Source organism: Vicia villosa, linkage group LG3 (assembly GCF_029867415.1).
Source record: "Vicia villosa cultivar HV-30 ecotype Madison, WI linkage group LG3, Vvil1.0, whole genome shotgun sequence".
Taxonomy (NCBI): domain Eukaryota; kingdom Viridiplantae; phylum Streptophyta; class Magnoliopsida; order Fabales; family Fabaceae; genus Vicia; species Vicia villosa.
The window spans coordinates 12,920,339-12,991,893 of NC_081182.1; the positions used below are offsets into that span (position 1 = coordinate 12,920,339).

The following is a 71,555-nucleotide window of genomic DNA, read 5'->3' on the forward strand; positions in this document are numbered from 1 at the left end:
ATGATTGGGTGTTGCTCTTATGGTCTAAATCTTCTCCATCTATCTTAATTACTTTACCTTTGCAATTTTAATTGTGATTAAATGTTGGTAATCATTAAATATCACAATTTTGAAAGTACTTTTTTTTACCTTATCAAATTTGTAAAGTGGTAAGATTTTACCATAAAAAAAAAAGTGGTAAGATTTTAAATTAGCATGTTATCATTGTTCTTTCTTTTTATTATTATGATATATATGTAAGTTAATTTGTTGTTTTTCAAAATGTTTGTTGAAAATTGGATAAAAATGTGAGATGTTTTATTGATGTGTGAGGGAGAAGATATGGTCATGCATATTGTGAGTTGGAATAAAATAATCTAACTAAAAAGTTATGGGATATTGGGAATCAAATTCATGCGTTTGTAAAATGTGTTTTATTGAGTAAAGTTTGTTTGGAGAATATGTTTCAATTTAAAATAAAATATATGTTTATATCTTCTCAAAAATACTTTTATGATTGATGTTTTTTTTTTCAAAGCTCACAAGAGCTCATAGTATCTATTTAAAACGTTATTGTTAAAATGTTAATAAATGCATGAGAAATAATTTTATATAAAAAGTAATATTTATTTTGAAAGTTTTTATAAAGAGTTATATTCATCAATTCAACAAAAGAGTTAAAGAGGATAAAGTGTCACATGAACAAGTGTGATGGTCCCAAGAATTATGACACCGACTCCGACTTTGGCTCTGAGACTGGGTCTGAGGACGTGGGCATAGAGACGCTAGTGGTGACTTGTAGATGACACTTGAGCATTTGTGCAAACTCAAGTGTAGACTGAATTATTCTAGATATTCCTGCATAGAAACTCTAAGACATTTGAGGGTGCTTGAAATACTATAAAGAAATTGATTCATTCACGATTTCAGCCTGGATCCATTCAATATAGAAGCCTCAAATTGTCGTTACCGAGGCTTTTTGATGAAACAAATTTCACCCGTTGGCAAGACAAGATGATATTTTTTCTGACTGCCTTAAAGATTCACTATGTCTTAGATCCTGATTTGACACCAATTCTAGAACCAAAAGAAGATGACATTGATGAAGTCAATAAGGAACATAAGAAATGAAAGGTAAATGAATTTATATGTCGTGGACATATTCTGAACACATTATCTGGTCATCTATATATTCTATACACTGACACACAATGTGCAACAAAGATATAGAAAGCACTCGAATTCAAATTCAAGGCTGAAGAGGAAGGTACAAAAAGCTTTTAATATTTAAATACTTTGATTTTAAAATGTTTGATTTCAAGCCGATTCTTGCACAAGTACACGAGTTACAGGTTCTCGTGAATAAAATAAAAGTCGTAAAAATAGGCATTCTAGAAGCTTTCCAAGTCGGTGCAATTATTACAAAATTGCCACCTTCATGGAAATGATACACGAAGAAATTGCTGCATAATTTTGAGGATTTCTCGCTGGAGAAAATTCACAAACACTTCTGAATCAAGGAGGAGTCGAAGGATAGAGAAAAATTTTGTGTCTACTGAATTCCCTAAAGTTAATGCTATGACTGCAAAAGGAAAAAGGAAACAAGATGGCATGAAGAACCATTATGAACCTAGGAAGGAACATAACAAGTTCAAGAATTCTAACTGACCAAAAGCACCAGTAGTCGGTTGCTATGTGTGTAGCAAACCAGGTCACTATGCTCGATATTGTAGGCACAACAAGTCCAAAAATGAAGTTAATGTCGTTCATGTTGATGACAACATAATTTCTACGTTGAGCGAGATTATGGCAATCAAAGGCAAAGTGAAAGGATTGTGATATGATGGGTGTGCTACCGTGCATGTTTCTTATGACAAATCAGCATTTAAAACCTATTCCTAAGTAAATGATGGACAAGAAGTACACATAGAAAATAAAGTACGATCTAGAGTCGTTGGAATGGGATCCGTCAAACTCATATTCACTTCCGGAAAGAATGTCACTTTTGTCAATGTACTTCATGTCTCCAACATGAATAGGAACCTTATTGGGGACTTATTGGGAAAATTAGGCATTAAGCCTGTATATGTATGAGACAAACTAATATTGACCTGTAACAAAGTATTTGTGAAAAAGGATATTTCGTTGAGGGAATGATAAAACTTTGTACTACTGACAATATTATTAATGAAATTTCTAATTCTGCTTATATGCTTGAATCTATTTCTTTATGGCATTCTAGATTAGCAAATATTGGTATTAGTACTATGAATAGACTAATTAAATATGGATTGATCTCATGCAATATTCATGATTTCGAAAAATATGAAATATGTGTTAAATAAAAAATGATTAAGAAAGTGTTGAAAGAAAATCAAATTTGCTTGATCTTGTGCATTCTGATTTGTGTGAATTTAATGACATGTTAACCCATGGAGAAACTGGTATTTCATAACCGTTATCGATGATTGCTCTAGGTTCACACATGTATACCTTTTAAAGCGTAAAGATGGTGCATTTAATGCCTTACAATTTGTAAATCGGAAGTAGAAAATCAATTAAGTAGAAATATCAAAGTCTTTAGGAGTGATAGGGCTGGGAATACTTTTCTACAGAATTTGATGTATATTATGAAGAATATGACATTAAACTTGAATGTTCCACACAGCGTACACAAGAACAAAATGGTCTAGCTGAGAGAAAGAATCAAATATATAAAGAAATGATAAATGCTATGTTAGTGCATTCTGAATTGCCATTTAATTTATGAGGTGAAACATTACTATTCACATGCCATATAATGAATATGATTCCTTTGAAGATAACTGGTATTTCTCCATATGAGATATGGAAAGGTAGATCGCCAAATATCATTTATTTTAGAGTGTGGAGCATATTACAAGAACATGTTAATAATTGCAATTAGTCATCCATTCTCCTTAGCATTGCTAATCATCATCCTTGAGTTTAAATCCTGAAAGACTCAATGAGTACGAAAAAATTTAGTTTGACAATGTTTCTCTTTAGATAACTTATTGACTGACACCAAACTATAAGAAAGATTTGAGACATGAAGGATATCTATAAGGGTTATACTTAGAGAGAAGACAACTGAGAATTTACTTGCAATGGCTAAAAAAGAGTCATTTGCATTTTTTTATCTTATTATTACACAGGGGCTATATGAAGAAAAAAAATAGATTCACTGGTCTTATGATCAGTAACACCTGAATCTACTATCCATGTTTGATTGAGACTAACACTAAAAAAAATACCTTTTTTAAGCAATAGAGCACATAGGAGTTGACTTAAGAAGATTTAGTAGTTTGCCTATTTGTTCGGAAGTGAATAGCAGTTGAGTTGAGGATGACTCTTACCTTTGATTAGAATTACTAGCTTAAAGTATACGACCCTTATTATCACTTTTTCTTCTTTCAATTGTTGTTGTGGCCTCTGTCGTTGTCGGTGCCAATTGGTGAAAAGTCATTGTCACCATTGTTCAAGAACCAACTAAGGTTTGTTGCCATAAGTAGGATATGGCGTCAATGAATTGGGTCGGGTTGTATGGTACCAAATTATAATGGTGAGTATTCTTATAAATCGTTGTAGTATAATGGTAATTAATTTTACAAGTTGTTGTAGTATAATACTCTCTCTGGTCTTATTTATAAGAAAAAATAATTTTTTTAGATGCATTAAATAATTAATGTATATAGTCTATTATATAATCCAGATACATTTATTATTTAATGAACATAAAAAGTAAACTTTTCTTATAAACAAAATTAGAGGGAGGACCACAGTTTGATTCTTCGCAACTGCGATCGGGAGGGGACTAAAACTATTTAATGACAAAACTGACCCCCAAATCAGATTAGGCAATCATATGAACCAAATACTAATGCTGAAAAATATTTGAGGGAGTAATAAATATTTCCACTAGTTATTAAAACAACATTGCTATGTGTAGAGCTGTCAAAATGGGCCAAAGCACATGGGCCGACCTATTGGGCCCGAAAAAAATTAGGGCATGGGCCTTAATTTTTTAGTCCATTTACTTCCTGGCCTTTTTTAGCCCGACACAAAAAAATCATAAAAAATATGGGTTAGCTCGTATGGGCTATGGGTAGCCCGCTAGTCCAAAAAAATATTAAATTTATAATATAATTTTAAAATATCTCTTCCTAACTATTAACTTACCATAAAAAAAATAAGACACAATTGGGCCAAGCAAGGAAGCCCAATAGCGGAATGAATCAATAACCCATAACTTAATATAATAATCAATTTTTGTTCTGTTGTTCACACAAAACCATAACCTAATCCTCTCACAATAACCCATGAATGAATCTTCCAGTTGTTTGTGTTATCTTGGAAGGAAGAAATTTATTTTGTGTTCATGAATATTTTGTGTTATTTTGGAAGGAAGAAATTTATTTTGTGTTATCATGAATATTTTCTATTATCATGAATATTTGTAACTTAAAACTTGTTGGAACAAGTTATTTAATTTTTTGTGCTTCATTGGATAATTTATGGTGTACATTGAATAGTTTGAGTTAAGTTAATTTTGAATATGAGAAATACTTATTTAGAAAGCATTATTTAAAGATCTTAATTTTGGATATAAGAAATCTTCATGCAAATTGCAATTGCATGGTAACTTAAAGAAATAAGGAGTTTTTTTTTCTTTTTTTTTTGAGAAAATGGGCCCGTTTAGGGCCGAAGCCCGTTTAAGTCTAGGTAGCCCAAAGCCCAGACAACGCTGGGCCTGGGTAATAAAACTAGAGCCTATTTAAATATGAGTATTTCGGGCCCGACCCTAAAAAGCCCGAAGCCCATATGGGCCGGGTAGCCCATATTGACAGCTCTAGCTATGTGTCACAACTTTTTAAACACCTAATACATACATCGTAAACACTGTTCACCGTATTTATACGGTAACATTGTTTTTAATTAAAATAATTTTAATTTTAATTTTTTTAAAAAAATATTTACTTTTAAAATTTATTTTACAACACAAATATAAAGTTGTGTCATTAAACAACTTTGCAATTGTATTAACCAAAAAAATGAGCGCAATTAACCAATTATTTTTCTTATAATTCATTAACTACTTTCACTACTTTATTAACTAATAAAATATATATTATTAACCATGTTCTGACACTAAATCATAAATGTATTAATCAACTTTTACACTCTTTTAACTAAATTTATTTTATTTTATTATTTAATTTTTTTTATGTTTAAGAATTCATTAACCAAGTTATGAACTGTATTAATCAACTTTTAACTGTATATATAATATTAATCAAAATCTGAACTATATATATATATATATATATATATATATATATATATTAATATTTTAGAATATATATTAACCGAATTTTAAATTGCATTAATCAAATTTTAATATTTTATTAATCAAAATATTTTTAGAAAAAAATATATTAAAACATTAAAATAATATGAAAATACTATTCACGTATTTACACTATATAAATTTAGTGTATGAATAACATTTTTTTATTAAAACTTAGAGAAGAATCCTAATCTTAATTAGGAGTCGCAATACTATATTAAAAAAAAATAGAGAAATTACACCATTGCTCCAAGAAATAGTACAAATGCTTTATTTATATCTCCTAGGATGGATTTGTTTTTAAACTATAGTGGTGGGTGAAGGCAAGCCACCATTTAAACTAATGAAAAAAAAATCCAAATAACCATGTTTAATAATTTATTTACACCAAAAACCATGTTTTCGGAAAAATTACCGGTATGACCAGGTTTCAGAGGTGGTCTCCACATAGGAGCCACCTCAGGTGGCGCCAACCACCAATTCCAAACAACATATGCGCCACCCAGGGTGGCATCAATGTTGATTTTTTGCTTATTAGCCACCTAGGGTGGCGCCTACTCCCATTTTTTTTTTCTTGTTTATATACTATTTTTTTTTAATTTTTTTATTTATTAATAAAATGGATTTTAACATAAATAAATAAGTTATATTTTGTTTTTTTTATTTATTAATAAAATTGTTTTAACAATTAAATAAATAATGAAACACCACATGTCATTCATTCCAAACATTACAAATACAAGAAATGCAGAAACAACATTACAAATACGGTCATACAGTTCAAACATTACAAATACGGTAAAAAAAAGAAAATTTATAAAACATGGATATTATGCTATTCACCACCCCTCCGACCACGACCCCTCCGACCCGGAGCCGGACCATGACCCCTCTCACCGCCAGTTCCGCAATCTGGAACTGTTCGATTCCGGTTGGAAGGTTCTCGACGAGCCACTTCTCCACGACCCCCCCTATTCCTTGGTTGTTCTTGTTGTGTCTGGGTAGGTGGTCCTCGGATTAGCCCCTCCATGCGCTCATTGGACATGTATTCTTGTATGTTGCTGTCAAATAGTCGGGTCCCCATGCCCTCAAAGATTTGTCTTGGCGATGGAGTTGCGTCACATGGTCGGTAAAACCCAGCGCTTGATTGACCTTGAAAAAATGGCATTGTTTGTTGGGGTGTGGTGTACCCATATTGTTGGTGTTGTGGAAATTGGGGTGTGGGGTATCCATGTTGTTGGTACTGTGACGATTGAGTGGTCATTTGCTCGTTTGGGTCGTAATTGTCATCTAGACCCATGTCGGGGCTGGGTTGCCTATTGTAGCTGGAGGGGCCGGTGTCGCCGTATTGTTGGGTGAAGGCCCATGATTGTTGTTGGATGGGTTGCCTAGTGGAGGAGGAGGGGCCGGCGTCGTAGTGTTGTTGGGTGAAGCCCCACGATTGTTGTTGGACGGGTAGCCTAGTGGAGGGGTCAGCGTCACGGAGTTGTTGGGTGAAGCCCCATGATTGTTGTTGGATGGGTTGACTTTGGTAGGGCGTTGTTGGTGTTGTTTGATATTCCTCATGGTCAGGTTGTTCGGATGTTTGGCGTTGTCGGCGTTGTTGGCGTTGTTGGGGTGGTTGTTGGGGTGGTTGTTGTGCGTATTGTTGGGGTGGTTGTTGTGCGTGTTGTTGTTGGCGGGGGTCGTGTAGGTAGTAGGGGTCTGACACATACATATTGGGGGTTGTGACTGTTCTATACCTGTTAAGTGCCAAAATGTAGTTATTTTGTGTTTGTAAATAGTGGCACTTATCGATACTTTTTGTTAATATCGTTCGAATAATACTCTGTTTTGTGTATAAATACGTATACTTTGTGAATAGATGTATTTTCATATACTTATATACTTTTTGATAGTTTTCTACTCTTTTTGTAGGTATTCTTGCGTATTTGGAGCATGAGCAATAACGTGTCAAAGACACGGCTTCAAACGCGCGATTTTGAGCGGCGGAATCAATTCATTCGGGGAATAAAGCTCAAAACCAAAGAATAATAAATCACCAATTTGGTTGATATGTTGTCATTGTTAGATAGAAAATTGAATAAGCTTTCCAACGCTTCGAACCGGGCGCAAATCGGAGTTACGGTTCTCAAGTTACGCTTTTTTTACTAAAAGTTGTTTTTTCAAATCAGCAGTTTGGGCGCGATGCGCGCTCCTGCGCGCGACGCGCGCTGGACAGAACTCAAAATTGCATAAATAGGCGGAAATCAGATTTTTTAGGTTATGTTTTGGGTATTTTTGAACCCCAACTCATCCTAGGTCATTTTTTGGTAGATTTGGCTTGGAAACACCATTGGAGCTTGCAATCGGATGATCGGGGGTCGAATTTCTCATCGATCGGAGTTAACAAACCAAGAAATGTTTGGTTCCTCTTCTTCTCTTCTCTTTGTATTTCTCTTTTGGTGAGTTTGTATGTAAATACTCTAAACCCATGGATGTTTGTTACTCTTTGTACTAGTTGTATAATATATTTGCTTTACAAATCTTAATGGGTATTTTCTTGATCTTTTTGCTTGAATGCTATGGATTTGTGTTGTTGTAGAAATAGACATCACAAATCTTGATTAGGGGGATATCTGCTAGCTTTTGATTCTAGACATAGGATTGGGGTTAACATCCACATAATATCCGAGTTTAATGCTTTTGTGTTGTTCGATCGGTGGAGACATCGTCGAAAGAGCAATATAGTTGAAATCTGTCGGTATTGCAGAAATGGACATTGATGTGAGGGATATGTGGTGATTCTGATGAGTATTGTAGATTGAGTACGGCGGAGTGATAAATCTAAGTTTGTGAGGAGTAGTTTAGATTCAAACCAGATAAGCTATTCTCTATCAAGAATGAATTTAGTTTATGTTCAAATGTTATATTTTTACTTGTTTGCTTAAAACTCATTTTAACCCAAACTCAAGAACTAAGAATCCGTCGAACGGCAGTTCGGTATCACCAATCTCTGTGGACACGATAAATCCCGGATGAATATTTCCAAAAACTTTTGTTGCTTGCCGCTTTACCGCTCCAACAATACCAAGCAAGGTATCCCGCGGTTGGAAACATGGGGAGTTGGGCAACAGGGAATTGTAGCAGACGGCTGCGACGCTGCTTCCACATCTCACAAAATTCAGGTGCGAATGTACGATAATCTGCGTGGTCCCATTGATTGTTAACTCTTTTAATATGCCAGCGACCCAAATCAGTGGGGGGATCCGGGATCGGTTGATGCATGCCAAACTGCAGTCTCACACGGTCAGATTGGTGCATCTCCACGATGTTGAACCTTATTATCGGTACTACTGCAGTCCAAACTTTCCGGTCACTCTCGTTTGGCTCATGGTCCAGCAACAAGTATGGTCTCCAATTAAACTGCGTAGGAGAAAAAATAACATATTATTAAAAAAACATGATGAATTGTAATACATCTATATGATCATATAAAAGTTTAGGGGTAATACATCTTCAGCTCGGAGGTGATCAATTAGGTCCCGATACAAAACAACACTCCCCCTCGGATTCTTACTGTAATCCAATTTAGGACCACAGAACCTAAGAAAAAAGAGCAAAAATGTTATTTCAGATTTTTATGTAAAAGAGAGTTAGCGTTCAAGGAATAGCGTTGAAAAAGAGAAAAAGACGTACCTTGTTGCATAAGGGAACGTGTAGTTGTTCCTGCCTGCAGGGGACAGCGTCGGCATTCTCCACCAACCCCATACTTGTAGGAGGAACGCACATCCATAGAAGGTGCACTTCTCGGCAACCGCGTTCTTACAAAGAGACTGGTATAACATCGCCAAAACGGCGGACCCCCAACTATATTTCCTAATCTTGCTAATACTATCAAATTTACTTAAATAGAAAAAGTTGACAGTGTTACCTGTCGACTCCGGGAATAAAAGTTTACCAAACATCAGCATTATATAGACCTTAGTCATTAACCAAACATGCTCCTCGGTAGAGTTGTCCATAAAGACGAGTTCATCATAGTAAGCTCTAAGGGAGGCCAGACTGATACCCTGGCCTCTTGAACCTTGAGTAGGCACAACTAGATCTCTTCCCAACACTCTCTCACACATTGAATTAGCATGTTGAACAGATCCATTAACAGCCTTGCCATCAATGGGCAGACCAAGTAACATATAAACATCCTCTAGAGTAACAGTACACTCACCTATTGGAAGATGAAACGTGTGGGTTTCAGGCCTCCATCGCTCTTGTAAGGCAAGGATGAATTTTCTGTCTATGGTGTTGTTGCTGACTTTTATGATATGTCCGAAGCCACATGCTTGGAGATTCGGAATAATCCTCTCGTCGGGTTCAACATAAGCGTGAGAACGTGTACGGAATCGGTCAACAGCCTAAGAACCACAAATAAATCGATTAAACTGGATATCATATACGCATAGATGTTTAGAAATAAATAAGTATAAACTTACATAGGTCGCCAAATTCGCTCTAGTTCCTCTGTGTGTTTCACCCATGGTAAGAAGTTGTTGTTGAGCCATTTTCAAGAACTCTTTAAGTTTTCTGCGGATTTGAAAATGCAAAGTGGTTTTTTGAAGAAGAAGAATATATGTTGGTGAAAAGAAAGCAAGTCTATGAGAGTATTTATAGAGGGTTGGTGGTTGCTGATGTTAAGTGCATGAGGGCCAAGTGGTGAGCATGCATGTGATACAGATACCAAAGTGATAAAGATGGGTTCACATGCATTCTGTGTTGAAATGACCATGCATTCCCGTGTTTTGTGCTGACTTTGTCTAAGCATGCATGCATTAATTGTTTCTGGCAGAATAGACTAGGCCTGCATCCCGTGTTCGGTGCTGAATTGTCTAGGCATGCATGCATACAGTATTTCGATGCAGGTAGATCACATGCTGGCGGATCAGATTAGGGTTTTGGAAGTGGGGACCACTAGACAAAATTAGGGCAAAAAAAAACAAAAAAAAAAAGATTGAACTAATGCGCCACCCCAGGTGGCGCCATGCTGTGAAGTTTTGAACTAATGCGCCACCCCAGGTGGCGCCTACATACAACTTTTTTTTTTTTAAAATTAGGGTTAGGGTTTTCTAGTCCTTGTTAGGGTTAGGGTTAGGGTTTTCTAGTCGTTTTTAGGGTTTGGGTTAGGGTTTTCTTGGTTAATTTTAGTATTTTCAGGGTTAGGGTTTTCTAGCCGTTGTTAGGGTTAGGGTTTTCTTCGCATGTGCTGCAGTTCACCAGTGTCAAGCTCACCTCAAATCAACTTTTAGGGTTTTGGGTTTTCTATGTTATTTCTTGTTGCTGTTTCACCGAGTATTCGCATGTGATTGTACAGTATGCATTGTTCAGTATGGTTGTGTCTGGTCAAGTCGGCAAAACTGTAGTTCACCAGTGTCAAGCACACCTCAAATAAAATCAACTAAGGCATTCATTTTCCGTCAACTTTATTCGCATGTGATTGTACAGTAGGCACTGCTCAGTGTGGTTGTGTCTGGTCAAGTCGACTGTGCAGTTGTGCAGCAGTTCCATGCATACCTCAAATCAACTGTGCAGCAGTCTGGGGTGCAGCAGTGCAGCAGTTCACCAGTTCACAGCTCAGTACGCATGTGATTGTACATTATTCGTCTTCATAATTGTCATCATTCAACGATCGTCTACATAAAGGAAGCCTCTAATGTGGAAAGAAACACAACTAATTACACATCTCATTTCACATCTGAAATAACACTCTCTACCCACTCAACAATGGCCCCTCCACAATACATTATCAACGCTCATGTTTTTGGCGAGACATATGATAACGAAGAAGTTGGTTTTCTGTTTAGAAACACCGAGGTTAAACGATTTTGTTTAAGCAGAAAAGCAAATTTCAATTACTTCAAACAGAGATTAGAGACGAAGCTTGCATTGGGTGATGTATCCCAAATTTTTTACCAATATCGATTTCTTCGTGGGGACAACCCGGTCAAGTTTATCCAAGTTGAGATCAAAGACGATGAAGACATGCAGAATATGTTTGCCAATCATGAGTATTCTGGTTACGAATGCATAGAACTGTATGTTACTATACCAGAAGTTCAACCCACACAGATGGTTGAGTCACAGGTGATTGATGTACTTGGAGGCGAGCAAGCAGAGGTCGACGTTGTAGATGAAGAAGAAGAAGCACCAGAAATAGAAGTTGATAACCTGGTAAACGAGGAAAGTGAAGATGAACCGGAAGTTGTTGTACCACGAGATCAAGTGCATATGCCTCCAGTGCACATGAGGAACCTGAATTTTGATGGGGATGACGAACCATCGACTGATATTTTCTATGATCCATACACCCAAACAGATCAACGGTTAAAAGTAGGAGAAAGATTTCTGTAACACCCCAAATCTACCCCAAGCATTTATGCGGAAAAATCAGAGTATAAAAATTCTCAACAGAATCAGGATGTCACACATTCAACATAAACATAAACCTCTCATGCTTCTTTTTAAAACTAATACATAACACTATCAGGATTGGAGTGAACAAACTCATAACATATATCTCAACTTCTGAATAACATAGTATTCGTAGCATAACCCAAACTTAGGTTCAACATGCAACAGATTCACAATGATTCAACAATTAAGACATAGCATCTTTTAAGTCATAAAAAGCAACAATACAAACAACTCCTCAAATACATCATAAGGTTCAATAAACAAATAAAAACATCAAGCAAGTGTTCATTTCCCCCCCCCCCCCAAGTGCTACGTATCAGAGCAATGACACCCATAACTCAACTATAAGCGGAAACAGCTACTCATCTGGATTACCTGCACGTTACCCACGTGGAGGCAACATTCAAACAGAAAGGGTGAGATATCAAACTATATAAATAGGATTATGATAAATCATATATTAGGTAAGTAATATAAATGAATCACCGTTTCACACAACATCAACATAAACAACACAAAGAACATCATCCAAGAATAGTCTTGATATCAACACATCGACATCTTCAACAAATCAACACATAAGCATCACAATGCATAGACAACAACTTCAACTAACAACAACTCGAATGCGACTCAACTATGCATATGCATGTGGTACCATTGGAGTAAAACTCCCAACTTAGAACATTGCCAGTAATTCCGAGGCATAAGGCAAAGCCTTCAACACGGTCACATATCAACATCACACCGTTCAACTTTATGTTATGCTATGCTATGCGGAACATACAACGACCATGATTCGACAACGAAACAACGACATAACAACAACACAACCACGGTCACATATCAACATCACACCGTTCCATTTTAGCCAAAGGCTCACAACACAACTTATCAATTCATAGCGTTATATACAAAATATCAAAATTTTCTATTATTCACACTATGAGACTACGCATATTAGAACGCACAAAATAATCATATTGGAAATCATAACATTAATCGCAACAAAAGCATCCAAAACGAAATCACAATTTTCGGTTAATTCGCAATATATCAATAAACCAAGTAAGCCAAAAACAACTTCCAATTAACATTTAACTAAATTAGATATCATCTTAATTATCAAAACAACATTGTTGTCATAGCAATATATTATTCTCAATTTAATTATTCAACTAAAACACAATTACGGTCAAATTCTCGAGGTGCCGTAATTTATCGATAAACCGAATAATTTATTCAAGTCTAAGTATATTCCAATTCCATTATATTCTATTCCTAAAATTTGTGTCAATTTCCATCACAAAACCAACATTTATTTATAAAGAATATTTAAATCAAACACAATTTCGGTTGATTCGTAAAATATCACAATTTCAACAAAATAACACCACCACGTTAATCTACTAATTAAACTTAGCTACCACGTAAATTTTCATCAAATTCTGGACAACTAATTATACCGCTTAATTCGGCTATTTAGATCAAACAGGACTGTTTTATCTCCCACTCTAGCATACTCCTGTTTCCAATTCAATTTGATTTCACGTTTCATTTCTAGTTTTATTAGTAATATATTTTCTTATAACTATTATATATTTCTATTATATAATCATATTATACATTTCTATTATATATATTAAGTAACATATCAAAAGTAGAAATAGATGAAAACCAATTGCAGAACATACAACATGCCAATATACAATATATATACTATTAAGTACCAGCTATGAGAGAATTTAGAAACAACAGCAACAAAACAAAAGACAACACACACAAAAGGGGTTGCCGCCGGTCACAGCTACAACCGGCAGTCACTTCCGCTGACCGACAGCACCACATTTCATTATTTATTTCGTTTCAGCAATTTTCCAAATACGCATAGCCTTTTCAGATTAATCTTAGATTCAATTTTCTATGAACAACAATAATGATAGAAACAAACTCAACACAACACAATGACCAATTTATACCCTAAACCCACATACAATCCATCATATTCCCATTTAGGTAGTAAGAATCTCCCCTTACCTTAGATTGAATGCAGCTTTAAGGAGAATCAATGGAGATTTTGAGAAAAAAATGCACTTTAGAGCAACACTTTTGGGTCCCCTTTTCTCCTCTTCACAAACCCTAGCCTCCCTTCTTTATTTTTCCTTTCTCTTCCTCGGTTCTCTTTCTATTTCTATTACTATGCTTTTTCTTTTTCTAAAATGATAAAGTGCCACCACCACTTGGTTACCACACCTAATGGGCCTAATTAAATTATACCCCTTAATATATAGTAACACCATTATTCAAGCCCAATATTATTTCCACACTTAATATAAAAGTAATACTTCCACTTAAACTCCATTAAAATAAATTCCGATTATTTTAATATACCGACTTAATAAAATAATTCCGACTTTGACGATAAAAATTCCAACAATTGAATAATATTATTCTTAATATTATTCTTCCGATTATCTGACTAAAATCCAACTTTAACTTAATAAATCAAAATACGCCTCTTAAAATAATACCGACCATCCAATTTCGACTAAATCCAATATTTAAATACTTTAATAATTTAATTAACCAATTAATTAAATTCGGGGCGTTACAACTCTCCCCCACTTAGGATATTTTCGTCCTCGAAAATTTGTCCAACACAACCATCCCTAACATCGTGTCCTCATCCAACTTTCTCATTCTCAAGTTGCACTTGACAACACTCCAACTATTACTTTTTCCGATATATTCATATCTCTACACGACTTGAATTCAAAACTCATACGTCAACCTCTCAATTATCCTTGCAACATAATCGTTACTAACTTGCCAATCATTTCAGCAATATCTTGGAACAACATCTTACGACGTAGCAACAATCTTCACTCGCTCATACTTGACGATACAACATTGCTTCATCATCGCAACAACATACTCGACACTGATACACATATACGATTCTTATTTTCCATACTCAGGTGTCATTTACTAACGAAGCACCAACAACAACGTTACAGCTACAAAAGTATCATAATGTCATCCTAATAACATAACTCGACTAATAATCTTATAACTCATCATTAACCAACAACAACTTACAAGAACATCCTGCTACAATCAACACTATTCACAAGAAAACACAATACATCTGGCACAACATGCTTCAGCTGCGCAACTCTGATCATCCACTTTAATTCACCGTCCTTTATTAGGGTTTCTATCAACTTATACGATTCACAAGCTTAAACCAAGTTTCAGTCTTTCCTCAAAATTCACACCTTTTATGCACCATCAAGATAGTAAGATAAGTCTATAACATTCAATACAATTTCGTCTACTATCAACAAGAGATTAAGGGTGATCAAGTCCTCAATTTGTCAATAGACAGTCGACAATCATAATGGAGTATAACCATCATTACCAACTATAATAGTGTTCCTTTAGAAATTGAACTTACGTCACCAAAGTACCATACTTCAACAAATCGCAAAACCATCCGAACCTGCTAACACCGACGTCTTGCAGCTACCTACTAAAACACCTCTGACGATACATTAGAACAAAATTTCTCTACACCATCATCAACACTTCTTATCATTGAAATTATGCTCATCTCTTCGCATTTCCAACTCTTACTCGCGATCCATAATGTTTCAACAACTCTGACAGCTTCTACCACAGTTCCAATCACTTATCAATAGTCCTACAACAAGGCCTATAACAATATTTCGCTTAATTGTTGTTCTTTCGTCAACAGCTTACACAAGACTACTTCACAACAACATGCTCGGCTTAACTTTGTTTCGGACAATTGTGGCAATAACCATTTATATTCAACAGGATTCACTTCTACTATATCCATAACACTCCTATAAGGTAGATTATAGTCTCACCTCTTTGTAGGCTCAAACGGTACGTCAATCCGACACTTGAAACTCAAGATATAATTCTCCAACGTTATCCGAAATACAAACATCAACGTCATGCTGCGATAATCCATAGGATATCTCTCAAACTCTTCAAATGACACACTTGATCTTAAAATTTCTCCTCAACAAACCTTCTAATTGCTTCTTCAATTCGGTCATCTCTGACACTAACATTCTGCGTGATACTAACGCACAAGTCCGTTTTCCAAGGACAAGTGTAACCGCTAACTTCACCACTTTCCAACACCATCTTGTCACAAATAAATCTACTTACAGTTGCGGCATCCATTCTTGTATTAAAATTCACCTTGTTCTCTTTCCGACGCTTCAAATCGGATATCCAACAATCACTTATGCGAGTCCCACATAAAGTCCACCACAACTTCATCACTCTATCATTTTTCCAACACCGGTACCTTTCACATGGCTAATCGCACTGACAACTTCATAGTTCATCCACAATGCTGAACACAACAAATTTCTAAATTCCATCTTCTAGGATTTATTCTTGGTACTTAACTGTTACCTCCCGAAACATCATGAGTTTGCACCATACTTGCATATCAACAACTGCAACACTGTTCCTCATCCTTCGAAGAGTAAACGTCAATAATTATTGATCATTCTCCTTCTACAGACGCTCCAAGCTTGTTAAACAACCAAAACCATGAATCCATGTCAACAAGCTCCAACAATACATGCACTGCCTCCTTAAGCAATACATTGCGCCAATAACTTACAACCGAAACATAACCGAGAAGCACAACTTCTCCCCCACTTTGCTCAAACTACTTCCTGCAACAAAACAAATAAGTACCAACAGTGTTTCACACGTGTCGCGTACTAAAGAATAAAACACTGACAGAATTCAACTATCACATAACTCAACTGACTCGACGACTTGGTCGGACGGACCGACCTGCTCTGATACCACTAATGTAACACCCCAAATCTACCCCAAGCATTTATGCGGAAAAATCAGAGTATAAAAATTCTCAACAGAATCAGGATGTCACACATTCAACATAAACATAAACCTGTCATGCTTTTTTTTTTAAACTAATACATAACACTATCAGGATTGGAGTGAACAAACTCATAACATATATCTCAACTTCTGAATAACATAGTATTCGTAGCATAACCCAAACTTAGGTTCAACATGCAACAGATTCACAATGATTCAACAATTAAGACATAGCATCTTTTAAGTCATAAAAAGCAACAATACAAACAACTCCTCAAATACATCATAAGGTTCAATAAACAAATAAAAACATCAAGCAAGTGTTCATTTCCCCCCCCCCCAAGTGCTACGTATCAGAGCAATGACACCCATAACTCAACTATAAGCGGAAACAGCTACTCATCTGGATTACCTGCACGTTACCCACGTGGAGGCAACATTCAAACAGAAAGGGTGAGATATCAAACTATATAAATAGGATTATGATAAATCATATATTAGGTAAGTAATATAAATGAATCACCGTTTCACACAACATCAACATAAACAACACAAAGAACATCATCCAAGAATAGTCTTGATATCAACACATCGACATCTTCAACAAATCAACACATAAGCATCACAATGCATAGACAACAACTTCAACTAACAACAACTCGAATGCGACTCAACTATGCATATGCATGTGGTACCATTGGAGTAAAACTCCCAACTTAGAACATTGCCAGTAATTCCGAGGCATAAGGCAAAGCCTTCAACACGGTCACATATCAACATCACACCGTTCAACTTTATGTTATGCTATGCTATGCGGAACATACAACGACCATGATTCGACAACGAAACAACGACATAACAACAACACAACCACGGTCACATATCAACATCACACCGTTCCATTTTAGCCAAAGGCTCACAACACAACTTATCAATTCATAGCGTTATATACAAAATATCAAAATTTTCTATTATTCACACTATGAGACTACGCATATTAGAACGCACAAAATAATCATATTGGAAATCATAACATTAATCGCAACAAAAGCATCCAAAACGAAATCACAATTTTCGGTTAATTCGCAATATATCAATAAACCAAGTAAGCCAAAAACAACTTCCAATTAACATTTAACTAAATTAGATATCATCTTAATTATCAAAACAACATTGTTGTCATAGCAATATATTATTCTCAATTTAATTATTCAACTAAAACACAATTACGGTCAAATTCTCGAGGTGCCGTAATTTATCGATAAACCGAATAATTTATTCAAGTCTAAGTATATTCCAATTCCATTATATTCTATTCCTAAAATTTGTGTCAATTTCCATCACAAAACCAACATTTATTTATAAAGAATATTTAAATCAAACACAATTTCGGTTGATTCGTAAAATATCACAATTTCAACAAAATAACACCACCACGTTAATCTACTAATTAAACTTAGCTACCACGTAAATTTTCATCAAATTCTGGACAACTAATTATACCGCTTAATTCGGCTATTTAGATCAAACAGGACTGTTTTATCTCCCACTCTAGCATACTCCTGTTTCCAATTCAATTTGATTTCACGTTTCATTTCTAGTTTTATTAGTAATATATTTTCTTATAACTATTATATATTTCTATTATATAATCATATTATACATTTCTATTATATATATTAAGTAACATATCAAAAGTAGAAATAGATGAAAACCAATTGCAGAACATACAACATGCCAATATACAATATATATACTATTAAGTACCAGCTATGAGAGAATTTAGAAACAACAGCAACAAAACAAAAGACAACACACACAAAAGGGGTTGCCGCCGGTCACAGCTACAACCGGCAGTCACTTCCGCTGACCGACAGCACCACATTTCATTATTTATTTCGTTTCAGCAATTTTCCAAATACGCATAGCCTTTTCAGATTAATCTTAGATTCAATTTTCTATGAACAACAATAATGATAGAAACAAACTCAACACAACACAATGACCAATTTATACCCTAAACCCACATACAATCCATCATATTCCCATTTAGGTAGTAAGAATCTCCCCTTACCTTAGATTGAATGCAGCTTTAAGGAGAATCAATGGAGATTTTGAGAAAAAAATGCACTTTAGAGCAACACTTTTGGGTCCCCTTTTCTCCTCTTCACAAACCCTAGCCTCCCTTCTTTATTTTTCCTTTCTCTTCCTCGGTTCTCTTTCTATTTCTATTACTATGCTTTTTCTTTTTCTAAAATGATAAAGTGCCACCACCACTTGGTTACCACACCTAATGGGCCTAATTAAATTATACCCCTTAATATATAGTAACACCATTATTCAAGCCCAATATTATTTCCACACTTAATATAACAATAATACTTCCACTTAAACTCCATTAAAATAAATTCCGATTATTTTAATATACCGACTTAATAAAATAATTCCGACTTTGACGATAAAAATTCCAACAATTGAATAATATTATTCTTAATATTATTCTTCCGATTATCTGACTAAAATCCAACTTTAACTTAATAAATCAAAATACGCCTCTTAAAATAATACCGACCATCCAATTTCGACTAAATCCAATATTTAAATACTTTAATAATTTAATTAACCAATTAATTAAATTCGGGGCGTTACAATTTCGTTCTAAGGAGGCATGCATCATGGCCATAAAAAGATTTCATATGGCAAACAATGTTGATTTTAGAGTTGATCGCGCCAATGTCGAAAGGTACAAAATTTACTGTAAAAACACTGATTGTGGATTCAGGTTGCATGCATCATACAGGAAGAGAAGTGACTCATGGGTTATAGGATATATTTCCCAAGATCACACATGTGTTAACACAAATGTTTCACAAGATCACCGTAAGCTAAGTTATGACATCATTTGTCAAGAAATCTTGCCTCTAGTTGAAAAAGATCCATCGTTAAAGGTGAAAACGATAATCTCTCATATCGTTGCAACGTACAACTACACTCCGTCTTATAGAAAGGCGTGGCTGGCGAAGACCAAGGCGATCGAAGTTGTGTATGGAAATTGGGAGGATTCGTATAAACGACTCCCACATTTCTTATATGCGCTTCAAATTTATGCTCCTGGAACTGTTACTATTTTAGAGACCCTTCCGGCGCAATCTCCAGACGGAACATCACTTCAAGGAAATGTGATATTCCACAGGCTCTTCTGGGCTTTCCGCCCATGTGTACAAGGATTTTCATATTGCAAACCAATTCTTCAAATAGATGGAACTTGGTTGTACGGAAAATATAAAGGCACCATGTTGATGGCTGTGGCTCAAGACGGAAATAGTAACATCTTTCCTGTTGCTTTCGCTCTTGTGGAAGGAGAAACTGCTGGAGGTTGGGGTTTCTTTCTCAGAAATCTTCGGACACACGTTGCCCCCCAACCTGGACTTTGCTTGATTTCAGACAGACATGCTGCCATCGAGAGTGCGTACAACAATCCAGCAAATGGGTGGCAAAACCCTACATCAACGCATGTTTACTGTATTCGACACATCGCACAAAATTTCATGCGGGAGATAAAGGACAGGGCTCCTCGGAAGACTCTTGTAAATGCCGGATATGCGTTGACTCAACCGACGTTCCAATATTATCGACATAAAATTGTAGCGGCAAATCCAGATGCAGGCAGATGGGTAGACAGTCTTGCTAGAGAGAAATGGACCAGATCATACGACAACGGGAAGCGATGGGGGCACATGACTACGAATCTTGTGGAGTCTATGAACGGGGTGTTTAAGGGCATCAGACACCTTCCGATTACTGCCTTGGTGGAAGCAACATACTATAGGATGGCTTCTCTTTTCGCAAGAAGAGGTGAGCGTTGGAATGCAGTTATAGAATCCGGACAATTATGGAGCGAAACATGCGTCAAATTCATGAAAGAGCAATCTGCCAAAGCCAACAGCCACATTGTGACATCTTTCGATCGATTCAACCGGACCTTCAGTGTTAAAGAAACGATTGACCATAACGAGGGCCTTCCGAGACAACAATACAGGGTTCTTATAGATGAAGGGTGGTGCGATTGTGGAAAGTTTCAAGCCTTTCGGATGCCATGCTCTCATGTAATTGCAGCATGTTCGTATGCGCATCAAGATCCGTTAGCACTTTTATCTCCCATTTACAAGGCAGATACCTTGCTCGGGGTGTACAACAACTCATTTCAAGTGATGGCAAAGGAGGATTATTGGCCTACGTATGAAGGGGACGTGGTTTGGCATAATGATAACACGCGGAGAAAGAAAAGAGGCCGCCCGAACAGCACCCGGATCACAACCGAGATGGATCATGAGAAAATGGTACGAAAGTGTAGCATATGTCGTGAGGTCGGGCACAATAAAAATACCTGTCCTAACCGTGGATCAAATTTCACCAACAATTAGTTGTATGTCATCTGTATTTTTATTGACAATGTTTTTGTATTTGTATTAGTATTCGTATTTGTATTTGTATTTGTATTTGTATTTGTATTTCTATTTGTTATGTATTTGTATTATCCTTTATTAAATCAACTAGTTATGTCTTTGTCTCGTAGTGAAATTGTCTTCATGGCCCATACTGCCACTCTTTATTTTGGACAGTCAGTCAAATACGCATGCTATCGTCTAGTCCCATCAAGTCAGTCATTGATCAGTGTGTCTGCATTTATCATACATGTTAGGCGTGCTTGTAAACAGTACGCAACATCATTAATTTTTTCTACCCTCTACTATTATAAATTAGGGGCTCCTATGGTTGAGTTTACACACAGATACACAAACTCCAAATACCAAACAATCACACAAACACAACCATGCCTCGCCGGACAACCACTAGGCCAGATGGATGTCACCGGACAACAGAGTTGCCGCCCCGAAGATCAACATGGCGTGCCGAACCTGAGCCGGAGTATCGCAGAAGGAACGGACATGTCATATTCTCCGCCGTCAAACCTCCCATGCCGGTTATATTTTGGAATATCTCTTCCGTCGAGCAACTCAAGAGGACTCTCCTGAGATTTTTAGAGGGGGAGTACGAGGCCGGCGAACAGATAAGAAGCATCAAGAGGCTTAAAACAAGGGCCGATCCTGTGACTGGAGCAACGATAAGTTTCTGGCATAAGGTGGAATACGACATTGATGCCATTCAAATGATGCATGGACCTAATGACATTGTTTTAACCGTGGTGATTTCTTAGATGTTTTACTTTATCTTTTCTGTTGGTTATTTTCTATGTACCTTTTAATTAATCAATGAACTACTGTTTTCCGTGGACGCTCGACTTAACTGATTCACTGAACTTATTTATTTATGTTAAAATCCATTTTATTAATAAATAAAAAAAATTAAAAAAAAAATAGTATATAAACAAGAAAAAAAAAACAAAAAAAAAACAAAAAAAAAAAAAGAAAATGGGAGTAGGCGCCACCCTAGGTGGCTAATAAGCAAAAAATCAACCTTGATGCCACCCTGGGTGGCGCATATGTTGTGTGGAATTGGTGGTTGGCGCCACCTGAGGTGGCTCCTATGTGGAGACCACCTCTGAAACCTGGTCATACCGGTAATTTTTCCGAAAACATGATTTTTGGTGTAAATAAATTATTAAACATGGTTATTTGGATTTTTTTTCTAAACTAATAGTCAACAAAAAATCTTTATTGAATCGAGTTTTTTCAAACATAGACGAAATAAAAATAACATTTTATAGAAAGTACAAATAATGAAATCCAAAAGAAAAAAATGGTGCAAGTGACCCAAATATTAAATATCTCAAACTAATCATTCATCAAAGATTATAAATGTGAAAAGAAATTAAAAAAGTAATCAAAGTTGAAAGAAAGAAAGATAGTCATCATGTTTCCCATATGTAAAGTACTAGTATGTGAAAGGGATAAGATTTGCGTGATAATGATGATAGCTAAGTACTAATAATAATATACTAATTGCAATTAGTAGCCATAACAATACTAATGAACGTGAACCCCACTCCCTTTCCTATTCTCTTTCTCAGGCATTGTTTTTTTTCTCACTTTTCTAAAAACTTGTTTCACTCTTTTCTACTTAAATACAAATATTTTTTACTACTTTTCAGACCAACCGACATAACAACAACAATACAACAAACAACACACTCACCTTGTTCTTTTTTTATCCTAGATTATACCCCTAGGTTAAGGTACTCTCTTCGATGTTGCGTGTCTTTGAGTTTTACATTTTCTCATAATCATTGCATGCTGCATGGATGTGTACACCTTAGACATGTTTATTTGAGAATTTTAAGATGAATTTGTTTTTCTTGGTGTTGATGTTTACTTATCTGGGTGGAGTTTATTCAAATTCAACTATTTCAATACCCTCCATTGTAAACATTGGAGCTATCTTCACCTTTGATTCATCCATTGGTAAAGTTGCTAAACTTGCCATGGAACAAGCTGTCAAAGATGTCAACTCCAATTCCTCCATTCTTCACTCAACTCAACTTGTTCTCCATATGAAATCTTCCAATTGCAGTGGTTTTGATGGCATGATTCAAGGTAATTATCTTATTCCATTCAATTCCAATTGAACATCTGTTTATAAGTGGGAGCAATCCTCATCTTACAGCCAGTTGTGTAGGGTTGAGTTAGGTCCAACGACAACTCTTAACATGGTATCAAGAGAGTCGTTTAAGAACCGGTGGACCATAGCTATCGGGTCATCCACCATTTGTTTTCGCACTCCAGATGTCGAGTTCTAGTCCGAAGCATGAGGGGGTGTGTTAAGAGTTTACAATTTGTTGTGTTCAATAAGGGGGTGTGTTAAGAGTTTACAATTTGTTGTGTTCAATTAGTTATTCAGTAGCAACATGATTGACCAAACATTTGTGAACCTATTGTATTGATTGCAGCTTTGCGGTTCATGGAGACGGATGCAGTTGCTATATTAGGTCCACAATCTTCTGTGGTTTCTCACATAGTATCCCACGTTGCAAACGAGCTTCGTGTTCCTATGTTGTCATTTGCAGCTACAGACCCTACACTTTCGTCGCTTCAATTCCCTTTCTTTGTCAGGACAACGCTATCTGATATGTATCAGATGACTGCTGTTGCTGAAGTCATTGATTTTTATGGATGGAAAGAAGTCATTGCCATTTACGTTGATGATGATTATGGACGAAATGGTGTGTCTGCGTTAGAAGACGCTTTAGCAACAAGGCGTTGTAGAATTTCCTACAAGGTGGGAATCAAATCTGGAGCTGATGTTGATAGGAATGAAATTACCAATGTGCTTGTGAATATGGCGCTAATGCAGTCTCGAGTTATCGTTGTTCATGCCCATTCTAATTCTGGATTTATGATCTTTAAAGTGGCACATTATCTTGGAATGATGCAGGAGGGTTATGCATGGATTGCCACAGATTGGCTTTCTACTGTTCTAGATTCTGTTTCTCTTCCTTCGGAGACAATGGATACTCTGCAGGGTGTACTTGTTTTGCGGCAGCTTACGCCGGATACTGATAGGAAGAAAGCGTTTTTCTCGAGGTGGAATAAGTTAACTGATGGTTCCTTAGGGTTACATTCTTATGGCCTCCGTGCTTATGATTCTGTTTGGCTCGTTGCACAAGCTATTGATAAATTTTTCAGTCAAGGCGGGGTCATTTCATGGACCAATTACACAAGTTTGAACGATCATAAGGGAAAAGGCGGTGGTCTTAATCTTGATGCAATGAGCATATTTGACAATGGAACACTTCTGTTGAACAACATATTGAGGAGTGATTTTGTTGGACTATCAGGTCCAATGAAATTTGATTCAGATAAATCTCTTGTTCGTCCTGCCTATGACGTCGTTAATGTTATTGGAAATGGTGTTCGTCGAGTTGGATACTGGTCTAACTATTCTGGTCTGTCGGTTGTATCTCCCGAGACATTGTACGCTAATCCACCTAATAGATCAAGTGCAAACCAGCACCTTCACTCAGTGATATGGCCTGGAGAAACAATATCCAAGCCCCGTGGATGGGTCTTCCCCAGCAACGGGAAACAATTGAGAATTGGCGTGCCTATCCGAGCCAGTTATCGTGAATTCGTGTCGCCGGTGAAGGGAACTGACATGTTTAAAGGGTTCTGTATTGATGTATTTGTGGCAGCTGTAAACTTGTTACCGTACGCCGTTCCTTACCGGTTTGTGCCATTCGGAGACGGCCTCAAAAATCCAAGCTACACAGAATTTGTCAACTTAATAACGACTGGTGTAAGTATGCTAACAAATATTCTTTAGCTTCGTTATTTTATTTCAACTGGCTAATTCTTTCATTTACGCTGTACAGTATTTTGACGGGGCTATTGGCGACATTGCTATTGTTACAAATCGAACAAGGATTGTAGATTTTACACAGCCATATACTGCATCCGGACTTGTTGTGGTTGCCCCTTTTAAGAAGATCAATTCCGGCGGTTGGGCTTTCCTTCAGCCGTTCACTCCTCTTATGTGGATTGTGACTGCTTGTTCCTTCTTTTTTGTCGGGATAGTTGTATGGATTCTTGAACACAGGATAAACGACGAGTTCAGGGGTTCACCTAAACAACAACTAATAACCATATTATGGTCAGTTATTTGAGTATCTTATACGCTATGTTATAAACAAAGACCGTGTTTCTGATCCGTCTATTTTTACCGTGCATGCAGGTTTAGCTTGTCGACTCTCTTTTTTTCCCACAGTAAGTGATACTCCAGTTAACTTTGTTAGTTGAAACTTGAATGGACATAATGAAGAAACTTCATCTGTTTTTTCGTTACTTCTGCAGGAGAGAATACAATGAGTACTCTTGGCCGTGGCGTGATACTCATATGGTTGTTTGTGGTTTTGATCATTAATTCCAGCTACACTGCTAGTTTAACGTCCATACTCACGGTGCAGCAGTTATCTTCACCTATCAGCGGCATAGATAGCTTAAAAGCAAGTGATGAACCTATAGGGTTCCAAGTCGGTTCATTTGCGGAACGTTACTTGATTGAAGATATTGGAATATCCAAATCTAGACTCGTAGCTCTTGGATCGCCGGAGGCATATGCTAAGGCGCTCCAGCTTGGTCCTAATAAAGGAGGTGTTGCTGCTATTATAGACGAACGACCATACGTCGAAATATTCTTATCAACGCAATGCACATTCAGGATTGTAGGTCAGGAGTTCACCAGAAGTGGCTGGGGTTTTGTAAGTATCTATCTTATCTACCTTTATGCTGTCAATTTTATAATCGCGAAACTCATTTTGTTTGTCATCATGGTAGGCATTCCCTCGGGACTCCCCTTTGGCGGTGGATTTATCAACTGCCATTCTACAACTTTCTGAAACCGGTGATCTGCAGCGGATTCATGATAAGTGGATTACGCGAAGTACTTGTAGTTTAGATAATACTGAAATTGATTCAGATCGGCTTCAGCTCAAAAGCTTCTGGGGTCTCTTTATCATTTGCGGGATAGCTTGCGGTATAGCTCTCATTATATATTTTTTGCAGATTATGTTAGTGTTATGTCGTTCTTCACCTTCTGAACCCGCGTCTAATGTTGGGCGAATTCAAAGATTTCTTTCACTCGTTGACGAGAAGAAAGGTCCGTCGAGGAGTGAAAGAAGAAAGAGGAACGGAGATGAAATTTCGCCCGAAGATCAATTGGGAAGGCAACCAAAGAGAATACAACTTACCCTTTGATGTCATAAAATGTTTATTGATTTTTGCCTTTGTGCTCTTGTACAAATCCAAAATTTTAGAAACATTGTAAATGATTCTAGTTCTAGTTATAACAATATATATTGCAAGATTTTCAGGGAACTACTTGATTTATGAGACTCAAACAATGGGAAGTTATCTCAGAGAACATGTTAGTACTTGTATTACATTACGTTATACACAAAACACAGTTGAAATTAAAGGGAACTTCCTAATGATTGTGATTGCTTGTAGATGTATATTATATTATCAATTCCTTTTATTGTAGGTGATGATATCTCTGGAAATTATATTAAATGGTAATTTTGATCATTTTGAATTAATTTGGTTTTTATATATGGGAGGTCGACCATATAAGCGATCTATCTACTACGATGTGTGATGTAGTAGTATCAAATGAACCAACAAGATTTTCACTTAATTTTTACTGATTTTAAGAAGGCGTGTGAAAGAATGTCTCGAGAGACTTTGTGGAAAGCCCTGGAGAAGAAATGTGTTATGATTGCATATATTCGATCTATTAACTAGTGTGCAGACACAAGGTGGTGAGACAAACGATTTCTCCATTACCATAGGTTTGCAACTAGGTTCAACCCTAAACTTTCTACCTTTTTATTTTAACTTTGGATGTATTCACGAAACACATTCAAGAGCTAGCACCAAGATACATGCCTTTTGCAGATGATATAGTCCCCTTCTTGAAGAGTCGACGGAGGATTTAAATGAGAGGTTGGAGACTTAGAGACATGTTTTAGAAACGCATGACTTTCGTCTAAGCAGAAGTAAGACGGAGTATATGCAATGTAAATTCAATAAAAAGAGAAGTGTTTTTAACATAGAGGAGAAAATTGGAGACCATATCATCCAACAAGGAACGTTTTAAATATTTTGGATCCGTAATACAAAACGATAGAGCAATATAAGGGGATGTAAACCTTCGAATTTAAGCTGGGTGACTGAAGTGGAGAAGGGCTTCACGGGTTTTATGTGACACAAAGGTACCGCTCAAACTGAAGGAAAAAATTTATCGGACTGCGGTAAGACTTGTGATGTTGTCCGAAACAAAATGTTGAGCAGTTAATGTGAATAAGGGTTTGTTCCTAGAATAAGGGAAACAAATCATTTGAGTTGTTCTCATTAAATGTAATTATTTAGTGTAATTACCTGTATAGCCCTCTAACCTCTATATATACAAGAAATAACCATGAGAAAGATATGAAATTAGTTTTCATGATAGTTAAGAATTAACACGAGAATAAATTGAGTGTAGTAGAGATGAAGATGTTGCGTTGAATGTGTGGTAATACTAGACAAAATATGATTAGAAATGATAATATTAGTGAAAGTGTTGGGGTAGCATCTATTGTAGAAAAGATGGTGGAAAATATAAATAGACTTAGGTTGTTTTTGCACGAAGATTTGTAGATTTTGGGGATGGCAAAAGTTGATCTATTTGTTCGACTCTACTTAGTGGGATAAGAGTTTTAGGTGATTTATCATAAGACTTATAGTAGTTTTATTCATTTTGTTGTTGGAATTAGATGTAGATTGATTGGTTTGTAATTTAATATTAATTCTAAATCAGATATCAGAAGTGCATTTTTATCAATATATATAATGATAATGATACTTATGAATCATTGTTACACCAAAACTCATTATTGGCCATAGATAAATGTAAGCTTAAAGTCAATTCCTCAGACATCAAATAACACTTGTTTGCCTGAACAATTTGTTCTTTTATCTCTTATGATTGAAATCATACGTTGATAACAAAAGGAAAAAAACAAATGGCTTGCTGGTAGAGGTAATAATCAAGTCAGAAAATGATTCTCCTCTATTCAAAAACCTTGCATTCATCAACGGCCGGATTCGTCTCGCAGTAGTCCTCCAATGGATCTCCACTCCCTGCCTTAGGGGTGCCTGGCCACTTGTTTGCTACTAGATGTGCCAAATCCACCACTCTTTGGCTGAAATCACAAACATTGTAACTATCAATAACATGATCTATATTACATACAAGTAGTACATGAATGAATGTTCTATTTGTATCTACTAGGATAGTGATCTAACCTGTAACCCCATTCATTGTCATACCAAGCAACCACCTTAACCATATCATCGCCCATGACCATAGTCAAGGAAGAGTCAATAGTTGTTGAAACATCGGAGCAACGGAAGTCAACAGACACGAGTGGAACATCACAGACATCCAATATACCTTTCAGTGGTCCCTCAGCTGCCTTTCTGAATGCTGCATTGACATCTTCAGCTGAAATACCTTTCTTCGCAACATTCACCACAAGGTCAACAACTGAAACATTAGGTGTAGGCACACGGAGGGCGATTCCGTTGAGCTTTCCCTTGAGCTGTGGCAACACTAGAGATACAGCTTTGGCTGCTCCAGTGCTGGTGGGAACAATGTTCAGTGCTGCAGCCCTAGCTCTTCTCAAGTCCCTGTGTGAAGCATCCAGAAGCCTCTGCACAAACACAACTCTTAGACTCCATTTCGCATATAGAGTTTTCAATTTCAACAAACATGTTACAGTTGATATTGTACCTGGTCTCCTGTGTAGGAGTGTGTGGTTGTCATGGTTCCCTTAACAATTCCTGAAAATATAGACCAAGGTTAACGAACCGGCTTTGGCCCATGAATCAAATGTCGCGCTTAAGTAATTATCTTTGCTTACCGAACTCTTCGTCCAGGACCTTAGCAAACGGAGCAAGACAGTTTGTGGTGCAAGAAGCATTACTGTACATTATATGAATAATCAATCAAAACACAACACTATCTCAATCTCAACATTCGCGACAAAGTCAACAGCTTAAACATTAAAGACTTACCTTATGATGTCGGCTACTTCATGGCCGTAGTCTTGTTCATTCACTCCAACAACATAAGTTGGAATATCAGCACCCTTTGCTGGAGCAGTGATGATAACTTTCTTGGCACCTGCTTGGAGGTGTTTTCCCGCGCCAGGGCCATCCACAAACACTCCTGTTCCCTGAACAAAAATGCATTCATTCATTTTAAAAGACCTGTCATTAAGAAACAACGTCGCCAAATTTTAACTCGACTCGATTCCTTACCTCAATAACAATGTCAATTCCGAGTTCGGCCCATGGAAGCTTAAGAGGATCCCTGCTAGAGACGACCTTGATGGGTTTACCATCAACGGTAATAGTCTCATTGTTTAGTATTTTCACATCTGCTTTAAAAGTTCCAAGCATAGAATCATATTTCAACAAATGTGAAGCCTGTGAAACAAGAGAAACTAATGAATCCGTAGTAACAAAACAAACTCAGTCAATCGAATTGAAGGGGACAAGACATTTTTGAAAACTTACATTCTTGACACCTCCACTGTCATTGACAACAATGACTTCAAGTGGTGAGTCCTTTCGACCGTGCCAGCATCGAAGGAAATTTCTACCAATGCGTCCGAAACCATTGATCGCTACCTTCAACTTAGCCACAGTCTCTCCCCTCACAGCAGTTGATCCAATTGCCTGATCATAGTTTCAAAAATCATAAGCTAGTTGACTTTATTTAGCTCTAATGCAGTAGCCAAATATGCCACTTATTTGCAATGACTTCAATGACTTTAAGAGGAGACATTAAACTACAATATTCGAAGTTTCCTTACTAGTATGTAATGATTCCAACATTTTCTAGAGGAAGAATGTCTAAATATGATAATCCAGCTAAAGATTAATATATTAAGTAACAAAGAAGATGTTAAGAGCTAATCTATGTAGCATTAAGTACATATTAAAGACGTGTTCGGTGTCTAACACATATTAGTGTCTGATCCTGACACATGTGGTTACATGCAATTATTTCATTTTCTTAAATTACTATCAATGTCAATGTCTCAGCGTCGCATTCGGTGCCAGTAACAGTGATCAGCTAATAGATTTATGTGACAGATAAAAGAATGAAGAAATCTCTGATGATCCAATGAGATATATAAAAGTTGAATAGAAATTAACCTTGGAAGTGAGTTGAGCAGCTACAACATCATGAAAAGAAGACTCTCTAGCATTATGAGCATAGGTAATACATGAAGTTGATTTTAGTCCAGAGAATTCAGCAACCTCAAGTCTCTACACAAGCAAAGTTAAGTTAAGCATAAGCACTTTTACTATGGATTAACTACAAAGCAAGCATGAACTGAAGGATAGAATTATAGAGAGTGGAACCTTTGAGGCACATTGAGTTGGGAAAGTGTGAGGGGTCTTAGATGGAAACCTTGTGCTTGTTGGGATTCTTGTAGAAGCTAAAGCAGCATGAGTGGCCATGGCTATAGCTGCAACTAAGTTTAAACAAGAAGTCCTTGGTGAGTGTTTATATTCAGAATGAAAATTATGGTTGATGAATGAGTGGTTAATATGTTTCTTTAGAGATTTTTATGAAGTTGGTTGACAAAAAGAAAACTATGGTTGCTGGGAAGTAATGGAATGAGTGGTGAATATGTTGTAAGAATATCTATAAGATAAGATAATGTTTGGTCATCCATGTATTATGATCATTGGACTTATAGCCACATAAAACAGTGTCAAAGGGAAAATGTGATGAGTTTGTTGGATAATATTAACTTGATTTTTAAAAAATCGGTAATATAAGTGAATGTTTATTAACTTGATCTTAGATAAATATTTTTACACATGTATTCGATTATATTTTACTCTTATGTCACTATGCTATATTATTTTTTAAAATATTTTCATACACATCTTTGTAGTGATATGCAATTGGGTTAATGTGTAAAAAAAAATCACTTATCAAGTTGGTCTTTTTATCTAACCACTTAGTATCACTTAAATTTTCTCATATTATACCATATACTATGAATTTGGTCCATATATTTAACCATTTAATATCAATTCTTTTTTATCCAAAAGACTAACTAATCAATTCACATGTTAATGTTAAAGATAAATAAGTGAAATATCACCATTCACCTAATAAAATAAATAAGTGAAATATCAAATTAATTTTACACAATTGATTCACTCGAAAATCAATTCACTTTTAGCACAAATTTATTTTACATAATCAATTCGCCCAAAATGAATTTTGTTCGCCGCATAACCAAATAAACGCAAAGAAATTTGGTCATCACAAAAAAAAATCTGTAAAGTATAATTTTGAAGTTTTTGAAAACTCATGATACATTTGTCTATCTCTTTAGAAACGGTGCAACATTAGAGGTATAGATTGTAAAAAGATGCTCTCAGAAATCATTTTCAGAAACTTATGCATTTCCTTTAGATGACTCAACCACCTCATTTCTCAATTCTCACAAGAAAAAAGACTTTGACTTTGTGATCCAAAATAGGATAATGTTGAAATAGCCAATAAATGAAAGGGGGGAGATTATGAGAAAAAGAGAATAAATCTCAAAGGTGTTGATGTGTTGTGTAGTAATTAATTACTACCTCCGGTCCCATTTATAAGAAAATATTCTCTTTTTAGATACATTGAATAAATAATGTATGTAGACAGTATGTTGCCCAGATACATTAATTATTCAATGTATCTAAAAAGATAATCTTTTCTTATAAATAGGACCAGAGGGAGTAATTCCTATCCTTCTAGTTAGCCTTTGATTCAAGTTAACCTCTAGCAAAAGACTGCACAGTGAATATAGTTATTAGCAACATACATATACATAGGACAAACATCATAAAATATGCATCCATAGTTATCATCTATTCCATGTTTGCAGTAAAAGTGACAACATCCTACTATGGAGAATCCAAAGTGACATTGTTCACCCGTCTAAGCAATTGAATACTGATTATTAATACAATACAAACCATAAACAGTTAACTAAGAGTTATTTCCATATTCTTTTACTAAAAAGGACAGATAGAAACAGGGCACAAGAAACCTCTAATCGAAATGACAAATTTACTTAGTAGAGGCTGCCATCAACTTAGTTTATTACTATATGAAGAAATGGAAAGATATTACAAGAAGTTCGAAATGGATTTTGTACCAACGATATTTTCGGCAAACAGTGTAACAGCCAACATCAAAGCAACAGTATCTCATTTGGTAGCTTCAACTTCATCAGATTTCTTGGCTACCCCATTTGGGGTGTTCCCTGTCCGAAGCTGGAAAGAAATTTCATCTATAGCAGTGTTCAATTGTTCAATCTTATTAGACAGTACTTTCCTTGTTTTCTGCAAATCAAGCAAAAACAAATTGTGAGTCATTAAAGGTATACCAACCGACAAGAAGAATACGTGTAACATAAGGGCCTTACATAACCAATTCCTTTCTGAATATTAGGACCAGTTTCATGAAAACTTTAGTGACATAATGGATGGTTAAAACTGGATGCCTCCAGAAAATTGATTTGAGCATAAAAATCATTATCAAGATTTAGCAAATATACACCCAATCCCCACTCAAGTGAGTTCAATCCCAGATATACACCCAATAGCTAGCATTACACCCCCAAGCAAAAGGAGACAGTTAACAAGATCAATCACAGCAATGTCCCTTTATCAGATAAACCTGTTTGAATATACCAATAGCAAGCACTGCTTACCTCTAAAGCCTTTTCTTCATCATATATAAACTTTGGCAGTTTTCTCATTAACTCCTTCCTGTCAGTTCCAGTTATAGCATTGCTGATCTATAAAAGAGCATATAACATATTCAAGTTCAAGGAATAAGTGAAATCTTAATTTGCAGTGGCAGCACAAAGTTTTTTTTCAAAAGAGTTAGTATGCACTTCCGGTTATATCAAAGATTATAAAGACATGTAACGTCAAGATCCTATAATTATGCGGCATACTCTGTTGACTGTTCAAGTAAGAGGCATATACAAATTGAATATCCTTATATAGACATTGCCATATAAATGACTACATTAAGAGGAACAAATATCTTCAAGGTCCTGATCTTGTTGAACATGAAAAAGGTATATTACAGCAGTAACAAATACTACCTGAGGTGCATACACACAGCCAAGAGTGCCAACGATTAATCCTCCCAAGATAAAGCCACCAACAAAGACGCCTGCAGTGTTGTTGGGCCTTCCACCATCACTGTAATTCCAGAACAAGTAATAATTCAAATTAATAAGATCATTTCATATGTCCAATTTTCTTAATCAAATTAGTAAAATACTCTATAGTTTCATGAATAGTTAGTGTTTTTTGTTTCTTGCTTGTATCAGTTGTGTGCTCCTCATTATTATTTGTGATGGTGATTGAAAAGAATCTATTGTTCTATAATTTAATTAAGAAATAAGCATTGCTATTTATCGGGAACTGAAATATCACAAATGTCTCACGAATTTACTGTCACCGTTAGTTTCCTTTATCAGAATACATAGTGGACGGATAAGAAAATTAGAGACTTTACCACAATACAAGTTAGCCTTCTTGATGTAACGGTTTGCATATTATTAGAGATAAGTATCATTTCCCTTAAAAAGCACTACTTACAACAACAACCAAGCCTTATCCCACTAAGTTGGGCCGGTTACATAGATCAACTTTCGCCATAATGTTCTATCCAAATCGTTAAACTCGAGGTCTTTTTTAAAAACTTCTCTAATAGTTTTTCTTAAAAAGCACAGTTAAAATACTTAAAAAGCACAAGTTAAAATCTAACACCTCTGAAAAAAGGTGTGTCCGTGTCAGTATCAGACACCTACAGCGACACTTTTGATTACATTAATTTATTTATTTTTTAAAATTATTACCGATGTCGTCATGCCAGTGTCAGTACGCCATAGGTTAAAATACTTAAAATATTTATTGACTATATTTCTGCATAACAATGAATAAACAAATAGAATTCAAAATCCTTAACAGCAGCTACCGAGACTGACATCATCGCTTTGCAACCAACGCATATAGAGTAGTATGATGTAGACAAATTAAGTAGAAAAAACGATGCAATAACAAAATAACAACAATAAAGAGGATACTACTAATACCTATATGTAGCCTGAACAATTAGAGGCCTTCTGGTTGAAGAAAGGTGCATTCTGCGTTGAGGAAGCGATAAAGAGGATGGTTTGATCTTGAGCATAGAGTGATCCATCTTATTCATGGATCCAACTAGCATCATATTGTTGAAGATTAGTTAGAAAACAAGCTAAAATTAGTTAAAGAAGAACGAATGAACGAATCGAGAAATGATAACGAAAACCTAACTAAATTGAAACGAGATTTGAGTCGCATAGAAAATCAATTAGTACCTCCGGAATTGGTTAGGAGGAAAGAAGTTGAGACAGCGGCGGCGGAGGAAGCCATAGAGAGAGAAGAGAAGAGATGAGATTTGTTTGCTGTATCGGAGAAGAAGAAGAAGAAATAGTGTTGAAATGAAATTAGGATCGATGATATCTAAGAAGCTGTACCTAATTTTAATGCAATTTATTTAACTTCGTTTTTTCCCTAACATATCCACATCGGATATACTACCAACCACTAATATTAGTTAATTACAAATAATCAATTTACCTAAATTATAACTATGTTAAATAGTAGGCCATTTCATTTTTCCTTTATTTAATGCTGCTAAATTTGCTCAAACTTGTTTTTTTTTATAGAAGTTATTTGTATGATATTTTATTTATTTTTTTACAAATGATTTTTGAAAAAAATTTAAATGAAAAAATTGTTTAATAGTAGTAATTTTTTATAAAATACTACTTTAAGCATTTTGATATGAATTTTTTAATATCAAACTTTAATATAAAAGACAAAAATATAAGAAAAATAAATAATTTCTCAACCAACCCCATAGATCTCTTACACACCACAGGAATTTCCATTTTTGCCCTCAGCTTTTGTAGATGGATCTCCGAAAGCACTTCATATTTTAAAAAAATTTGATTTCTTCCGTAGATGCATCTACGGAAGCATAATAAACTAGTATATGTTGGGAGAAAATACACATAATATCAGTTCAGGGATTCTTCCGTAGATGCACCTACGGAAAGGCTTAGCACCACATTCTTCCGTAGATGCATCTACGGAAGTGTCTGATATAGTTTGAACCAGCATGATCACTCCCTCCATTGTTTCATTTCTCCAAACACCACATACTCCATACCCTAAAAACCCTACTTCATCAATACCTTATATCACTCCAAGACTTAAACTTTGTGGTGCAACAAGTCAAAGGAACCAAGAGGAGTCTGAATTTCAGGTAAATAATCACTTTCAACCGCTACATTGTTCACATTATCAATCTTTTTCTGTGCACAAATGTAACGTAGCTTTTGTAGATGGATCTAAGGAACGTGTTGAGGAAGAACACTTCCGTAGATGGATCTACGGAATAGTCCCTGCAATTTTTTTCCAGCATTTTGTAATTCTGTGTGATTTTTGGCAAAATAGGTATGGTGCACCCAGATAATATTTCAAGTAAATTAGCTTCTTTAGTCGATGTTAGTGCGAGTATCGATGAGGTGGTCGCAAATGTGGTAGATATCGGAGGTGACTTTATTAGCAAGCATGACTTTGATGATCGTGAAAGCATGCTAATATGGATTCGTCGGAAAGCAGTTAACCTTGGATTTGGTGTGGTAATCGGAAGATCAGATAATGGTACCGCAAGAAGAAACCCGTTTGTTACAATGTTGTGCGAAAGAAGCGGGAAATATAATCCTCCTCTAAAGAAGTTTAAAAAAGACGACACGAGTACTAGAAAATGCGAGTGTCCATTTAAAATTTGTTGTTATATGTTAGCTAGGAAGAAGTGGAGAAGCTCTGTTATTTGTGGTTTGCATAACCATGAATTGTGCGTAAAATTACAAGGCCACCCTATGGCATGTCGGCTCAATCCGGTTGAGAATGCATCTATTAAAGATATGTCCTTGAATTTTGTCCAACCGAAAAATATACTCGCCACATTGAAAAGGAAGGAACCCGACAACATATCAAACATAAGGCAAGTGTATAATCAATGGTACCGCAATAATAAGGCGAGTAGGGGTGATAGGAACGATTTTGAAAGGTTGAACAACACCGAGAAGGAATCAAATATCGAAAAGTCAAGATTAGAACCTCCAATAGATTTAGCCGGCGATAGTTCTTTTGATGTATTTATGTAGTTTCAAAGTGTAATATATACACTCTATAACATTTCAAAATAATCCTTGTTGTCAAGTCTTACTTTATGTGTTTATGCATTTTTCCTTTTTCTCACTACTGCTAGCTACTGCATTGCTTCTGTTGAAAACAAACAGGGAAACTTCCGTAGATGCATCTACGGAAGGTGCTAATTTGAAAAATTATGGGTGTTTACGGAAAGAGGAATTTTAAAACCCTTTCGTGGATATATCTACAGAACTTTCTGTGACAGAGTTTGTGTGGTCCATAGTCTCCAATGGCTTCTATAAATTTGGGGTTTCAAGGTTTGCATTACACACAAACACAAACTCTAAACACAAACACAAACTCTAAACACAAACACAAAAATGTCTCACATTAGGCCATATGGATGTCATCGAAAATCAATGAAGCGTCCCGATCCTGAACCGGAATACCGCATAAGGGATGGGCATGTCATTTTCTCTCCCGTCAAACCCCTCATGCCGGTGAAGTTTTAGAATATTCATTCCTTCGACCAACTCAAGAGGACTATCATTTCTTTTTTAGAGGGGGAGTAGAAACCCGGAGAAGAAATCAAAAGGATCCAGCGACTTAGAACAAGGACCTCGTTTGAGACCGGAAAAACGGAACGTTGGCGGGTTGAAGTGAAATTTGACATGGATTCCATTCAAATGATGCATGGATTAGATGACATTGTTTTAACCGTTGTAATTTCTTAGATCTCTTAGTTTTCTTAATTTACTTTTGAAAATTTCATTGTAATGCCGATTAATCAATGAATCAATGCATGGGTCTTTTATGGTTCAAAATGCTTCTGTTCTTGTCTGCTTCCGTGGATAGATCCACGAAATGATTCCATAGGTGCATCTACGGAACAAAGTAAACGTAAACAAAAAAAGGGTGCTTCCGGAGATCCATCTACGAAAGCACGAGGGTAAATTTGTCAATTCGGTGGTGCGCCTAAATGTTATGGGGTGGGGTGAGAAATTTTTGAAAAAAATATATAATTTAAAGACTATTTAAGTTTGTCTTTTCAAGATTTTAAGTTCTTTTGCAAATAGTGCTCTTATTATTTAATTTTGATTTTTACATTCCACTTTATGTTGTATCAAAGATGGTTTATGAGAGTATATGGTAATATTTCCCTATTAGGGTTTGCATGAGCTCTCTGTCGTTAGTGTTTGTTATTACAAACCTCGAAACACAAGCTCGAAAGAGGACCTGAGGATTCGTAGCACTAAGAAAGTTAAAGACTTGTGGAGGAATTAAGTGGAGGCAAGAGTACCGTAAATGTTTTGGTTCTCACCACCATAGCTTCCATCTCTTACAAGAACACGGTGACAACTGAATCACATGACACGATGAATCAGGAGCCACAAGATTTAGAGGAAGAAGTTATTAAAGGGTTAAAGATTGAAGAAATAAAATTTGGCGATTACGATTGCCCAAAATTCATTCTTTCTGCCAAAGGAAAAAAGGATAGCAAAACCTTGGAAAAAAGGAGTTATTGTGAAGATGTTGGAAAGAATAATAGCTTACAAAATTTTGGAGAATAAACTAAATCAATTATGAGAAAAGATAGTAGTCTTGAACATAGCTGACTTGGGGCAAGAATACTACCTCGTCACATTCACCGATGAAGAGGATCGGAACCTAGCTCTTATGGAGGGACCATGGCTAATTTACGATCACTATCTCTCCGTGAAAGAATTGAGTCCTAACTTTTGCCCTAATAGCGATGCCATAGAGAAGCTAGTTGTGTGGGTGAGAATTCTTTGATTTCCCATTGAATACTATGATTATCGTTTCATATCGCTAATCGGAAATTGCATTAGGAGAACGGTGAAGGTGGACAAGAATACTCTATAAAGGGAGCGAGGGGAGTACATATTATTGTGTATACATGTTTATTTGACCAAGTCCATCTTAGCCACGTTTTCCATCAAAAGAAAACATTATAAAGTTGAGTATGAGGGACTTCACTTGCTATGCCTCTCCTATGGAAAATTTGAATAGTACTCAGAAAGCTGTGTAGAGAGAAATAAAATGGGATAAAGCATACAATTGAAGGAACATGAAATGGTAAGAACAAGGTAAGGATAAGAAAAATCCAATGATTGGCAAGACTGGACCATGTACAATGGTGCAAAAACCTAAGAGAACAAGGAAAATTAATGGGCCTTAGGAGATTTGGGCTCAACCAGGGGAAAAGATGATACTCTCCAAGGAAGTCAAGGTAAGTTTAAGGTGCAAACCAAAGAGTCAGACTCGAGATTCATGGCGCTAGAAGATTAATAGGTATGGACAAGGTGGCCGAAGCAATCGTGAATATTGCTGAAGAAAGCCCGTGCAATGAAACGGAAGATCCTAGCAACATAAGAGAGGTAAATGAAATAATAGGTGGAAAACATGTGGAGGATACCCTGGCAGATAAAAGGAAAAGGAATAAAATATCAAAATCCCAATCAAGGTTGATAATCGCTTCAAAGGGTATTACAAAGACAAAACCAAAGACGGAGTGACACGTGACGGAGGCAGGAAACGAACAGTGGAAGACGGGGAATTGGGTGATTTTGTTAAGGGCTTGAACGTGTTCAAGCCCTTTACAAAATCTCTCAATTCTTTGCATCATATTTATGGGCCAAAAATGTTCCAGGACTTTTGAATACCATTAAGTCTTCTCATTACCCAATTCTACTCATGTAACAGTATGCATATTCCATTTAGAAGAAGCATTTTTTATTCTTTCCATGTTTGTCTTGAAGTCCTGACTTGTATCCCATGCATTAGACATCATGGTTTCATATGATTCCTCCAAGACCCACGCGCATTCAAACTTGAAAGACTTTGGGGGCCTGATAAACGCATAATTCTTTAGAGAGACGAGAATAGGATGATGGTTGAAGAACTCAAAACGACTCAAAACTTTGACTTGAGCATCCGAGAATTGGATGCGCCAATAATCATTACACATAGATCTATCTAACCTTTCATAAAATAGAAGACCACCAAAAGGAATAGGACCACGCCATGTGAACTTATGACCAATAAAATATATGTCAATGATGTTGCATTCATTGATTCTATCACGAAAAAGGTTACACTTTTTGATTGAAGCAGAGGCTCTAACTTGTTTCTATGTTATTGTCTAAATATTGTTGAAATTACCACCTAGAATCCAACTACATCTCATATTTTGAGCTACATCTTTTGAGCTCTCCCACAACTCCTTTCTTCCTTCTTACCTAGGGTTCGTGTACATCAGTGTGAAGAACCACTCTCTACCTCCTTGCTACTTTACCCTTACATGAATGAATTGAAAATTCAACTTTTCAATATGGATTGAAGCCTTCTCTTCTTTCCACTCCATTGTTATGCCTCTAAAGAATCCACTAACCTCTATATATACATATCCATAAAATATTTAAAAGAAAAGGGTTGTTCATTCGATTGTAATTCTTACAAACACGGAGAAACTCCTTGCTCGCCGTGCCTCTGTAATTCCAAACGAAGATTTTCCATTGATCCACTATCATAAGACCTAATGAATAATTTAACCGACCCCTTGCAATTAGGACAAATTCTTTTTCACCAACACCATGTCTGAGTCATCTCTATGTTCCGATTTCCCAAACTTCATGGATTCCCATGCTCTGGTGTCTTTTTCTTCATGTCGTATGTTGCGTAAGTTTTCTTCAGATTCCGTGTTTTTTGAGTTAACCCTATCTCTCGAACCTTAGGCCTTAAATTCTTTTGTGCCAAGCTTGGCTAGGTTGTGGCATATCCCTTTATCTGGTCCACTACTTTCCACTCTTGTCTCTGAGTTACATTTCCCTTTATCTGGTCCACTAATTAGCACCTCTATCAAAAGTCTTGGAACATTGTGGGCCCATAGCTATGCACATATGTCAAGGCCACGTGGAGCAACACAACTAGTATTTCAGAGGAAATTTTACTGATTTAAGTCTCACATTTATATACACGCGCCAAGCCCAATGGTAATGGGCATGAGGGAATGTTTTAGAAAAATCCTAAGTCTCGCATTAGTTATAGATAAAACATTGATAGATTTTATATAGAGTGATACATTTCATCTTACAAGTCGGATTTATAATGATGAGTTAGGCCAAACTCTTTTCTTAAATGGAAAATAATATGAATATATTGAAAAAGGTAAAGGGCAAAAATTTCCAAAGTAAAAATAGATATGAAGTTAGGTTACAAGAAGTACCAAATCAAGTCACCACTAGAAAGAGAGAGAACTAGATAAATTAGTAAAAAAGCAAACAAATATAAAAAAAACAACAAAGAGATGAAAAACAACCTATGAAAAAGGAATAAGCAATGAAAGGTAACACTTGTCAACACAAAAAGAAAGTTAGATCTCATCCGCTCAGAACCACTATTAACAAAAAAAAAAAAGAACCCTAGAAATTACCAATGTTAAAAAATTTGACGAAGACACTCGAGCAAATATTGTCTCACAGAGAGAATATAATTACCAATTCAATAGTAGAGAGCACGTGAGGTAGTAATTGAACTCCTAAAAATCATTTCCATGAAAGGAAATTCTCTTTTCTTCCACCTCATCCGCCGAAATAGACACATCTGTAAAAATAACATCATTCATAAATTTTCAAAGTAACCAGATAACTCACCTAAGGAGATTTCTCAACAATGTAAGCTTCAATATAAAATCTCTAATCTTCGATATAAGCTTCAAAATGTAGTTGGTATTAAAAAAGACACTACTACAAACTATACATTTCATAATAAATTATTACTTCGATCAAAGTATTCACCGTAGTAGAATCTAATCAATTAGATGTGTTCCTTTTCTTTTCTTTTTTTCATTCTTAAGCCACTTTTTGCCACGGTTAGAATTCTAAGTGTTGTAAAAATGGCGCCTGGTTATGTGCTTGAATCCCAACCAACAGTTTTGACTTTTTTATTTATTTTTAAGCCACTTTTTACCACGGTTGAAATTCCAACTGTGGTGAAAAGTGACGCCTAGTCACGAATTCAAATCTCGACACCAACAATTTTGTTTTTTTTTAAGCCACTTTTTACCACTTTAGAATTCTAACCATAGTGAAAAATGACGTCTTCCTATTTTTTTTATTTTTTAAATTAAAAATAAATTATATTTCCAACATATATAATAAGATACTGTGTCCATTCACTTGTTGTAGACGAACTTCACTTTTACCTTCAAACTTCATTTTACATTTACGAAACTCTGTTTTTCTACTAAACCAAACTCGAAATATCCTTTAATTTCTTCCATAAATAAAACTTGAAAAATATCATTTCTTTCATTAACAAGTTTCGAAACTCCATCATCTCTTCTCCCACTTGAACAAGACAGGGAAAATTTGAATTCAAGTTAGCAATGTTAGTTGTTGTTATTGTGTTGGATACAATATTTAAGGTTGTTATTATTGAGATTTAAAATTTAACGTTTTTGTTGATTTTTTTGTTGTTGCTCTTATTGTTCTTGTTATTGTTGTTGTTGTTGTTGTTGTTGTTGTTGTTGTGTCACAAATATTTAATATTTTATATTGTGATGGAAGTTATGAATGTAATCAGCCAAAACATGTGTCAAAAATAAAATTTGGTCTGAGTGACTTTTTATCACGGCTGTAAGTTTCAACCATGATGAAAAGATGACTGACTAGATTTGGTTGGAATTTCCATTTGTGTTGAAATGTAGTGTGATATCCAGTTTTTGACCACAGACTTTAACCCGTAGTAGAAAGTCCGTAGTAGAAAGTATCGCTCTTACTATCACACTCTTTGTTACCATGGATCACCATCTATAATAGAATCCTTTGTCCAACCGTACGTAATAGATACTTTTGTAGTAGTGAGATCTTGTTTTTTTTATGTGAACATTTTGTAGGTGTGTTACTTCATGTGTGTTATTGCATAAAATTATTTTTGTTTAAGATCTTTTATCTGGTTGTCATTGTTATGAATTATTTTTAATTATTCTATCAATTTCACATGTTAACAAATCTTAACTAGGTGCTACCTGAGATTTTGGTCGATGCTTCTGTTTAAATCCATTTGAGAAGTAGTCGACAACTCCATTGATTGTTAAACTTTTGTTAGACAATTAACCTCATCATTTGAACTAACTTACACGATGAAATTCAAAACCGATTCAAATCCATTCACTAGAGATTGTGTGTGTTCAACAAGATACTCAGTCAAGATGGACATCACAGTGTTTTGGTATTTACTGCATCTTCTGACAAATTCCTTGACACCTTCGACCAATATAGGCCAATGATGACCAGCACGAAGAATCTTTTTGGTCAATGCTTCACAGTGAAAAGGGCGGTAGAAACAAACGACCATTCTATTAGGCTATGTTTGGGAGTTTGGAGGTGAGGGGAGGGGAAGGCTTCCAAAAACAAAAATTTTAAAAAATATAGGAAAATATTTAACATTTTTTGAAAAAATGATTTTGTTTAGAATGGTAAAAGAGTCATTATCAATAATATATTTTTAATTTTGGGAATACTATAACAACCTAAAAGATATTTGGAACATTTATGTAAGCCCTTCAAAACCCTCCAAAACCCTTCTTCAATACAATTTTTGAGTTCCCCATTTTATGGGGTATTTGGTGTTATGAATAAACTTAAACCCTCCAAAACCCTCCTACCCAAAATCTTTTTATCTTTTTCACCCAATTCTTCTTATTTTTCAAAGCCCTCCCCTCCCTTCCCCTCCAAACTCCCAAACATAGCCTTAGACTATAACCAGAGTTTCTCCCTTACACCCTACACCAAATAAAATAACACTCCAAGACAAAGCTCTCAACAGATACCTCTAATTTGTATATAAACCTCCGGCTTTTATGAACTCAACTCAAATACTTGTTGAACTTGTCAAACTAAGGAAAACAACAAACACACTTGAAAAGTTCACACATCTATTAACCTTTTTTTAAAAGAATGAGTCAAATGTAAAACTTTCATGGTCACATTGAGTACTGACTTCATTCATAATTATATAAACTTTCTTGATCGATTATGACGATAATTAATTTATAATAACCATCTAAAACTAAAACATATCCAACTATAAAACGATAAAAACCATATACAAGCAAAATCTTCCAAATGGCCGGCTTAAACATCATTATTATATCATATGCTAATCCATTTGTCTTTTCTTCCTTTTGACACAAATTATGTCATGTTCTCCAATCATACTTCTATAATTAGTACCAAGGTTGGCTTAACCACAATACTAATCAATATTAATATAACTAAACTATAGAGTAGCTTAGGAGAAACAACATTAACATGGCAGGAGGAGCTGCTTTAGGAGAAAGAACATTGAAGGAAACACCAACTTGGGCTGTGGCTGTTGTCTGTGCTGTCTTCATCATCATCTCTATATTAATCGAACATGGAATCCATACACTCGAAAAGGCACGTAACTTCATATTAATTACTATAATATAAACTTCAATAATACTATTACTGATTAATAATCTTTCTAATTTTACATATCACAGTGGTTTCACAAAAAACATAAAAAGGCTATGAGTGAAGCCTTGGAGAAAATCAAAGCAGAATTAATGCTATTAGGATTCCTATCCTTGTTACTTACATTCGGTACAAAATATATCGCAAAGATATGTATCCCTCCGACTTTAGGCGACAGCATGCTTCCATGCAAGAAGGAGGAAGTGGAAGAAGAGTCCAAAGACGATAGAAGGAGGTTACTTTCTTTCGATGATAACGTTGTATGGCGTCGAGGTTTGGCAGCAGCATCGGGCGGCGATGATTATTGTTCGCAAAAGGTGAGTAAGACTACATATATTGAAAAATGTTTAGATATTATTTGATATTTCAATTTATGCATATGACTTTAATTATAATTCTCTTGTTTGTGCAAATGGATTATGCAGAATCAAGTGTCTTTGATTTCTCAATCCGGAGTGCACCAATTGCATATATTCATATTTGTACTCGCCGTTTTTCACATTTTTTACAGCGTCATGACTATGGTACTAGCTCGAGCAAAAGTGAGTTCATTTTTCGACAAATATATGATTCTGTCGATTTTATTGTATTTTTATTTATATCTTGACAAAAAATAAGACTGATCAAAATGAGTTTGATGAACACAACAGATGAAGAAATGGAAGGCTTGGGAAGACGAAACATCGTCCGTAGAGTACCAATTTACGCACGGTACTTCATTTTTTTTCTTCCATTCTTAATAAATCGCGGGAAAATATTTTTATGTAGTTTCATATCATGATTGATAAATATGCTGCTACAGATCCTGCAAGGTTTAGGTTTGCGCATCAAACATCGTTTGTTAGGCGTCATTCAGGCTGGACTAGAAAGCCGGGAATAAGATGGATAGTGAGTTTCATACATTGTTTGTTTACTTATGCAGCAAGAAAAGTATTGAATGGATGGTTTAGTAATAACTTATATGAATTAATCACTTTTTTTTAAGGTGGCATTCTTCAGACAATTTTTCGCGTCTGTGAGTAAGGTTGATTACATGACTATGCGGCATGGATTTATAAACGTGAGTGCCAAACAAACCTTACATAAAAAAAATTGTTACTACTTTAAATTGATGTGAAAACTCAAAAACTTAATCAGATGCAATCATGCAGGCACATTTTGCTCCTGATAGTAAATTTGACTTTCATAAGTACATCAAAAGATCAATGGAAGATGATTTTAAAGTTGTCGTCGGTATAAGGTAATTAACGAAGCTAAACTCGATAATGCAATCTTCAATAGCTTTTGTCTGATACCAACATCATCATCATCTGAAATTTCTATTTTACAGTATTCCGTTATGGGCTTTCGCGATCATCTTTCTGCTAATGAATGTTTACAGTAAGTAAACTAATCCTTGTTAGTAAACATAAACTAATTAACTTCATTGTAATTCTAATCAATTTTTTTAATTAACTTGATAAATCTTTTTTCAGATTGGTACACACTCACCTGGCTATCATTAGCACCACTAGTGGTAATTACTTAAGAAATTTCATATATAATAATTGAAAAAACTTCAACTAGGCCCGTCCGTGATAAGCATAATTCAGGCGTATGCAAATTTTTTTCAGATACTTTTATTAGTTGGCACGAAGCTTGAGCTGATTATCTTGGAAATGGCCCAAGAAATTCAAGATCGAACAACAATTGTAAGAGGCGTGCCCGTGGTAGAACCTAACAACAAGTTTTTCTGGTTTAATCGTCCACAATGGATCATCTTCTTGATTCATTTTACTTTATTCCAGGTGTGATGATAGCTTTATTTTGTTTAATCTTGATCAATCAGAAGCGCAGACACAAATACCGAACACTACCCTGAATTAGTCGAACATAATTACATGTATCGGTGAACACCTTGACATAATGTTATTTTTTATGATTTTGCAGAATGCTTTTCAAATAGCCTATTTCTTGTGGACATGGGTAAGAATCTACCTCATATCATAGCTAATATGTTTTTTTAGATTTGAATTTTCCAAGAATGTTTTTTTTTTTACATTTTTCATTTATTTAAAAAATGCAGTACGAGTTTAAGCTCACATCATGCTTCCATGAAAACTTGCCACTAATAGTGATAAGGGTTGTCCTTGGAGTAGCCCTACAAGTCCTATGTAGTTACATAACATTTCCTCTCTATGCACTTGTCACACAGGTAAGACTATTAACTCAAATTGTCGTCTCAAGTTTTTGTAAGTCCCATATAGTCTGCTCGCAGTTTAATCGTGACAATATTTTGAGGTTTTATTTAACTGTGGTTTAATCGTGCCATATTTTGGTTCTTGTGCAATATCCAACATTGCACGCTCTAAAAGACGGTCATGCTCAAACTAACCACACCATTAAATTCTAATCTTACTCAATTGTGAATTAAATTTGTAGATGGGATCTCACATGAAGAAAGGAATATTTGAGGAACAAACAACAAAAGCACTTAAAAAATGGCAAAAATCAGCAAGAGAAAAGAGAAAGTTAAGAAATGCAGGTTCAATAGAGATTCCATCAATGAGTGGAGAAACAACACCAAGTCAAGGAACATCACCTATGCATTTGCTTCATAAGTTCAAACCTAGTAGTAACCAAACAGACACAGATAGTGTTTTATATTCTCCAAGATCATACCAGTCTGATCAAACTGATTTTTCCGACACAGAAGGATCTACACACCAAACGAATTTGAATCTTAATCAAATCATGGCACCGCCCCTACATCAACCAGTGAATAATAATAATAATCAGTTAAATCATAATATTGATTTTTCCTTTGATAAGCCTTAACAAGTAACAATGGTACAATTTGATGACCAACTTGTGTGGCTTTTTTTAGATGTAAAAGTTAGTTATACTAGTTAGTTATATTTAATAGCTGTATCAATTCTCATAAGTGATCACAATTATTAAAGTAAGAAGATCTTGCTCAAACTATCTCTCTTTATCTCTTATGCATTGTTGTTCATTCAATATGATATACCATACGCCTAAAATGAACCCATTCCGATGCACCGTCATCTTCTTGCCTTCAAACTTCATCTTGCATTTAGGAAACTCTATTTTATATCTTGAAAAGTTCACACATCTATTGACCTTTTTTCTTTAAGACTGAGTCAAATGTAAAACTTTCTTGGCTCAATACAAAACAAAACTGTGGCAACAAATAGATAAACAATTGATTTAGAGCCACAAATTTGAAGTTTCAAAGATAGGGTTTTATCTGTAATAGCACCCATTGTTTTTCTTGTCCATCACATATGAACCATTCGTTACCAAAAATTAGTGATAGTTAGAAGATATTATTTCATTTTTTAAAATTTTTTTTGATAAAATTATTAGGAGAAAACTTTATTTAAGAGACTTATCAGTACTATTGACTTCATTCATAATTATATACAAGCAAAATCTTCCAAATGGCTGGCTAAAACATCATTATTATATACCATAGTACCAAGGTTTTCTTAGCCACAAAAATAATATTGACATAAACTAGACTATAGTAGAGTAGCTTAGAAGAAACAACATTAACGCATGGCAGGAGGAGCTGCCATAGGTGAAAGAACATTGAAGGAAACGCCAACTTGGGCTGTGGCTGTTGTCTGTACTGTCTTCATCATCATCTCTATATTAATCGAACATGGAATCCATACACTCGAAAAGGTACGTACGTAGCTTCATATTAATTACAATCCTATAAACTTCAATAATATTGATTACTAATCTTTCTAATTTTACATGTATCACAGTGGTTTCACAAAAAACATAAGAAGGCTATGAGTGAAGCCTTGGAGAAAATCAAAGCAGAATTAATGCTATTGGGGTTCCTATCCTTGTTACTTACCGTCGGTACAAACTATATAGCAAAGATATGTATCCCTCTGACGTTTGGCGACATCATGCTTCCATGCAAGAAGGAGAAAGTGGGAAAAGTGTCAAAAGACAATAGAAGGGGGTTACTTTCTTTCGATGATAACGTTGTATGGCGTCGAGGTTTGGCAGCAGCATCGGGAGGTGATGATTATTGTTCAAAAAAAGTGAGTAAGATTGTAGATATTAAAAAATGTTTAGTTATTATTTATTTAAGATTGTATGTAACTCTCTTGTTTGTGCAAATGAATTATATGCAGAATCAAGTGCCTTTGATTTCGCAATCCGGAGTGCACCAATTGCATATATTCATATTTGTACTCGCCGTTTGTCACATTATTTACAGCGGCATGACTATGGCACTAGCTAAAGCAAAAGTGAGTTTTGTTGATTTTATTGAACTTTTACTTACATCTTGATAAAAATAAGACTGATCAAAATGAGTTTGATGAACACAACAGATGAAGAAATGGAAGGCTTGGGAAGCAGAAACATCGTCCGCAGAGTACCAATTTACGCACGGTACTTCATTTTTTTCTTCCATTAATTCTTAACAAAATGCGGAACAGTTCTTTTTAATGTAATTTCGTAATGATCGATATGCTGCTGCAGATCCTGCAAAGTTTAGGTTTGCGCATCAAACAACGTTTCTTAGGCGTCATTCGAACTGGACAAGAAAGCCAGGAATACGATGGATAGTGAGTTTCATTCATACATTGTTTGTTTACTTCTTTAGCAAGAAAGATACTGAATGGATGGTTTAATCATTTATATGAAATAATCACTTTTTTTAAGGTGGCATTCTTCAGACAAATCTTTGCATCTGTGAGTAAGGTGGATTACATGACTATGCGACATGGATTTATAAACGTGAGTGCCAAACAAACCGTACATTAAAAAATGTTTTCTAAATTAATGTAAAAACTCAAAAATTTAATCAAATGCATACAGGCACATTTTGCTCCTGATAGTAAAATTGACTTTCATAAATACATCAAAAGAACATTGGAAGACGATTTTAAAGTTGTCGTCGGTATAAGGTAATTAACGAAGCTAAACTCGATAATGCAATCTTCAATGGCTTTTGTCTGATACTAAAATCATCATCATCTGAAATTTCTATTTTACAGTATTCCGTTATGGGCTTTCGCGATCATCTTTATGCTAATGAACGTTTACAGTAAGTAAACTAGTTCTTATTAGTAAACTAATTAACTTCATTGTAATTGTAATCAATTTTGGTTAATTAACTTCATTAATATTTTTCAGATTGGTACACATTCACTTGGCTATCATTAGTACCATTAGTGGTAATTACCTAAGAAATTTCATATATAATAATTGAATAAACTTTAATTAGGACCGCGATAAGCATATAATCGGGTGTTTTCAATTTTTTCCAGATACTTTTATTAGTTGGCACAAAGCTTCAACTGATAATCATGGAAATGGCCCAAGAAATTCAAGATCGAACAACAATTGTAAGAGGCATGCCCGTGGTACAGCCTGACAACAAGTTTTTTTGGTTTAATCGTCCCCATTGGATCCTCTTCTTGATTCATTTTACTTTATTCCAGGTGATGATCGCTTTATTTAGTTTAATCTTGATCAATCAGAAGCACATACACAAATACGGGGCACTATCCTGAATTAGTCGAACATAATCACATGTATCGGGGAACACTTGACATAATTTTATTTTTTATGATTTTGCAGAATGCTTTTCAATTAGCCTATTTCTTGTGGACATGGGTAAGAATCTACCTCTTATCGGCGCAAATATGTTTTTTTTAGAGATATGAATTTTCCAAAGATGTTTTTTTTTTACATTTTTCATTTATTTAAAAAATGCAGTATGAGTTTAAGATCACATCTTGCTTCCATGAAAACTTGCTAGTAATATTGATAAGAGTTGTCTTTGGAGCATTCCTACAATTCCTATGTAGTCACAAAACATTTCCTCTCTATGCACTTGTCACACAGGTAAAACTATTAACTCAAATTGCCTTTTCAACTTTCTATAGGTTCCATGTGGTTTATTCGCAGATTATTTAAACACGATTTAATCGTGATAATATTGTATGAGGTCTTATTTAACCACAGTTTAATCGTGAAAATATTTGTACGAGGTTTTATTTAACCACGGTTTAATCGTGACAAATTTTAGACGCTGTGCAATAGTCAGCCTTGCACACCTTGAAAGACGGTCCTGCTCAAATTAAACGCACCATTAAATTTTAAACTTACTCAATTGTGAATTAAATTTGCAGATGGGATCACACATGAAGAAAGGAATATTTGAGGAACAAACAGCAAAAGCACTTAAAAAATGGCAAAAATCAGCAAGAGAAAATAGGAAGTTAAGAAATGCAGGTTCAAATGAGATGCCTTCAATGGGTGGAGAAATAACACCAAGTCAAGGAACATCACCTATGCATTTACTTCACAAGTTCAAACCTAGGAGTAACCAAACAGAAACAGATAGTGTTTTGTATTCTCCAAGATCATACCAATCTGATGATCAAACTGATTTTTCGGACACAGAAGGATCTACACACCAAACGAATTTGAATCTTAATCAAACCATGGCACCTCCCCTACACCAACCAGTGAATAATAATCAGTTAAATCACAATATTGATTTTTCCTTTGTTAAGCCTTAACAAGTAACAATGGTATAATTTGATGACCAACTTGTGTGGCTTTTTTTAGATGTAAAAGTTAGTTATATCTAGGCTTAAATACACTTTTGGTCCGTGTAAGTTAGCGACTTTTTAATTTTCGTCCTGTAAGTTTATATTTTGGGTCAGAGTCCCTATACCTTACTTTTTGTTTGCGGTTTAGTCCCTAAAGCCAAAATCCGCAGGAAAATCTGCAGGGATTTTCCTGTGACTTTTCCTGCGGATTTTGATTTTAGGGACAAAAACGAACGCGAAAGTGAAATATAGGGACTCAGACCCAAAAAAAAAACTTACAGAGATGGAAATAAAAATCTCGCTAACTTACAGGGACCAAAAGTGCATTTAAGCCTTATATTTATTTAATGGTTGTATCAATTCTCATAAGTGCTCACAATTAAAATTGTGTTCTAAACTTCTAATTTGTATGAATATACATTAAAATCTTTAATAGTCTTGTGGGTAGCTCATACTAATCAGCCCACAGCCCAAAGCCTCACAAAAATGGGGGTAATCATGTGCCATGTTCTAAGTTTTTTATAAATAAACAATAATATGCATCGTCTTTTAATACAGTTCTAATAATTAAAGATGATTATTAACAATATGTTTTATTGGAGAGTAGATCAACCATAAATAGGTGTGATATCTTTAAAAAATTGGTTAGTTGGTTGGATAGAGAAGTTAGAGTGTGCAACTGATTTCAAGTTAGAGTGTGTAACTAACTTCATGATCACTACATGTATAAATGCAAACCTTAAGCCATTTCAAATATAATGAACATATATTATTAAAGCAAGAAGATCTTGGTCAAACTATAACTCTTTATCTTTTATGCATTGTTGTTCATTCAATATGATATCATACGCCTAAAAAGAACCTATTCTGATGCATCATCATCTTCATTCTCTTCGTCTCTTGGTTGAAGATCTAAGCTTCAAAGAAGCTTAATCTTTTTGGTTCCAATCTTTTTAAAAATCAAGTTCTGCATCAAGTTTCAAAGAAGCTTTCATGGTAGAATTAGAGAACTCACCTCATGACTCACAACATATAGCTCACTCGTCTCAAGCTACTTCAACACAACTTGCGTTTTCCAGCTTTGCAAATATTTGCACAAAAATTATCAATCAAACTCCAATAAAACAATTTCTTGTTGTGGAATCAACAAGTTGAAGGAGCCATCCTCTCTCGAAAACTCCACAAAATGGTGGTAAATTTTCAAATTCCTCCTATGTTCAAAACAGAAAATGATAGGATAACTAATGTGGTTTCTAAAAACTATGAATTTTGGAGATCAAGACTATTTTACATGGCTTTTACCTACAATCTTTAAAACAGTATTATCATGAGTTCTTTCATGCAAACATGCTTATGAAATCTGGGATAAGTTGCACAAGCACTTCAATTCTCAAATGAAAGCTCGAAATCATCAGTAAAGAGATAAGAATTTAAGACCAACAAGAAAGGAAATCGATTTATTTTAGAATATGTTCTTTGAGTTCTTGCTATAGTTGACTCACTCCTAACTATTGAAGATCCCATTTCTAAAAGAGATCAAACAGACACAATTGTTCAATGACTGCCTGAGGAATACAATCATTTCATTATTATGATCCATGGTAAGGTGGAACCAATTGATATTTATTATGTTGAGGCTCTTTTATATGTTACAGAAGCTAAATTGAACAAATTTTGCCAACAACTTGCAACTTCCGGTGCAACTGCTAATGTTGCTCAAGTTATGACTACCACAAATCTTGGAAGGAATGGTAATTCATCTGGCTCTCATCATTATTTTCGTGGTACAGTACGTTCGATTTGTGGAAGAGGGCGTGGCGGATAATTGTACAACACAAGTAATCGATCAACATGTCAACTCTGCAACAAGTACGATCATTCAGTAGTGGATTGTTGGCTTAACTATGATGAGTACTTTGAACCTACACTATATATGGCTCAAGCACTAGTACATACGTCAAGTAGCTCAACTGCCTCAAGAAGGTCTAAAGCATAAAACTTCCATATTTGTATAAGCAATTACTTTCTTAGATCATCTGGACAATTTGCAAATTCCTCAAGTTCTTAAATTCCAAGTCTGATTTGCAAACTCAGGTGCTTCTCATCACATTACTTTTGAAATTGCATTGCGTACTCATTAGCTAGAATTTTCGACATCCTCAAGTCGCGGCGTATCAGGAGAGAATATGAAGAAAACTCTTAGTGATGATTTGGTGATGTTCAGGAATACGACCGACATACATACTGAAACAACGTTTTGACATGAAGGTGGTTGACTGAGATGTCAACAAGTTGTCGGGAAGAAGAGTTATGGACTTAGTAATTTTTCAAGCAACAAGAGAGCACAACTCGACCACGACAGTTGAGATGTACAACGTGGCTAAATAACTCCTTTTTAGCCTTATCCGTTTAAAGGGACGCGTGGAAGCAGTTTTTTAAAGCAAGCGACATGCAACAGAGAACGTGGCATTTAGTGGAGAAAAATCCTCTTTTAGTAGTTATTTAGATTTCAGTAAAAATAGTAGTTATACAACAAAATTAAGAGTGTCATATTTACTATCAAACTCACAAAGACTTGGAGTACCAAACGAAGAGAGAAATGATTTCGAAGAGTGCAATGTATGTTTGATCACCATATTTACATTAATCAAAACTTTACTTTTGATTTTACATTCCGTTTACAGTCCTTTTTCATTGTCGAACTCTTTACTTTTTCAGTTAAGCTTCACTTTAACTTGTTTTACTTTCATAAAAGTGAATTCACCCACCGTTGAAATCATTCATACTTTCATTACATGCATTTTATTTAGAAAACTTTATGCATAATGTTCTAAGACCTTCTAGCCGGTCTTGCAAGTAACCTTTAATAAGAGACTAGCGGTGATTACCAAATTTCAGGGTAAACAAATTGGCACACCCAGTGGGACCTTATGCTAAGATTTTCAAATAAACTATTATAAGCATTGTGTTTTCTCTGTATGTGGTTTTCTTTTGCATGACGCACTACCAATGTTTGTATATGCATGAACTTGATAAGTGGGAAACAATTGCCTAAAATGTCACATTCTAACATAGACCCTAACACTTCTAACCCGTCACAGAGCAATGCTCAAAATATTGATGTCATACCAATTGGTACAACAACTCAAAATGTGACAATTTTGTCCCCTGTTAGGACATCTTCTGCCACTGGCTCGACAACAACGGCTTCCTCGATGTCAGTGCAAGAGGCTATATCATCACCACAACCTAGGGGTTCACCTTTTAACCCTTCTAAGTCACTTTTCAATTAAGTTTAATGCCACCTCCAGGGTATTATCAATATGGCATTCCACAATCGATGATGGTTGGCCTTCAATCGAATTTGTCGATGTATACTGATAATACAATGGCTACTGGACCATCTTCTAACCATAAGAATGCCTTTGTGGCGACTTTAAATAATAGTGGTAGACCAGGAGGGATAAGCTATATCCCCCCAAAAACACATTCGTTGAGAACAACTTCTGTAATGGCCCTGAGGCGACAATTGGACGAAAGTAATCTTGAGTTGGTGAATAATCTTACCAACCACTGGGCACCATGTTTAACCTTATGGTTACGAACACCAACCAGAGTTACCAGTTGTTGGCTAACTAAATGAGTCGGATTATTGATTTCTTCGGCACTCCTAAGATTCATCCTCGACCAACACCCCAATTATCAAATGTAAGGCAAGTTGATACGCCTGATGATGGGGAAGTTCGTGTTAATCAAGGGAAACCTATGGGATTTCAACCACATAAGCCCACTCCATAGAGAAAGGACGAAGAGTACATAGGTTGGTATAACCCTATATCACTGATAGTACAAAGGAATCATGATGTTGATCATGTCTTGAGAAATTTCCAAACGAACAATCTAGGGGGCACAACAATATTGTAAACATGGTCGAACAAGTGTTAGCCCAGAATAGTCTTAACGATGACCTTCACAAGCCTAATTATATCTCCTCTTTACCTTAGTACATTCAACAAACAGAATTACCCAGGGGATGGAAAGTCCCTAAATTTACCACGTTCGTTGGTGACACGAATGAGTCAACTGTCGAACACATAGCCAAGTTCCAAACTGAAGCTAGCGACATTGCCAACAGCAAATGTTTAAAAGTGAAATACTTCCCTAGTTATTTGACAAATAACACTTTTACCTGGTTCACAACTCTCACCCCTCATTCTATACAAACTTGGAGCCAATTGGAGAGAGTTTTCCGTGAGCAATTTTATATGGGCTAGTTGAAGATAAGTCTTAAGGAATTGACTAGTGTTAGACAAAAATGCCCGAGTCGATAGATAACTACCTCAACAGGTTTAGACTTCATAACGCAAGATGCTTTACTCAAATCTCTGAGCATGAATTGGTTGAAATAGCCACTGGAGGCCTAGACTATTCCATTAGGAAGAATTTAGATACTTAATACATTGAGGATATAGCGCAGTTGGCTGACAGGGTTCATAGATCAAATGCTTGAAAGCTAAAAAGGCTAAAACATCTAAGTACAGTAAAAAATACAAAATTGTGTATGTCGATACAAAAGAGTATCTCTCAGATTTGGTCAATGACTACGTTGAGGAGAATGAGGTCAATATGGCATAATTAAAACTAGGGCCTCCATATGTATGAAAGTTATTAAAACCATCAAGTGGGAAGAATCCTGTCGAGCCTAAGAATGAGAAATTCGTTGCTAAAACTTATACTGTCGATATTACAAAATGCAACAAAATATCTAATTTGCTAGTATCTGATGGCCACATTATAGTGCCTCTTAGCCTAAAATATCCCCTATTAGAGGAAATGAAAAAGAGAGGGTTTTGTAAATACCATAAGCATTGAAAGAAGGAAGGCTTCAATTCAGCCAAAAGCCTTGATGCAAGTTGATGCTGACCCTCTGCAAATTGGCGAAGCCAAATTTGTGGAACATGTCGAAATTATGATAGTAGAGGCTACTGGTGACCTTAAAATGGATGTTAAGACAGGAGAACATATGGAGGATTTGTTCGAGAAAATTGTTGCTAACATGATGAAGGTTGTATTTCCTTAGCATGAAGAGAAAACTGATGACCTTAAAATGTGATTGTTGGTGCGGTAAAGCGGCAAGCAACAAAAGTTTTGGAAGTATTTATCTGGGAAATTATCGTGTCCACAGAGATTAGTACTAAACTGTCGTTCGACGGATTCTTAGTTCTTGAGTTTGGGTTCAATGGGTTTTAAGTAAAAACGGAAAATATAACATATAAACATAAAAAGAATACATTCTTTGGAAAGAAATAACTTATCAGGCATGTAAATACACTCACACCTCACAAACTTAGATTTATCACTCCGCCGCACTCAATCTACAATGCTCATCAGAATCACCACATATCCCTCACATCAATGTCCATTTCTGCAATACCGACAAGAGTTCAACCATATTGCTCTTTCGATGATGTCTCAACCGATCGAACAACACATAAGCATTAAACTCCGATATTATATGGATGTGAACCCCAATCCTATCTCTAGAATCTAAGCTAACAGATATTCCCCTAATCAAGACTTGTTATGTCTATTTCTACAACAACACAAATCCAAAGCATTTAAGTAAAAAGATCAAGGAAACACCGATTAAGATTTATAAAGCAAACTTTATACAACTAATAGAAAGAGTAACAAACATCCGCGTGTTTAGAGTAAACTTACAAACAAAACCCAACAAAAGATAAATACACAAAGAAGAATGAAGAAGAACCAAATATCTCACGGGTTGTTAGCTCTGATTAATGAGAAATCTAACTCCGATCATCCAAATGCACAACCTCATGTTGTTTCCAAGCTCTCTACCAAAAAATGAAGGTTTGATGGATTAGGAACAAATACCCCCAAACCATAACCTAAAAAATCTATTTTTCCCTATTTATGCACTTTTAAATCTTCACAGCGCGCGTCGCGCGCGGGAGGGCGCTTCACACCCACTGTGGTGTCATGAAAAACATGAGCACAAGTGTTTTTGCCATAACTTGAGAACCGTAACTCCGATTTGTGCTCGGTTCGAAGCGTTGGAAAGATTATTCAATTTCCTATCTAACAATGAATAAATAACAACCAAATTGATGATTTATTATTCTTTGATTTTGAGCCTTATTCGTCGACGAGTTTGTTCCGTTGCTCAAAACGCACATTTGAAGTCGTGTCTTCAACACTTTAATGCTCATGCTCCAAATACGCAAGAATACCTACAAAAAGACATAAAAACTATCAAAAGGTATAAAAGTATATGAAAATACAACTATTCACAAAGTCTATGTATTTATACACAAAACGGGGAATTATTCAAACGGTATTAACAAAAAGTATTGATAAGTGCAACAAATTATATACACAAAATAACGATATTTGGCACTTAGCAATGATGAATAATGGCATTGTCAAAGAAAAATAGGCCGTTTTTGAAAAACCCGATGCTGGGATGATATACCATTTGAATCCTTTGTTTGTCAGAGCAAAGGTAGATGATGTGGTTTTCAACAAAGTATTTATCGATAAAGGTGTTGTTGTGAACTTAATGCCATAATCTTTGTTGAGGAAGATTGGGAAATTCTACACAGACCTTAGACCATACAATATGGTTTTGTCAAACTACGAAGAAAATAATAGTCACATTCTTGGAGTATACAAGTGGATTTATCAGTTGGCACTACTACATGGCCAACATTATTTACGGTGATACCGTCCAAGGCAAATTATAACCTGTTGTTGGGACGTGAGTGGATCCATGGGATAGGTGTTGTCCCTTCAACTTTGCACTAAATAATTTCTGTCTGGCGCCTAGATGGCATTGTCGAGAACATCGAAGCCGACTAGAGTTACTTTGTGGTTGAGGTTGACACAATTAACAAGAAAATTTTCGATCGAAATTTGGCCAAGATTCCTCCTTGCTATCCAGCAGTGTCGACCTATGTCCCTCATTGAGATGTGATGTGTAATGCCCCATATTTTCCATTTATTAATTTAATTGAGATTTAAATTATTTATTAGAAATTATTTGGCTTTTGTTGAATTATGGGAGAATTTTAGAAAATAATGTTATTGGGCTTGTGGTGTAGTTAGTAGAGGGGAGGTGCTATTTGTGTAGGCCTTTACTAACTATTGACTCTATTTTCATAAAATAAAAAAATAAAGAAAAATTAGAAATTGGAGAAAACAAAGAGTCAGAGAAGAGAATAGCAGTATGTAAAAGAGAGTTCTGAAGGAAGAAGAGGAAGAACCAAGATCAATCTCTGAGGTAAGGGGGGACTCTCCAATTATCATCTTTTATGTTTTCATAAGTGATAGGATTGATTGGGTAGATTAGTTCTCTCAATTATATATGTTATAGGTTTTGGGATTTTTGAGGTTTTTAGGTTCAATTGTATGTTTTGATGCAATAGAATGTGTATGAATGATTATGGATGTTAGATGAAGTTGTGTTGTGTTTGAATTATGTCGAATTGCTGGAATTGGTTCCGTTTTGGTGTAGAATTCTAATTGGTACGAAATGGTGATGAGTAGAGGGGCTGAGATGTAGATGCTGTCAAAACTGAGATTTTTGGGTCTGTGCACGCTGTAACCGGGTAGCAGTCATGCTTAAAGTGGTTACCGCGTGGAAAAATAGGGAAACTGGGCAATTTTGACTGCTGTAACCGATTACTCTCCATGTTGTAACTGGTTACAGGAGAATTTTAATAATAGTGAATAGGTTGACGTAAAAGCGTAACCGGATAATGCCCATGTTGTAACCGGTTACACCTGATGCTATTTTGAAAAATATTTTCTAAAATTCATATCTTTTGAACCGTACGTCCGTTTTAAGCGCCGTTTTGAGCGTTGTGTCAATAATTAAAAATCATATATAATTAAATGACATGTTGGGATAGCGTCCGATTTTATTTTAAAAACTCGATTTTATTATTTTGGTGATGTTATACATTGTAGACATAGGTGGTATTATATAACAATGTGATTGATGTGGTTGTGATATGATTGTATTGTGATCGTGGTGATTGTTGTGATAGATATATGATTGATTATTGAATGATGTTGAGACATGTACATACTAATTGGTGATGATAACGGTGAGTTATGGTAAGATGATATTGTTAATCAAATCGGTGATGTTGGTAAGTATGTTATATGTTGCATGCATTCGTGATCATACTTGGTGGCTGAATCCCGATGATATTTTGGATCAGTGGATGGCATAATTCCCATTGTGTGGAATTAGTGTTGGTAGGGCCGTATCTCGATGATGTTTAGATCTATCAGATGGGTTAATCCCATGATGAATTGGTACCACATGCATAGTGTCAGTACATTGCATATATACTGTTATAACATGATTGGAAGGGTTCAAGTGTTATTTAACGGTGATTGTGATTGATTGTATATGATGTTGTTGATGAATGAATCTCTGAAAATCTGAATATGTTATAATTGGGTGATTAATATGCTTATGAAATGTTAATGTTTATGAATTCATAACATTTGTTAATTGTGATGAGACTCACCCTTATTGTTGATGTTTTTCAGATTGAAGAGTAACTTCTTTTGCTTTGGTGAGGATAGCTTATAAGATAGTCCGTTAGTCGTAGTGTCGGTGTCATGCTCTGATATGTAACACTGGGGAATATTTGTTTGAGAGTGTTTGATAACTCTTAATTTTATTCTGGTTGAATAATTTGTTAAGTTTTTGGAGATGATTAACGATGGTTTAATGTTATTCAACTTATGAACTTTTTCCGCTGCGTTAACATGTTTCATTGAATGTTATTTATTGAGTTCCCCGTGATAGCATGACATGTGTTTTTAAAAATATGGTTATGTAGAATTGTATCATCCTTTTTACATGTTACTCTGATTTAATTAATATATTCCGTGGGGGTTTAGAAGGGTGTTACACGATATACTATTTAAACTTGCATCCAACACATGGGTTCATCTAGAACCAAGAGAAAATGGACAACTTTCCTATCAAAGAAGGGAAGATTATACCCACTGGGTGGGGAACAGACAATGATGATGATGCTTGATTCGAATGCTCTAACACTAATTTTTGCCTACTTGACTGAGAATAATTTGAATTCGGCCTTAGAGACTGAAACTTCATAAAGTATGGCACTTGAAGCCATTTTGTCAAAAAATGTTGAAATAACAAAATGACCACTTTGGTCAAACCTCAACTTTAGAAAGTCGGAGGCTCGGATGTATTTATGACGACGAGCCTTTGGGGTTTGAATAAGACTCGATGGATACTACAAAAAAGATGTAGGCACAAGATCCCTTGGAGGAAGTTGACCTAGGTGATGGCACAATTAAAATACCAACATGCACCAGCGCCGAAGTTGAAGCAGGTTTGAAAGAAAAGGTGGTCGAGTTGCTCAAAGAATTTAAAGATTGTTTCACCTGGGATTATCATGAGAAGCCAGGGTTGAGTCGAGATGTGATGGAAATAAAACTACCAATTTGACCCGGTAAAAACCGGTGAAGCAATTACCAAGGATCTTTGCGCCTGAAATCCTATCAAAGATCAAAGAGGAAACTGAAAGTTTGCTTTGGAGAAAGTTCATTAGAATATATAAGTATGTCGACTGAATAACTAATATAGTGCATGTTATTAAGAAAAATGGGAGTCTCAGAGTTTGTATAGACTTTAGAAACTTAAATAATGTTATTCCAAAAGACGAATACCCCATGCATGTGGCAAAGATGTTGATTGACTCAGATGCATGGCATGATTACCTAAGTATGTTGGATGGGTATTCTTGTTACAATCAAAATTTTATTGCTGAAGAAGACGTGCCAAAAACGGGATTTCGATGCCCAGGGGCTCTAGAGACCTACGAATTGGTGGTAATACCCTTCAAATTAAAAAAATGTTGGGGTAACCTATCAAAGGGCCATGAATTCGATGTTTTGTAACTTCATAGATACTTTCATGCAAGTCTAGATCGATGATATTATTGTGAAATTCTCCTCGGAAAATGGTCGCTTAGGCCATCTTCGACAATCCTTTGAAAAGATGAGGAAGTATGGATTGAAAATGAATTCATTAAAATGTGTTTTTTGTTTTCGTGCAGGAGATTTCCTGGATTTTGTGATGCACAAAAAAGGCATCGAGATAAATCCGAACAAAACCAAAGCAATCCTGGACACCAAGCCTCCCTCGAGAAAGAAGCAGCTCCAATCTCTGTTGGGAAAGATAAACTTCATGAGAAGGTTCATCTTAAATCTAAGCTTTAGCATTCTCATCATTACTTCGACTCGAGAAAGATAATGAATTCAGATGGGAAAACGAGCATCAAGAAGCTTTCGATAAAATCAAAGATTATTTAACTAAGCCTCATATTTTGTTGCCTCCTAGCAGAAACAAATGTATGAAATTGTACATATTTGCTTCAGATTCGACATTAGGAAGTATGTTGGCTAATGGGTCTTTGTCTTTTTTACTTGTGTTTCTGCTGAACATCATTTGAGACTTGTGGATGTTAATCTTTTCTCCACAGTTGTCTTGATACTTATTGACAATGTCTAGGAGAGTGTTTGCTTCTTTCTCTTCAGCTTTCCATAAAATCATGCTATTATCTGCAAAGAAAATGTGAGCAACATTAAGGGCTTTTCTGGCTATAGTTATGCCCATGAATTTCTTGCCTTCTTGGGCTAATTTAATTAAATTAGGAAAAATGTCAGCACATGGAATAAAAAGATAAGGGGATAAGGGATCTCCCTATCTTATTTCTCTGGTAGAAGTAATGCTGCCAGTGGATGTACCATTGATTAGAATAGAGAACTTGACCGTAGTGATATGAGATTAATAATATTGTTAGAAAACCCAAAAACAATTAAGGTTTGTTGAATAAAATTCCAATCCAACTTCTCATAGACTTTTTCCATGTCCATTTTAATCGCCACAAAGCCTTTTTTTCATTTATACTTATGGAAGTAGTTGAAAACTTCATAGGCAATGATAGTATTATCAGTGACGAGTCTCAGTCTCTTATGCATAAAAGCACTTTGGTTCTCACTGATGATGGAAGGGTTTAAGTCTCTTGATTATGGTTTTAGTAATAGTTTTCATTATGACACTAGTAACAAACCCGTGCGTACGCACGGGTTTTAGTCTGGTACGCACATTTGTTTATATATTATATTTATTTTTAATAAAATATTAAAAAAGAAAAAAATTAGATCAATAATAAATATTTTTCGCATATAAAAATATTTAATTCAATAATAAATATTTTCCCGTATACAAATATTATTTTTGTTTAAGTATCATTTACAAAAATATATGGATCAATAGTAAATTTTTGTATAAAAATATTTAGATTAATAATAAAAAAATTTCCGTATACAATTTTTGAATAAAAAAATATTAAGATCATAAATATCATTTTTTTTCTATATAAAAATATTTAAATCAATAATAAATGTTAGAATACAACACATTTAAATTTTTCCCGTATAAAAATATTAACTTTATATTGTTATTATATATTAAAAAAATTTATTCAGAAACTTGTTTCATTTATAAAAATACCATCATTTATAAAAACATTTGAATTAACAATACATTTTTTATCTATATAAAAATTGGCTCAAGAAAATATATGTTATAGTACTTGTAATTATATATCTGTCATATGTTATTTTTTTAAATTTTTAAATTTATAAATATTCTTTGTTAAAGAATATGGACTAAAATATTTATAAATATATAATAATTAAATATAATTAAAATCAATTATACAACATATTTGAGAGAGAAAAATCAATTATTTTATCTATACCCATTCAATAAAATAAATATAAATAATTTTAAAACACAATAGATAGAGAAAAATAAAAAACATATTCAAATTAAAATAAGTGTTAACATAAACAAATATTACAAAAATAATACTAATGTTTAAAAAATTTATTGTTTATGATACTATTTAGTTAGTTTTAAAACATAAAAGATAGTTTTAATACTATTTATATCACTTTTATTACAAAATATTGCTGTTACACTTTAAGTTAGCAAGAAAATATAAAGATTATTAGTAAAATAATATGAAAGTGTATTTAATTTAAATTAAATGGTATAAAAAACATGTTTTTAGTTTGTAATAGTACCGTATTTAATATGATTTTAATTATAAATATAATTAAAATTATATATGTGAAAAATTACAGATTCATTTAAAATTAAGATTTTTTTGATAACCTATTTAATTAAATTTTTATCTTGGTGAGAGTGAGTATATTATTATTTCAATGTTAATTAACACAAATAATATTTATATATGTTATAAGTTATTTTTTATTAATAAAATAAATAGAAAAGAAATTAATCAAGTGAAGATCACTAATGATAAAAAGACTGAAATTGTTTGATTTGTTAAACCTACTTAAAGTTTGTTTTTCCGTTGAAACAAAACAATGAACATAAATTAAAATTAATTTTTCAAAATTAACAACTAAATTAAATAGAAGTAAATCACCGTTTATGATACGAACGCAAATGATAAAAATAAAAAATATGCGTTCTTGTTTTTGCCCGTAATAACATTTTAATATTGATTTTTTTTACAGATGAAATTTAAAAGATAAGAATTAATAAAAAAGTTAATATTTTTATATGAGATAAAATTATATTTTAATATTATTTTTCTTTATTGATTCTAAGCTTATAATTTAGTAAAATTAAGTAAATAAAAAGATTATGAAATACTATTTATCAATATGACATCTAAACAAATTCATATATCTTACTGTATCTCACAACAAGAAAGCAATATAAAATTGATAGATAAATGAGGTGAGCGTAGAAAATTAAATTTGATATCAATTTCATTAAATGTTTGATATCACATTTATCAATTTATGTTCTAAATAATTCAATGAAATTAAATGGTTGAAAAATACACTTTATTGTTATATTCCTACACCAGACCAACACATCTAAATAATCAATGACATATTTATATCCTACCCACAAAATATTATTAAGCTCTATTTATACTGGATGCAAACTCTGAACTCGAAAAATCCACCTAATCTGATAACTCAACCTCTTTGATCAAATGTTTCAGAAATATTATCAAACAAAAACCATGTAAATCATCTGAAACAAACTTATTAATATTCTATTTTACTGGTAATTGATAAGCCGGTAAGAACCTATTCAGGTAGTTCACCAATAAGCAAAAACTCAAGGGTCAAAGCCTCCTTTTACTCCATGACTAAGTCCATACATACACATTTTCCACCAATTCCTGGCATTTCCGCACCAACTTGGGTTCAACTACCTGCAACCCAATCATAAGCCTGCATCCAATACAAAAGAATCGATTCAGCCGTGAACATTTTTAGTCCAAAGCATGCTATGAGGTTTCTCAAAATAAATGTAGCTAACAGTCACACACCGAACATGTTACCTGCATAAGCCAAAACTCAAGAATCACAAACCAAATGCCATCACATAAAATTCAGCTCAAACCAATAGCAAAACCATGAATCCAACACTGTATTCTTACCAAACATCCCACAACCAACAGCCCACTGCACAATTCAAAGGCCCCGCACTTCGAAACCGTAACTCCAGCTAACAATGCCGACATAAGTTGTCAAATCTGCACTACATCAGGATGATACTACACCAACATTTATATATTAAAGTGAAAAGGTAACTACTGTTGTATCCATAAAATGTTACTTACCTGCTGCAACAAAAGTATCCTCTTTATAGAATCCAATGTCATTAAATCCAACAAATTGTTGAAATGCCATTTCGTGTCCATTTTATGGGATGTTGTTCAGTATAAAATTGTTTAGCTGCAACATCGAAGAAAAAGTTAGGAGACAAATGCGACAAATTTTCATTTCTATGTAGAAACAATATGTAAACACTATGAATTACAAATGTAAACACTATCAGTTATAAATTTGTGACAGGTTTCGTATTCATACGGCATATAGAAGCTGAGCTTTGCGGAACCATGATAGTTCTTTATGTAGAAAGCTTGGAAAGACATGTTCTTTCTTTGTTTCAATATTATATCTGCATCCAAAGAACAATTCAATATTGGATGCAATTTCATGAAAGAAAAATTGAATAAGGTGATGGTAAAATGATATACTGAAATGTTATATCGGTTAGTTTAACAAAATCAAATGGAAAAAAATGGAAACCAATGAAATATTGAATAATTTGATTGTAAAATCTTTCTTGGATTTATACTTTTAATACATGGAAGTATATCACATTCGCCGAGTCTGTCTTCATGCAATGTGCGTAAATTAGTCCAACTCCACCAGCTTCCTTCACTGGAAGTGCTGCAGAAACAATATCTTGTTGATCCGATACTGAAAAGCATAGAACAATTTTGCCTACTGCCTTTGTTTTATCCATACCATGTTAAATGGTTTGAGGATACCAACATCGCTGCAGTGTCCAACGGAAACGTCTCATTAAACTTTGTAGATAGCCAAACAAACTTTTTATAAAATATAATTAAATATCCATAATCAACCAAACAAATCATTAGATTTAAATTAATGAAATTTCAAAATTGAAAATCACAAACAAATCATTAGAATTAAATTAATGAAATTTCAAAATTGAAAATCACTAAATCTTGAACAACTCGGTGTCTGTTCTGAAGGAAACACCTAGTACATACTTTAGCCAAACAGGAAATCTTCTGCATACAAAACAAAATATGTTATCTTTGAGTAAAATCTTTATCTTTGACAATCCTTCATAGTTTTAGTGATACCCACAAAATCATCAAACCTAATCCCAAATATTGGGGGTTTAAACATATTAACTTCCCTTTTGCTCTCTCTCTACCCACCGAGACAGAAAAGCCCAATTATGCTCAAACATGAGGATTAGATAAAATGAAAGTAACATCTAATAGTTGTCTACAAATATTCACTACACCTGTTTCAATATACCACTCTGATTTCAATATACTAACACATATTTTAAAATACTTTTCCCAAATTTATATTATATGTGAATTCATAAAAATAATAGACCCAAAAAGAGAAATTTATTGTAACCCAGACATAAAATAAAGATTGAAATCATATCTTTCCTGCAGCTAACTTCTGGATCCTAGAGACAATCATAGAAAAAAACCTAATCTAATAGTCTGCAAAAATAAAACAATCAAAGAAAAAATTTAAACTTTGAGATAAATACATTTCATGAGTTTCAACAAATCAACCCCACCTAATGTTGTCTTCATCTTGTTCCTTCTTAACCTACATAAGACCATGTTAGTAATTGAAATAACAACAACATCAAGGAGAAGAATAACATAAGGGTAAGAAACTGAGAAATGCATAGTTTACGTACCTTCGTCGGAAACCACGTTATCACATTCAGCCGCCGATAGATTCTGATTCCATCTTTCTATTTTTCTGTTTTTAACTTATTTTTGGTGTTTATCTTTTGTCTCTCTTAGTTGTGAAAGTAACGAAGATGCATTTATAAAAATAGATGGAGATGTGTTTGTCTTTAGAAGAGAAGAAGAAAAAGAAGGTGGTACATATGTGTGAAGAAGAAGAACAGAGGAAGAGAGAGAAAGAAGAAAAAATTTGGTGGAGGAAGAAAGAGAAAGGGTTTTGAAAATTAAAAGTGATGTGATGAAGTAAACGTGAAAAAACATCAAAAGTAGGTTTGCATTGGTTGGTTTGGAAACAAAAAGACCTATGTGACATCAGCTTTTTATTTATTCCTAACAATCAAAGACAAAATTCAGTAATTATGTAGTTGTAATGGAACAAAGTGACATCATTGGTTGGAAAAAGTAAATTTTGGACAACAAATACCCCTATTTTATACACATGGCAGATATAGAAGCAAGGACATAGTGGTGTTTTCCACAACAATTTCCTTTCTTATATTATAGATTGCATGAGGCTATGGGTTTATAGTCAGTAGGCTTTAAAGGATTGTTATTCTTGGGGATCAGGGTGATAAAAGTGTTGTTCAAATTCTGAGGATTGCTCTAAATCTAATTATTGCCCAACTGTAATTAATTTATGATTTTATTTTGTGTATATTTTTTAAATAAAATCCGCTATTTAAATTAAGAAATGAAGAAGATTCTAATCCAATTTAACTAACGAGTATTTCCTGTTTGTTTTCATTTGGACTCTTATGCAATACTTTATTAGCAACACCCTTTATTTTTGTGTTACTATCATTTGAAAGGGACATAAGGAAGGAAATGATCGAACAGAAAACTGGTTATTTGGAAGATTCCAAATCATTGTTTTTAAGTGTGGAAGTCATTGTCCAAAGAAAAAAAAAGGTTAGGACGGCACATTAAATACTTCTAGACGATGATTAAGGTAATCATGGAAATCATGTCAGCAAAGCATTTACTAACAATAAAGAATATTTCTCTATAGAATAAAAGGGAAAAAATATCTTTATTCCCCTTTCAAAAACGAAATTCATACTAAGATTAAAATAAAATGGGTCTGCTAATCAGTACCCTTACAATGGTTAAGTATTCATAAAAAAAGAAATTTATAGAAAATTTAATATTTCAATTTTCAAGACATTAAATATGCAGATTACTGAGATAAATTTACTATTTTAAAGTCTTAATTAAGGATGGCAAAATGGGCCGCCCGTCACGCCCGCCGCCTGCCCCGCCTTAAGCCTGCCAAAAAACGAGCGGGGCGGGCATGCCCGCAAAATGAAATGGACATAAAAATCATGTCCGCCCCGCCAAGATGGCGGGTTGGCGGGCGGCAGGCTTGTCCGCCTATTTTTATTTTTATTTTTATTCATTTTTTAATAGATTAATAGAATTTTTTTACCTTTTAATTAAATTTTTCACTTATTTTTTAAAATAATTTTCTATAAAAACAACTTTTTAACAAATTTTACTTAAAAAATATTACATATATTTACAAATAAATATATAAAATAAACCATCAAGAATTGAAATTACTATAATTAACTAAAAAAGAGGGAATTTTGGAGGAGGGGCACGCTTTGGCGGGCGGCGGACATTGGCGGGGCGGGCTATGGCAGGTGGCGGGTTTTGGCGAGCAGCGGGCCTAAAATTCCAACCCAACCCGTCATTTTTTGGCGGGTGCGCGGGTCGGCCCGGCGGACCACGACCCATTTTCCACCCCTAGTCTTAACCATTATTGTGAGGGCATTGGTTAGTATTTCCCAAATAAAATTAGTATTAAAGTGTTTCAATAAATCAACTGGGACATCCCATTGTAAAATAAATTTGAATATGCGAAATTATTTATTTATTCATAGGTAAATTTTTTTGTCATTAATCAATTAGATTAAAAAATTAATATTAAAAATAAATTTAAATATTTTATTTCGGTTGATTAAAGATATTACATTTTTAATTAATTTCCATTCAATATAATGTTTTAATTTTTTTAAAATAATAATTAAATGTTTTTTACATTCTAAAAATAATTTATTAAGATTTAAAAAATAATTGGAATTTTTTGTCTGCAATCTTTTATATTTATTTGACCATAACATAGTATTAGTAGTTTTGTTTGACAAGATTACTATTTGAACATATATAATTTAAAATTATATTCTAACATAAAATAAAAATATTATCAAATAATTTAAAATTATATTCTAACATAAAATAAAAATATTATGTGAAAACGTAAAAATGAATTTGAATTATTAAATTTTAAAATAAATGATGAAGATTATGTGTTATTTTTTTCTCTCTTCCATTATTTATTTTATTTTAATAATAAAAAAAGAAAAAATAATGATACATAAATTTTTAAAATCTAATAATTTAGATTTATCCTTATATTCTCACAAAATATTTTTATTTTGTATTAGAATATAATTTTAAATTATATATATGTTCAAATAGTAATCTTGTCAAACAAATACTATGTAAGAGGTCAAATGTTTAAAACAGGGTCAAAATATATTTTTCCCAAATAAAGATTTTACTTTTTTAATAGAAATATTTTAAATATGTAAAATAATAAAGACTATTTTAAATAAGGTGCCACGAAGAGGTGCACTTTTTAAAACAAAAAATAGTTCAAATTATTTTCTCACATTTTATTTTATAGTAATAATCTTTAAACTTGTAAAAGTATATATTATTTGTAGTCTCGCCTTTGTAGAAAAACTAAAGTCTGAGTAAGTGTGAATATTTGATACTGAGCTATATTAATATCTAGGATAATAAATTGTTCTCTTAACACAAGTTCAGAATTAATTGTAAAACGATTTAATTATAGTTTTAGTTTTCATATCTTATTTGAACTGCCAAATTAGTTACTCTATTTAATTTAAACAGTTTTGAAGTCTTTTTTTTTTCACTAAAAAAAATATATGTAGTCCATTTTTTAACTTATACTTTTTATCAATAAAGTTACACAAAAGTTTCTTATATAATGATCTGTCACGACACATCATTTTAACATAGAAATATGGTCAATTTTATGTGTAAAATTGTGGGAGAAGGACTAAAATAATTTAAATTTAAAATAACGAGACCAAAATTGTAAGTTTTTTTTTTTAAACAAAAGGATAAATATATTAAAATAAAAGAGGATTACACAAACACAAGAGGGGGACCACACCAAAATCTCTTAAACACTAAGCCTTAGTCTAGGGATACCATTCTTGTCTAGCAAGTAGTCCTTTGTGATATCCTTATGCACATAGTTAAATCAAGTAATCATTTTGCTATTAAAACCTATATTTTGCCAACGAGATTTAACTTTCCACGGCACTAAGTTACAATTAGTAAAAGCTAGAACAACCAACTTACAATTTGTCTCAACCCAAACTTTCTTCCAATTCATTTGCTTTGCTTTCTCAATAGCAATCACAGTAGTCATAAATTCCGCCACCACCGGAGAGCCTTCCCCAAGAAAGACACTAAAGCTCAAAATGTGATTGGCTTGCGAGTCACGAAAGATACCACCGCAAGCCGCCAATGGACCCTTAGCCATGTCGTATACGTTACACTTAATCCAACTGAAGTACAGAGGACACCAAAGAACATCAATCATAGATAACGTTGCACGGGGGTTGATGTTAATACCAAGAATTTTGAGAAAAGTGAAACAGAGCATAGAGTCATCTCCTTTCTTCTTGGTTAAGTTACCAACCAATTTTGCCCTAGCCATAATGCTGCTAACACAGGATTTCCAATGAGTTTGGTTGTTCTCAAATCTTAGCAGATTTCTGGCTTGCCATATTGATAACACGAAAACGTATCGTATATTTAACTTAATTTACATGCATTATTATTCTATTTTATTTCGATTTTATTATTTTATTTTGTATTATGCCGGTATTTCTATTTGTTTTCAGGAATTTATTTAATCGGAGCTCGCAAAAGAAATAATCGGAAAAAGGGGCTAAAATGAAGAGGAATTGCTTAAAATGACATTTAAATAAGGAGGTGCAAATAGAATAAGCAAAGGCCCAGAACACACGCAAGCCCAACACGCAAGAGTAAGTGGAGCACGTGACGTGGGGCACTTTGAAGTGCCTGTCGGTCGGCACCTCCCCCTCTCTGCCATTCGGCACTCCCCTTGAATATTAGTGTGTGACGTTAGTCACACACCCAGACCCAGAAGACTCTGTTTTCACGCTCCGCTATTTTCTCCTCCGAAAGAACTGCAACAGAGACGAAACAAACTCAAGACCAAGAATCTGAGGCATCTCTATAAATACCCATCAAGATTAATTGAGAGGGTTACGGACTTTAACCTACTGCCGTCACTTTAATTTCTTCTGCTATTTTCAAGTTCTGCTACATGTTTCCTACCCACTTCTGGCAATAGATTTCCACACCGGAAATACTATTGCGATTAAGTTTTCTTGTTAGCTTCAGATTTAGTTTTAGTTTTAGCATCAAATTTATTTTTAGAACTTAATTCCAGTACCGGATTCAAGAACCAGTGCTGCTCTATTTCAATATTCAGTCTTGCTATATTAATTCAGGTTCATTTATTAGCTTTAATTATTATTGTCTGTTTATGTTAGTTTATAGAATTATGCCCGGAATATTATTTCTCTGCTATGCTTATTCTGTTCCGTCTATTAAAATAATATCCGGCTAAATACTTTTTATCGGTATGTAAGGTCACATAACCGAGGGAATTGAGTAATACTATCGACGTATTTTTATTAATGAAATTTATTTATCTGGTATTAATTTCTAATGCATAATTCAACTGTTTTGTAACGAGATTTAAAAACAATAGAAGTTAGGATCAATAAAAACGAGAGTTTGAAATTTTAACTGGACAGTAGAAATTAAACATTAACCTTAAATACAGCGAGAGCACTTTAAGGTTACATAGACTTCATCGGTTTTCAAAAATCATTTTAAACTTTATTTGATACAGCGAGAGCGCTCACTTAGGTTTAATAATGAGATCGTAATCAATAAACACGAGAGTGTGAGAGGAAGGTTTTTAAACAAGTGATTTCTACAGAAAGAGTATATTAAATTACGATTCACGTCGATAGTTTACTAGATCCCCGATGTTCGACCGTTACATACCGATAATATTCCCGCTTATTTAAATTCAATTATATTCCTTTTACTTCCCCGTCTGATCATAATCAATCAGATATTAGCCTTAGATTTACGTAGTAGCGATTAACTACATTAGATCGATTCTTAGTCCCTGTGGGTTCGATATCTTTTAAAACTACGCGATAGATTGTGCATTTGCAGTCATAATCACATACATACCCCATTTTGTCGCGATCACATATCATGTACAAAGCGTGTAACATAATAGACTTAACCATTGCCTTAGCCTGAGGATTCCAGTTCTTCTCCATGATAAGGTAGCAATCTTTGATTCAATTAATGGGGTCGCTGTAAGTTAACCTTATAGAAACTAT

The 71,555-nt window shown here is 34.6% G+C and overlaps 7 protein-coding genes and 2 long non-coding RNA genes across 11 annotated transcripts; 4 read left to right on the forward strand and 5 right to left on the reverse strand.

Moving 5' to 3' along the window:
- Positions 1-10,652: 10,652 nt before the first annotated feature.
- LOC131660348 (uncharacterized) lies at positions 10,653-18,882 on the reverse strand. Its single transcript, XR_009300808.1, has 3 exons — positions 18,765-18,882; positions 13,832-17,102; positions 10,653-12,169 (listed from the first exon to the last, which is right to left on the reverse strand). It is a non-coding gene; the product is annotated as an uncharacterized LOC131660348 (long non-coding RNA).
- A 3,837-nt stretch (positions 18,883-22,719) lies between these two features.
- Positions 22,720-26,507, forward strand: LOC131660349 (glutamate receptor 3.3). The gene is made up of 6 exons (XM_058929579.1): positions 22,720-23,244; positions 23,598-24,943; positions 25,020-25,297; positions 25,379-25,410; positions 25,498-25,904; positions 25,981-26,507. Exons 1-6 carry the CDS (start codon positions 22,992-22,994, stop codon positions 26,398-26,400), a joined length of 2,736 nt encoding a protein of 911 aa, XP_058785562.1. The 5' UTR covers positions 22,720-22,991; the 3' UTR covers positions 26,401-26,507.
- A 1,497-nt stretch (positions 26,508-28,004) lies between these two features.
- LOC131660350 (glyceraldehyde-3-phosphate dehydrogenase B, chloroplastic) lies at positions 28,005-30,878 on the reverse strand. Its single transcript, XM_058929580.1, has 9 exons — positions 30,622-30,878; positions 30,412-30,525; positions 29,767-29,928; positions 29,509-29,676; positions 29,263-29,423; positions 29,109-29,170; positions 28,979-29,028; positions 28,492-28,898; positions 28,005-28,388 (listed from the first exon to the last, which is right to left on the reverse strand). Exons 1-9 carry the CDS (start codon positions 30,718-30,720, stop codon positions 28,256-28,258), a joined length of 1,356 nt encoding a protein of 451 aa, XP_058785563.1. The 5' UTR covers positions 30,721-30,878; the 3' UTR covers positions 28,005-28,255.
- A 1,227-nt stretch (positions 30,879-32,105) lies between these two features.
- LOC131660351 (uncharacterized) lies at positions 32,106-34,806 on the reverse strand. Its single transcript, XM_058929581.1, has 5 exons — positions 34,647-34,806; positions 34,383-34,506; positions 33,384-33,483; positions 32,982-33,068; positions 32,106-32,610 (listed from the first exon to the last, which is right to left on the reverse strand). Exons 1-5 carry the CDS (start codon positions 34,699-34,701, stop codon positions 32,476-32,478), a joined length of 501 nt encoding a protein of 166 aa, XP_058785564.1. The 5' UTR covers positions 34,702-34,806; the 3' UTR covers positions 32,106-32,475.
- A 986-nt stretch (positions 34,807-35,792) lies between these two features.
- On the forward strand, positions 35,793-36,506 carry LOC131657571 (uncharacterized). The gene has a single exon (XM_058926955.1). The coding sequence runs from the start codon at positions 35,793-35,795 to the stop codon at positions 36,504-36,506; it is 714 nt and encodes a 237-aa protein (XP_058782938.1).
- A 7,278-nt stretch (positions 36,507-43,784) lies between these two features.
- LOC131660352 (MLO protein homolog 1-like) lies at positions 43,785-47,112 on the forward strand. Its single transcript, XM_058929583.1, has 13 exons — positions 43,785-43,955; positions 44,042-44,329; positions 44,438-44,554; positions 44,663-44,723; positions 44,815-44,900; positions 44,998-45,072; positions 45,164-45,252; positions 45,343-45,392; positions 45,488-45,528; positions 45,626-45,799; positions 45,942-45,977; positions 46,078-46,206; positions 46,434-47,112. The coding sequence occupies exons 1-13, from the start codon at positions 43,827-43,829 to the stop codon at positions 46,827-46,829; spliced, it is 1,671 nt and encodes a 556-aa protein (XP_058785566.1). The 5' UTR covers positions 43,785-43,826; the 3' UTR covers positions 46,830-47,112.
- A 261-nt stretch (positions 47,113-47,373) lies between these two features.
- LOC131660353 (MLO protein homolog 1-like) lies at positions 47,374-51,040 on the forward strand. 3 transcript variants are annotated; one of them, XM_058929584.1, is made up of 13 exons: positions 47,374-47,702; positions 47,789-48,076; positions 48,170-48,286; positions 48,371-48,431; positions 48,522-48,607; positions 48,705-48,779; positions 48,861-48,949; positions 49,040-49,089; positions 49,179-49,219; positions 49,313-49,486; positions 49,626-49,661; positions 49,764-49,892; positions 50,180-51,040. In XM_058929584.1, the coding sequence occupies exons 1-13, from the start codon at positions 47,574-47,576 to the stop codon at positions 50,570-50,572; spliced, it is 1,668 nt and encodes a 555-aa protein (XP_058785567.1). In that variant the 5' UTR covers positions 47,374-47,573; the 3' UTR covers positions 50,573-51,040. The 3 variants fall into 3 exon arrangements, with proteins under 3 accessions (XP_058785567.1, XP_058785568.1, XP_058785569.1); XM_058929585.1 differs by lacking the exons at positions 48,861-48,949; positions 49,040-49,089; positions 49,179-49,219; XM_058929586.1 differs by lacking the exons at positions 48,705-48,779; positions 48,861-48,949; positions 49,040-49,089; positions 49,179-49,219 and having other exon boundaries at positions 47,375-47,702.
- A 12,499-nt stretch (positions 51,041-63,539) lies between these two features.
- Positions 63,540-66,254, reverse strand: LOC131654926 (uncharacterized). Its single transcript, XR_009299608.1, has 4 exons — positions 66,009-66,254; positions 65,883-65,914; positions 64,613-64,978; positions 63,540-64,477 (listed from the first exon to the last, which is right to left on the reverse strand). It is a non-coding gene; the product is annotated as an uncharacterized LOC131654926 (long non-coding RNA).
- A 3,101-nt stretch (positions 66,255-69,355) lies between these two features.
- LOC131657572 (uncharacterized) lies at positions 69,356-69,817 on the reverse strand. Its single transcript, XM_058926956.1, has one exon. It carries the CDS (start codon positions 69,815-69,817, stop codon positions 69,356-69,358), a length of 462 nt encoding a protein of 153 aa, XP_058782939.1.
- Positions 69,818-71,555: the final 1,738 nt, after the last annotated feature.

Coding starts and splice junctions, on each gene's coding strand:
- LOC131660353 (XM_058929584.1), top strand. CDS start 47,574: ATGGCAGGAGGAGCTGCCATAGGTGAAAGAACATTGAAGGAAACGCCA. Junction 48,432..48,521: donor AGAGTACCAATTTACGCACG/GTACTTCATTTT, acceptor ATGCTGCTGCAG/ATCCTGCAAAGTTTAGGTTT. Junction 49,220..49,312: donor TATCATTAGTACCATTAGTG/GTAATTACCTAA, acceptor AATTTTTTCCAG/ATACTTTTATTAGTTGGCAC.
- LOC131660351 (XM_058929581.1), bottom strand. CDS start 34,701: ATGGCTTCCTCCGCCGCCGCTGTCTCAACTTCTTTCCTCCTAACCAAT. Junction 34,507..34,646: donor CCTCCTAACCAATTCCGGAG/GTACTAATTGAT, acceptor ATATGATGCTAG/TTGGATCCATGAATAAGATG. Junction 32,611..32,981: donor ATGAAGAAAAGGCTTTAGAG/GTAAGCAGTGCT, acceptor CTTGATTTGCAG/AAAACAAGGAAAGTACTGTC.
- LOC131657571 (XM_058926955.1), top strand. CDS start 35,793: ATGGTGCACCCAGATAATATTTCAAGTAAATTAGCTTCTTTAGTCGAT.
- LOC131660350 (XM_058929580.1), bottom strand. CDS start 30,720: ATGGCCACTCATGCTGCTTTAGCTTCTACAAGAATCCCAACAAGCACA. Junction 29,424..29,508: donor GAATTGACATTGTTATTGAG/GTAAGGAATCGA, acceptor ATTTTTGTTCAG/GGAACAGGAGTGTTTGTGGA. Junction 29,171..29,262: donor GAAGTAGCCGACATCATAAG/GTAAGTCTTTAA, acceptor TATAATGTACAG/TAATGCTTCTTGCACCACAA.
- LOC131660349 (XM_058929579.1), top strand. CDS start 22,992: ATGAATTTGTTTTTCTTGGTGTTGATGTTTACTTATCTGGGTGGAGTT. Junction 23,245..23,597: donor TTTTGATGGCATGATTCAAG/GTAATTATCTTA, acceptor TATTGATTGCAG/CTTTGCGGTTCATGGAGACG. Junction 25,905..25,980: donor CCAGAAGTGGCTGGGGTTTT/GTAAGTATCTAT, acceptor TCATCATGGTAG/GCATTCCCTCGGGACTCCCC.
- LOC131657572 (XM_058926956.1), bottom strand. CDS start 69,817: ATGGCTAGGGCAAAATTGGTTGGTAACTTAACCAAGAAGAAAGGAGAT.
- LOC131660352 (XM_058929583.1), top strand. CDS start 43,827: ATGGCAGGAGGAGCTGCTTTAGGAGAAAGAACATTGAAGGAAACACCA. Junction 44,555..44,662: donor TGGTACTAGCTCGAGCAAAA/GTGAGTTCATTT, acceptor TGAACACAACAG/ATGAAGAAATGGAAGGCTTG. Junction 45,393..45,487: donor TCTGCTAATGAATGTTTACA/GTAAGTAAACTA, acceptor ATCTTTTTTCAG/ATTGGTACACACTCACCTGG.